General features: G+C 34.6%; 1 long non-coding RNA gene across 1 annotated transcript; it reads right to left on the minus strand.

Moving 5' to 3' along the window:
• Positions 1-1,804: 1,804 nt before the first annotated feature.
• LOC110345520 (uncharacterized) lies at positions 1,805-21,553 on the minus strand. Its single transcript, XR_002388910.2, has 3 exons — positions 20,917-21,553; positions 6,283-6,354; positions 1,805-3,709 (listed from the first exon to the last, which is right to left on the minus strand). It is a non-coding gene; the product is annotated as an uncharacterized LOC110345520 (long non-coding RNA).
• Between the last annotated feature and the right edge of the window lie 50,536 nt (positions 21,554-72,089).

A 72,089-nucleotide genomic window follows, 5' to 3' on the forward strand; every position in this document is an offset into this window, starting at 1 on the left:
CCTTAAATTTTCTGACTCACCATATGTGTTTTGTCCTTTTTGTGATCTGATCTGCAATATTTTCTCTAAGTTATTGTGTGTTGTAATCTTCAGAATTTCAACTTATCTTCCTCCTTGATAATTTATCTTCAAACCATTGTTATCTTTAGGTCTTCACAGAGTATTGGGAAAAAGATTTGGAGCAAGTGAAAGAAAAACATTATCTTATTGTTTTAAATACAGAAGGGAAAGGAAAAATTATGAGAAAGAAAAAAAATGGAAACATAGTTGATGTAAATAGGGAAGGGTGGAGGGGGTGAAGGGCACACAGGTAATGGGGAAAAAAATAAGAACTAAGATATATCATGTCCAGGTGCAAACACCCAATGATAAATGTAACTGTATTGTATACCTAAAATGTACCAATAAATATATAAATTAAAAAAATACATTACTTAGGCCATAAATATTATTTCTCAATTTCTCTCTTCTTCTGCTACTCCTTCATTCCTTCATTCCCCATCTCATTTATTGGGTCCCTACTTTTTGACATTCAATTTATTAGGCACTTCACCCACATGGTTTCCAAAGCTGTACAATATTGTTGGTCTCATTTCATACAGATACAATACAGGTATAGATATCATATATATATTCATATAGATCTCTCTCTCTCTCACACACACACACACATGTGTTCAAACTAAGGGGCAGAAATAAGAATCAAAAATGATCCAACCAAAATGACACTGACTACCTTTTATGGTACATCTATGTTTTTGTTTGTTTCAATAATTAACTGACAGTTTTCCCTTACTGCAAATTGTTTTCCAAGTGACTACTCAGTGAGATAGTTATTGTAGGCCAATAAATGTCCCTAAATTTGCCTCGAGTATCTTATGTGAGTTTTTCAAGTTATGATGGCTAAATTTTAATGTAAGTTTTTTGAAAAGAATTTTATGTCTCCTGAGAGTCTAGAGGGTGCTGTATGCCTAGCCCACTGCTACCAAAAGACCTTTTGCATTAGAGTAATGTGTTTCTAATCCCTCAACAGCTACGAATGCCAGGAGTAGACATCACCAAAGATGGCCACAAACCAAAACTTAAGGTCTTTCCTTTTTCTTCTATTTCTCAGTTTCCACCCCCACTAGCCACATTTCACAGAGGATTTGAAATTACAACTGGTGTCCTTTAATTGACAGCAGCATTGCCATAATCACTCTGCCCTGGCGAACATTGTCCTGTGCTCAGCTACTGCCTCCTTCCTGGGAGTTTCAAAATGCCACTAGTCATGACCACAAACAAAGGCAGTTGCTTTGCCAGCATCACTTAAGCTGTGGCTTATGCAGATATTATCATTTAATCCAAGGGTTCAGTGGATGTGGGACAGAGCAGGAATTAATTGTTGATGTAATCATCACCTTGGACTTCTATATAATATTATTTTCATCAAAATGTTTCCCAACATTGATGAAAACGTCAAGTGTTACAACTGGATGAGCATCTCAATACAATACAATCATCTGTGGTTATACAAGTTGAAACTTTAGACTAGTCTCTATTAGGACTGATATTTGCTCCAGACTCCACCTGGACTTTCTGGAAATTTCAGTGGAAATCCTTTAAAAGAAATAGGAATTTTTTCAGAATACAACAGATATCTTTATTGTTTGCATTTATCTTTCCATATTTTGAAAAAGAAAATATCTAAAATGAGAAATATAGTTCTAAATATAGTAAAAAAAACCAAGTAGGTAATACTGAAAATATAAGAATGTATCAACATATGAGTTCAAATATATTCCTGTTTAATTCATTGTGTCTATATAAATACTATCTAAAAAAGTGAATTGGAGTATAAGGTTAAATTTTTTCATTATTTATATAATAGAAGAGAGGAGCTATGGAACTACTTAAAGCAATGATCAAAAAGTCCTGAAAACGTATTGACTAATAAGTTTTTCCTTTTGCATGATGCAACCTCTGACAACTCCTTGTCTCCTTTTTCTTCCATTTTTTTTTCACATATTAGAGAGATGCATTCACACTTTTGATCTGGGAAATCTGATCCCTTCTAAAAAGGACAGAAGTAGAGTCTGGTTTCATAAATACAATCTCCAGTGGATCTTTGTTCAGTGGAGTTGGCAACAGGAGCTACTCCCATTGCAGTGCTACAGTTATGCTTGATATCACTCAGAGAGAGAGGGTGGGTCTCACTCTCTTGACCACAAGAAAGAAGGACCTACAGCATCGGGTCATTCTTCCACCCTCTCCTGCCATTGCATTCTGTTATTGATGAGAGGTTGGAGCAATTCTGTTTCACAAGATGAGTACCTGCAACCCTTTATTTTTTATGAAGGAAAGGCAGGGCATAAAGCTAGTTTGTGTCTAAATCATAACCTCACAAGGCCTATGTTATGCAAATTAATACCTACTTATTTAGAGGGGAAAAATGAATTGACTTACATTTCTATTTCTAAAGCTAGAAAACTTGTCCTTAATGGGACCAGTATCACCCCACAAGGCTATACCCACCTTGTGAAAGTCATCTGTGTCCTCTGGTGGTCCTGCACACTCTGAGCATCATGTCTTTCAAATCTGAACTTAGAACCAAAAACCTCTTCCTCCTCTTGCCCCTGCTGTTGGGATCAAGACACATGCCTTGAGCTAGGCATGCTTCTGCCACTGAGCCACACACAGCCACGCTTTCTTGTTCCTTATCTGATCAGTCACCAGTCAGTATCTTAGTCAAGGTATCCATTTCTTTCACTGTCCTTCGTAGTCTACATATAACTGTTCTCCACATCTCCCCAGTGGTTCCCCAAGTACAGTGCACCTGCCAGCAACATCAAAAAGAGTTAAGAAATTGTAAGACAGGATGATTCTTGGCAGACCTATTTAATCAGAAATTCTGGGTTACCAGCCATCTGTGTTTTAGTAAGTCTCTGGATAATGCTGGTGCATTTTGAAGTTTGAAAATCCTGGTAGAAAGTTGATTTTGAAAGATATTCACCATCTCTTTTAAAGTGTTTGGTCAAAATATTCAAAGACATTTACAGTCCATAGCACCAATGCTTTTAGCTATGGAATTTTTCTTATCTTGATTTTACAAGAAATGTGAGATTTAAGAATAAAGTAACTTGCCCAAAGATTAATAAGTAGCTAATGACATAGACTTTTGGTTCTCTTTTCACTAAGCAATTGTAGCCAGTTATTTGGTTGCTTCACTGGTTTGTTTGCTGGTTTGCTTGCTTGTTGTTTTCCACAGGTAGTAGTTGAATCACGGAGGGGTACATGTAAGAAGTACTGGTCCAGTCATCACATCTCAGGAGAAATAATGCATGAACATTTTACCAAAATTTTTGCAAGTAATAAATTTGAAAGAAAATGTTGATAAAGTCAAGCCAATTTGGTGAAATGTGAGTTAGTACATATACATAAGTGTTTATCCACACTAACACACAGAGAAATCTGCTGTGATCTGCTTGTCACTCTGTTCTCCAGTCCTGTGCTCTTGCCTGTGTTCATGATTTGGAAAAGGATAATGGCAGTAAATTGAACATATTTCCAGGTGATCAAAAGCTGCAAAAGTTGTCCAACATGTAAGAATTTCCATCCAAAGAGCTCAACAAAAAGCTGAGTGTGATGATGCAAACTATACTTATAGCACTTGGAAGCTGAGGCAGGAGGATCACAAATTCATGGCTTATCGGAACTGCGGAGCAAGACCCTGTCTCAAAAATGATCAAACAGAATCAATTTTTTAAAAGCTAACAAAACTTTTTAAAAAACAATCCTCAATAAATACAGTATTAAGGAACTTAATGATAATATATTCAGTCTGCAAAACATATTGGTATACATTTAGGCTGGTTAAGTCAGACTTTGGAATCAGGCAGGTCTAGATATAAGCCCTGTATTCTACTTAAATATTTATATAATTAATAAATATATATAACAATATATAATACAATAAATATAAATATATAATATATATTATATATAATATATATTATATAAAACATATATTATATATAAATATAGTATATTCATTTACTTAGTTTCCCTGAGTTTAATTTCTTCTTTTGTCTAAGAGGGATGTTGCTGCAACTGTCTCTAAGAATTAATGTTGAATAACAATGAATATGAAATTTTCTGCAGAAAAACTAGAATATAATAGTATGAAATTAGCTCTATGTAGTAACTCTATGTATCATACAGACTTCACCTCCTGAAGGGAACAAGCATATCACCTAAATGTCATAGAACTAGGTACAGATCTAAGCACCTCATTATTAAAGCAGCATTAACAAACTGAATCTTATCCAGGTGTGCTGAAAATAAACAAATGATGGGAAACAAAGAAAGGGTCATAAAGTGATGTTTATCTAGACAGTAATTATTGAAGAATATGAGTTAATACTGTAAAATTCTAAAGACTGTTGCACAGAAAGAGGTAAGAATGCAGAATTTGTATAATAACTAAAAGTTACAAGGAGTAGATTTCTACTCAGTACAAGGAAGTCATATTAACAGATTTGCCTACAAGAAGTAGCGCTTTATGTGTTAGTAAAATTCAAGTAGAGGTTGGATTTCACTTGCTGATGATAGAAACACCTAACAGTAGATGAAAGAGAAAGGAAAGTGTTGAGTGAAGACTTTGATTTTAGTGCATAATTTAACTGTGGTTTTCATTACTAATTTCTTGTTATCTTAATATTGCCTAAGGAATTAACACATTATGTTTCATCTCTTTCATTAAGAATTTCTGGATGAACTATTAAAATATTATTATAAATTCTCTCTCCCTATCTTAGGTTTATCTTTACAAGCTTCTATTATCAATACAGAGACCCATTTAATTGAAGGCAACTAATCTACTTTGGTTGTTCTTTCTTTCTTTCTTTCTTTCTTTCTTTCTTTCTTTCTTTCGTTTTCTTTCTTTCTCTTTTATTTCTATACTCCAAAGCAAAAAGACAACAATTTAATTTTTAAAGTGATAGAAATTTTATATATTATTGTATATTATATCTACCAGAATAATTTTGAGAATGAAAAGGGGAGAATTAGCACATAGGCTCCTCAAACAACAAGTATAAACCAGAACATCCTGGGAAAACTAGAATGTATGATAACTCTAAATATAAATGATTGAAATTACTAATGTTCTGATTCTATAAAAATGTAATTACTGAGAATGCTTAGTGGGAAAAGAATGTTGGGAAAGAGAACCACGGATGTGACAAACTTCCTCAAGAGCTACTATATGAAACTTCTCTAAATGCATCAATGTCATTATTTTGGCATTTTTTTCTTATTCACTGATAATAGATCACCATATCAATGCAACAACAAAAATATCCCTTTAGGTAATTAATGTTTTAGTGTAAACAGATACTTGCCAAATGATCAAGGAAGAATAAAGTTAAAAATTCTCCTTTAGTTTTTTTATTTTTCATATTTCTATTTGTTGTTTTCCTACTCTTTCAAAAAGCAAATTAATTAACAACATTTTGTTTCTTTCTCTAGCTCTTAAAAAAATTCAGGAGGAAGACATTTCCTGCCTTTATAATATGTTTTCATTACGATTTTTCTGAATTATGTACTTTTCTCTAACACAGTTTTTAGATGACTAAAGCTTTGGAGAAGCTTCATTATCTAAACACATTTGGACTGATGGGAGATTAGATATGTAATTTTCTCAAATGATGGATTGCCAGTGCTGAATAATGCAGAAAATTTCAGTACTGTGAATCATTCTGAATGTACAAAACTGGGCAGAGAGCCAGGGAAGTACAATGGATTAATGGCTAATCTGTCACTGCCGAAGATATGAACTCAAATTTTGATGCCCAGAGAGGGGAAACTGATGTAACAATTGGTATCTTACATTGAAGGGAAGAGCTAAAAAGAATGTAGAGAAGGCAGGAGTTTTAATAAAAGAGAATAGTAAGCTGCTAGGAAACAAGTTTGGGGAGAAAAAAAAGGTACTAGAAAAATATAGCAATTATTTGTATTTCCCTTTACCCAGCTGACATATAAACTCTCAATTTTATTCCAATTAAAAACATAATATTTGAAGAAGCGATCATTTGCTTATTGACTATGAATTATTTTATACTAGAAATGGATTGGGGGAGCTAAAAGACAAATAGAAGAAAAGTCAAATGTACAATTCTCTCAACAAGATTTTATTTTATTTTCTACAATTAAGTCCATAAGTAATCTGTATCTCAAATCAGAAGTACTTCATATTTTCTGTGCAATCTGAACCTCTTTTTATAATTTAACAGAATGGAATACCTTCTAATGATTTGTTCATAAAAATGTATCATGTTGAGTCATCTTCAGTTACCTGCAGTCAACCATTTTTATCTGTAAAGACAGTAATTTTTTATGGTCAAACAGAGTAGATTTGTTCATATAAAATAAGAGGCTGGGAGAATTGCTCAATGTTAAAGCCCATGCTTTGCATGGGCAAAGTCCTGGGTTTGATCCCCAGTATCAAAAAACTAAATAAAATGAAACAGTTAAGTGGAAGCCTATATTGAGCAGTGTGCTTTCTGTTCATGTTAAATATATTCCCTCACTGTAGTACTGTATGAAAATTTAGATTTGGAAAATTCAAACAACTTTCCAAAGTTACTAGCTAAAGAGTAGCATAACTGTTCTTTTTGACACTGTAAGTAAGGTCATCAAGTATGATTATGACAGTTGTTCACTATAGAAGAGTGACAGCCAAGGAGCAAAGTGAGGGCTTACATTTAGCTTGGGTTTTACCCACCAAGCTGGAGCCCTGGGGTAACAGACTATATTTTCCAAAGAACACTGACCTGATAGATATCTCAACCATACATTCATTTCATACAGTGGGATACTGACTCTCCTCCAGGGACAGGTGAAGTCTATTTTCCCTTCTCTCTAAGGGGGGCAGAACTTTGCAACTGTCTTCAATGACTTCTGAGATTAGGTCATTAAAGAGGATTTGACTTCATCCTAGTGCTTTCTCTTTGGAGAAGTACATTGAGGGTCCAGAGAAAATGTGTTATTATTAAATTTAGTTCTGTTTACCCAGGCATAGTGCAATTTGAAATATTGCATCTTTCATTTTCAGTGGGGAAGGGGGGTTGTTGGTGGTGGAGATCATTCTGGAATGTGATAAAAAGTGATCTTTTTAAAGGATGTTTAAAAGTTAGAAAAAAACAGTTTGAGGCTGAATAGAATACTAAGAATTCTTCAGATAAATAAAATAAAGGATTCATTTATTAAAAGGTTTTTTGTCACTAAAGATGGCCTGTTTTTACATAATATTGATAAAACAATCACACTACTTTCTTCAGTAATGATATTAATGAAAGTCCCAATGAACTAAAAAAAAATATGTGTTTGACAACCATACCATTTCCCAAAGGACTCTACATAAATTAAACATGTAGGAAAACACAGCACAAAGCAGTGTATGTCAACAGTCACCCACCTCCTTGGCTTATTTTAAACTCTACATACAGTGATTGGTGAATATTTTCATTACTGTTACAGATCAATGACACTGTTTAAGATCCAAATTTACATTATTCTGTTCAAGAAAAAAATACTCAACCTGTATTACATTATTGAATTAGGCTACACACTTTTTTAATGTATTCTATCACTGTGATAGAAGAACAGTGCTTTTTATTTAAAGAAAGGTCTGGAGATTTCCATGTCTTAACTCTTTTAAATTTAAAATTACTTAAACATATTTTCTTTTATAAGTATACATTAAGTCACACTTCTAATCTAAGTTTTACTTGAAATGATCCAAAGCTATACAAACCTATTCAAATGACATGCAAATCAAATTAATTTGTTTGTGTTACAGACTTTGAGATAAGATTTTGCTTCTGGGGCTTTAGCAGTAAAAATGCCTCTCATATTTACTATTTTTTGTTCTTAGCTTGGCAACGTGTCACCATAGGAATGTTGTTTAGCAGATGACTTTTCTAAGGGAAAGATCTATGGGAGAGACAGGGAAATTCAGCAAAGCCATCTTAGGAAATCAAAAAAAACATTTAAGGGTTTGGCTTTGATTATAACATAAGGGACACCGATTAGAAATCCAGACATTGTCAAAAAGAGACTTAGAAGAAATTTTAAATCTTGTTTCATATCTTTTGACTTTTAAAAATCTTTCAGTAGCTGAACCAGTCTATAACAATTGAAACATGATACTGATTTAAAGCAGGAAGGTGTAAAAAATATTCTGAATTTATTAGTCCAGTTCCTAGGTGTTTCCAATCTTGTTTGTTTTTACCAGCCAAGATACTCAAAATGGCTATTTTGTATTAATAGAGGTTAGTTTAAACACATAGGTTCAAAAAGAGGAACAACACTTTGACCCAGAAGGGAATTCCCAGGCCCATTCCCTGATTGCACAACTCCAGTATGTGAATGAACAGGAGTTATAAAGCTCTCTTTGTTCTGATGTGCCAATCCCTGGATATGTTCCTTTAAAACCTCATTTATATAAAAATTTATATAGACATACATATATATTTTTGTTTATATATGTGTTTGTATCTATATAGATCTATATATCAATATTTATCACATATATATAGCTCTGTATAGATATATAAAAATGCATACATATATAAAATATGTAAACCAACTAGTTCAGCCAGAATGTACAGAGCTCAAGCAAAGGAACCATCACCCATCCCAGAGCTGGAAATAGAAGTGATTTTGTACTTAGTAGGGGCAGCATGTCTCTCCTCAAGATGCATCACTCTAAGGCAGTTTTCAAAAGTAGATGTGCACAACTGAAATTCTATCTTCAAATCGAGTTGATATTAAAATATAAAATAAGTAAATAAAGTGGTTGAAATAATAATAGTAGTGGTGCAAAGTAGTTCTTAAGAAGTAATGTGCTTTGAACTTTGTACTCATCTTATTTACCTCAAAGTCTTAGAGGCTATGGATTATGATTTCCTTCTCAGATGTGAAGTAAATGAGAATCTAAAAGGTTAGCAAAAATTCCCCTAATGATAAACTGGGACTATATGTATGATCTGATTCCAAGGGCCTCACATTTTTAGCGATATAAGACTATTATGACTCCCTCATTGTAATCACTGTAATCATGACCCTCTGGATACTGTTTATGTTCATTATGTTTTACTTGCTTCACTGAACAGATTACACAATTTAATACAATTGTTATGATAGATTTGCTTTGACTCATCACAACAGCCTTGATAGAATGGACATCTGCTTGCTAATGCATCTTATAATTGCTTTTAAAATGGGACTTTGACTTAAAAAATTATAATCCAAGCTTCTCAAACTTTATAAAACAAAAAAAATGTTTCTGTAAATATAAGATATTATATTCTAGGTCAATTTTGGTATTGAAGCCTAAAACAAAATAGATTTCTCTATTGCCTAAATATGTCTATATTGGCACAAACAGTCATATTTGATACTTGCCATCCTTAGATCTTCCCTACTGAAATCCTCAATGAGCACACTGATCCCAGTTACATTCCCTGAGGCAGACCATATGCAGCCTAATCTGTACTTAAGACCATTTGTTCAAATGACAGCTAAACACATTTTAAGGTCCTGTGACTTAACTCATTAATGTCACAGCTTGGTACAACCTTTAGTCTGGGTCACATAATTCTCTGTGGTCTTTAGCTTTAGATATAGTGAGAAGCTACTTTGTCTAGTAAGAAAATGTCCTTGATCCAGCACGATATAAATTGGATGGTGTGCTGCTCTGTTAAGAATGGGCCTCTTTCTCTTCACTCAAGGCTCTCATGGCATTAACCCCAGCGCCCTGAGGCTCACCCAAACCTGCATGCCTTCTCTCCTGTCAAATGAATTCTTCTTTCCAGTATTCTTTCTGTCCAGAGAAAATTTGTTTTATCATTTTACCATTTTACTTTATTATTTCATTTTCACTCTCCAATAGCACAAATGGATGAGCTTCCTTGACTCTATTGATTTCTGCTCTATTGATTTCTCCATGGCAAGCATTGCCTATTTATCCCCTTAACCTGCTGCACTTTGCCTTCCTGCTTTTCCAGTTGGCGGAAACTGCCCTTTTGAAAGTCACTTGGGACTTGCTAATAACTGAGTTCAACAATTTTTCTCAGGTCTCTCCTCCCACATTTTTTTAAGCTAACTTAATAGGTATGGCCAGCATTTATTAAGCTTTCACTACAAGGTAATGGTAAGCTCTTCTTATTTATGCCTCATAGAATACTACAAGGTGAAAGCTTTGCTTAATATCTGTTAGTATAAGAGGAACTAAGACTCACACAGGGAGAAGAAGCCATGCAGCTATATTTTAAATGAGAGAAGTTTCCTCTTTAGCCTACCTTGTCTAGTTGGTAGTCCCTTATATTGCTCTACATTTGCCTCTGTTAACTAAGCAGCATTTGAAACAGCTGTCACTTTATGTAGAGCATTGCAAATTTTTGCTTGAAATACCTCACTCTCCAAACTAGATCATAATTTCCTAGATTGCAATGACATCCAAATATATGGTTCTTCAGTTCACCTAAATGACATCATATTTATTACATTCCTAAAGCTGAAAGAAGGTGAGATGTTCATTATTCCTGACATTTAATAGCATAAAATAATCAATGCATTGAAAGCAAAAAGTAGATTTCATTGACCCACCCACCTTGAATAAAGGGCAAATTATATGATATGATAAATATAAGACTGCAGGAATATCCTGGCCTTTAGATTTGGGAGCAATGGCACTTTTAATGGTGAAAATTTGCAACAGAGTATGAATGGTAAATATTACCATCTCAGTAAATAAATAAATACATGTATTTTTCCTATTTCTTATTTCCTGCAAGCAAAACTAATCAAGACTGATTATTTGCAGCAATAGAAACAGGTGGATGAGGGGATACTAGTAAAAAAAAGAAAGAAAAAGACAGGAAACTGATCATGAGAACAAAGGTCTATTCACCACCGTGGTATATAATACAGATGTTATGTTACTAGTATTCAAAGAATATATCCTGCTTTCAAATTATATGATTCTATGAAAGGGAATAAATAAGAATAAGAAAAAGAAGGAGATATTGGGTAATTTCATCCAGGGGATCTTGTTCTTTAAGAAACCTACAGGGCTTTGGTAGCCTTCATTTTTTGGCTAGTAACTAGAAGTCCACTTGGAAGTGAAAGTCTCTTATTTCTTCTTTTATCCTATTTAAATGAATAGCGGGAGGGTGTCCACTGAAAGTTGGAAGGCATCATACTCTCAAACATACTACTCTCTTCTTCTCTATTAATTTTCATTTCCCTAACACATATGGAGAGTTATTTTTCAAAAAGAAGACATATAAATGACCCTTAACAGGTTAAAAATATGCTCAAAGTCATTTTTAATAAAAGAGCAAATGCCCAATTAAATCTTCACTAAGGCATCAGTTCTGATCTATTAGATCTCCAAATTTCTAGTTATGTGACAACATATGTTGGAATTGAGGCTATATCGGGAAATGTGCTTGCTCATACTTTGATGGTAGGAATACAAAATGGCACAACTCTCAAGGAAGGGAGTCTGGAAATATCTATCATATTTTATACGCAGATACCATTGGACAACACTATTCTCTCTCTGGGACTCTTACCCAAAATTCCACCAGAAAAAAATATTTTTAAATAATTTATATACATTTTTATTGAGTGTGACATTACTAGCAAGAGCAAAAGACAAAATAATACCAAGTATTCACATAGAGAAAACTTACTTTATAAGTTATAGTCTGTCTCTATCCACAGAAAAGAGTAACAGCAAATTGTAAAGAAGTGAAGAAAAGTTCCATAAATTGATATGGAATTATAACAGATACATGCTATTAAATGAAATAACAGCAAAAGAGGTGATAAAAATAACAAGTTATTGTTATGTAACACAGAAAACACACACACACACACACACACATAAATGCTAAACTAAAAGCTAGTTACAAGTTTTAAGAGTTTGCTTGTGTGTAGTATAGAGTACTTAAAAGCAATAAACACCCTCTGTGCCTAGGAGGTCTCAAAATATCCTAGCCAATAAGCGGGACAAGGAATTCTTAGGAAAAAAAGACTGAACCCACACTAAGACAGGGAATTTAAAAGATGAACCTGGGAAATCATAAGCGGCATAAAAGCAAAAACATTTCAAGCACTGAGAAAGTATGTTAAAGGTGCACAGAAACCAGCTGGAAAATGGCTTTCAGTGGAACAATTTCAGCATTAAAAGACTGCAATCGAATGAAACATATTGACTGTACAATATCCATGCATTCATGATGAATTCAGAGAGAGAATTAAGGAATAATTACACGCTACAAACCATCTTAACACAAAATTCACTGGTTTACATTTGAGCACTGCCAATGCATCAACCACTTTTCTAATAAAAAAGGTAATTAAAAGAAACAGTACACTTTTTCTAGCTACTTTCTGTGGATTTTTCAAAATAATGAAATAACCCTAGCTTTGCACAGTGGCAGTATCGTAGCCAATAAGGTTTCCCCGAGGTGTGATTGTGTTAATTGAAATAACCCTAGATGGCAAAGGTACACCTGCCTGTGAGAATCTCAGTTAACAATTGTAGAAAAATGGTAGAAAGAGGAAATTAGTGTTTTTTAACCACTAACAAAATATTAGTGCTATAACTAAATTAAGCATTGCTGCCATAAGATTGATGGAAGCTTGTCAATAGAAGAATTAGGCAACAGCCATTTGAACCAAGGATCAATCTTTGCATCACTAAAAGACAGATCACTAGATATTTATGCCTCCTGAGAGCAAACTGCTTTAAGTTAGACAGCAATACCAAGCAAAGTGAGGGAGTGATGAAAAACACCAACAAAATGTTGACATCTAGTGAATCTGGAAGTAGGTATACAGATATTATTCATGTGTATCCTTCTTTTCTTGGTCTCATATAAAAACTTCAAAGATTCAGTTTCAAACCAAAAATTCTCCTATGGAATCTTATTTCTTTCAGATCTAACAAGTTTAAAAACATACTTAAGCTACTTGGATTTCTGAAGCAATTTCCTGAGATGATTTTTCAATGTGTTTTCCTCAACTTTTCTTTTGGGTCTAGTGAAGCCAGTTGCTCCATAAAAAGAGCTATGTCTTTACACCAGTAAGAAAGTGTGTGATCGGTTGAATTTCAGAATGAGCACCTTCTCGTGAGGAGAGTAAAATAAATTGTGTTCATCAATCAATCTGTTCTAAACCATTCCATGGCATCTCAACAACTTGATGTAGACCTTCTGACCCAGCCCTTACCTGAAATCTAAAGTTCCCCCTTGAGCCTTCACAGGTGCCCTGGGTCGTGACTGAACTGAAACACTGGGATTGCAGCAATTGCCTCTGTCCTTTCTGCAGAACAACCTTCCCTTCATCACCTTAACTAGGCCCAGTCTAAGATCTAGTCCACATGTCACTTCTTGAAAGACACTCTTGCATAAAGCATGTTCCTTATCTACACTCTTAGTACCTCAAATTAATCCAGACTGTGTATTTACCACACTGTACTGTGACCATCTGATCTCTTTTTCTCCCTCTAAACTACCGTGCCCTAGAAGACATTGTCTGTAACTTACCTTTTTATGCAATCTTAGAATTATGGAGTATTTGCTTTCTTGTGGAAAGGAAAGAGGGAAAATAATATTGATAATACTGATAAGACTATGAATCGTTAAAAATGTTTAAAATCATAGTTCCTGTAACCACAGAATTCTGTAGAAGAAATAATGGCATTAACAATTTAGAATAAGTTGTAAGGATATTTGACTATTTCCCAAAAACAGTATATTTTATGAGAGGTGAAGGCAGGGAGTAAGAGGGCAATTTATGTCTGAGGAGGAAGGAACCAAGGGGTTGTGGTCTTTTTATGGAGAGGATAAAGGTTAACAAAATGGAAGGCCACAGAATATAAAGAGAAGCTTAGCCTAATTTCCAATTTTACCAAATCCTCAAGCTAGATAGAACCAAAAAGTCACCAAGCAGTAGCAGTACCAAAAGAATATTTCCTCATAGGTGAGGAGGAGCGAGAAGGGGCTCACATAAGCTCTTCCTTTCTATCTCCTTGTTAGGAACTAGGGCAAGTATTATTTTACTCCATCTTTCCAGTCTTACATAACACAGTTCAGTGAATGCTATTCATATGGTATTCTAAGATAAGACCTTCCAAGTCAGGCCACTGACCTCGGACCTAGGCCCTCCTGTATAAGAGTGGGTCTCAGACAAGCTGTGTCACTTTCTTACAAGTGGAGTTGTTTTGTATTGCTTTCATCCTGAATCTCCATTCTATGTCTGTACATATACTTCAACTTGAACAAATTAAGAATGCCAATTTATTTTTATAAAGTAGATATTTTGTATGTCACATAGTGCAATTAACAACATCCCTAATGTAAATGATCTTTTCCTTCTAATTCCAGGGACTGACCCTTAGTGGATACCTATTATCTTTCAAGAAAACAGCAGAATAGCTCATCATAAGGGATTGACCATTCTATCCATTTTCCTACTCCCACCAGTGTGGCATTTGTTATTTCCCCCCTTGTTGCTGCCAGCAAGCTTTCAGCTTCATGAGTTGCACCAAAACACTCCAGGTGCTTTGGGCTTTTGCTTTCTCTTTTACAGATTGAATTTATTTACATTGATTCCAAATGTGACAAAAAGCAAACAAACAATTATCCACATGGTCCACACAACTCTAGTAACTGAAATGAAAACAGCCTGAAAATGTTTCCCAGCGCCAGCACTCTGGCTTTTTCCACAGACTCAATGGAGTGCACTTGCATTGTCCTGGGATGCTGGGAGCCTGCCTGATGAGCTCTAACTGCAGGAATGCAGCTCACTGCCAGCAATTATGTAGGCATAGTTAAGTGAGATGCATGCATGCTCTCCATCTAGAGCCATCTCCATCATGCCACTTGTTCTATGCTGTATAAGACTCTATCCAAGTCATGAGAAATACTACTTTTGGTTGAGGAAGGTATGAATGATTTTTGTGATTCAAACAAAACTCTTCTTTCTGGGCTTTGCCTCAAGTTGAATGGTGAGAAGACATGCCTTGGTTTTTAGCTTGTCTAATGCTTCCAATTTTTCTGTGCCTTATTTGACTACATCTGGCTTGTATATCCCATGTCCTTGGCCAGAAATGCTAAGCAGAATTATTCTTATTGTATCAAATTTGACTGGAGCAGGTTTTTGGAAGGCTGGTTGAAAAGTATTTTGTGGTTGCTTAATGGAGCTCAGAGGGAAATGCACAAAGATCAATTTGCAATGTCTGCAGTGGTACCTGACATTTCTACTTTATAGCTTCCCCCAAACCCATTCTGTCCAAGCTACTGTACAAAACTAGCCCCTCTTTCAAATATTTTAATGATTTATGTAGACGTCTTCATTTCAGAATGACAGAGTAGACTGGCTTGCTTAACATCTATTCCAGTTTACTTTTAATGACTTTTCTTATACTGCAGACACCACAAAGGTTGAAAAAAAAATCTCTCAGACATATGGAAGGTTCCAGATGTGACTAGATTCTGTAACTGATAGAATAGTGTTAAACATAGTGGAACACGACAGAACCTGATTATATGGAAAGAAAGAAAGAAAGAAAGAAAGAAAGAAAGAAAGAAAGAAAGAAAGAAAGAAAGAAAGAAAGATAGATAGATAGATGATTATAAGATAAGCAATATTGGGCTGGGGATTTAGCTCAGTGATACTGTGCCTGTCTTGCAAGGCCCTGAGTTCGATCCCTGGTATATAAAAAAAAGCCATATTAACTTAGGTAGATTGCTCAAAGCAAGATATGGCTCTGGATCCAACACATTTGGGAGCCGTTTCTTGATTCTCTGATCACAGACAAAGTAGAGACATGTGCTTTCACGTTTTCCCAGTTTCTCTGCTGTAGAGGGAAAGAGCTCCCTGGACAGACCAGAGTTCCCTTTGGCATTGCTGCTGATCAGCTCTGCAGTCCCACTCTGAAGTCTGCTGCTCCAGGCTTTTTTTTGTCCCAGAATATGAGCATATAACCAATACGGTTAAACTAATAGTCTGTATTCCACCAATGACCTCTGACTGATGCACATTGAAAAAATAAAACCACAGTGAGAACAAGAACATGAGACATGCACGAAGAATGAAATAATGCAAATTATCTGTTCCCAGAATTACTAACCTCTGATAATATTGCCGTATAACTCCCCAAGATCCATCTTTCAGAGCTAGATTTCCCCTTCTCCATGAAGCCCAGCCTCTTATCTCCATGCCTATCAACTATCATCTCTAAGCAAATATGAGACTCCTCCCTATTCAAATTATATAACATACTGCTAATATTTTGTGCACGTTTCCTCTTTAGTCATATGCACTTATTAACTAGACCTGTGTAAGTTCTTGTAATTGTTAAAAGCTTTGATTTTAAGCTTGGATAATTTCATCATAAGTGTGTCTGTGGAGCATCCAAACTCTGACACACACACACACACAGATCCTAGCAATGTATGTGATCGATAATGTTGGCTGACATGGATCGAAATAATTAACCAGTTTATCCTAAATTGAAATGCCTAACAATTTATTCATGGTGGAAGTTCAATTTCAATTTACATGGAGAATTTTTGGTTTTAACATGTTTTTATGGGGATTTGTCAAACAACGTGATGGTCAGAGGAGGGAAGGGGCAAAGCAACCTCATTCCCACTTCTCCATTTCATTTGAATCTGTAGCCAGCACTTTATCTACCTCAAATCTCCTTCTACAAAGTCACTCATTTTGCTACATCAGATTTTCAGAGCTAACAGACAATGTGTAGTTTATCTGCTTGTTTTTAGGTTGCATTGCTGTCACTTGCTATCACTGTATGATGCTGTATAAGTTATTTAATTATTCTGTGTTTCACATCACTCATCTATAAAATAACACCAATAATATTTAACTCAAATACATGTCAAGAACAGTACAAAGAGTCAGGCATGGTGGCACACACCTGTAATCCCAGAACTTGGGAGGCTAAGGCAGGAGGATCACCCTGAGTTTGAGGCCAGCCTGGGCTACACAGTGAGTTCAAGACTAGCCTGGGCTACATAGCAAGACCCTGTCTCAAAAACAACAAAACAAACAAAAAATACAAGTAAGTATGACATATATGTCATTATTATATTATCATTTATCAAAAGTATTTTTCTTGAGATGAAGATAAGTTCATTCAATTCCAGTTTTAAGACTTCAAGGTCAATACTTGTTTTCCAACAAACAATAAAGAGCAATGAGCTACCCTGTGGGCTACTCTAATGTTCTCTGGTCCCTTTTGACATCGAAACTGTTAAATCAAATTTCATTAGCACCGTGTCATTAAAAGCAGAAGGTGAGGGATGTGTGGAAAAATCTATCCATCCAAATTACCCAGGAAGTCCTTCTGGCACAGATAAGTTTCTGGGTCAAATGTCCTTAGAGAAAGCATGATGGTTTCTTAAAGAAAAGATGCATAGAACTTGGCACATACAAATCTTTTAATTGAACAAAAGAGTGAACACACTAACAGAAAATAACTAAAATAAATTAATCCTAACAAATCAATTTTGGGGCCGGGGATTTAGCTCAGTTGTTTTGCCACCTGCTGCGCAAGCTCAAGGACCCGAGTTTGATCCCAGGTACCAAAAAAAAAAAAAATCAATTTTAAAAACTATGTTCCAGAAAGCCCTAGAGTCTCCAAGAATATGCCTCCAATAGCATTGAAGACTGGGAGAGTAACAAGAGATGAGAATTGCTACAAGCTGTTCTATTATTTATTTATTTGTTTGTTTGGTACCGGGGATTGAATGCAGTACCTTGCTCTTGGGAGGTAGGCGCAGTGCCACTGAACTAAATCCCTGGTCCTATACAAGCTGTTCTCTTCATACATAGAATATCTTTCACGAGTACTGATACAAATATAAAAATTGGCCTGGCACTGCAATAGAATCTGAAGTGTTTCCCTCCCTTTTTCCAGTTCTTTATTTTAGCCAAGGGACACCTCCTCTTGACGTTTTAGTGTGAATTTTACCCCCTTATAATGGAAACAAAATGCCAACTTCATATTAATTGATCAATAAATTAAGACTCTTGATTCCTAGCAGGGTCAGATTTGCCATCCTGGGGTCAACAGCAAAACATTACTGTCACACCTAAAAGAAGGGTAAATATTAGAGTCTAGTTTACACTAAAGGAACAAATCTCCAGCCCTGAATACGATGTGGGAAAACTCCATTTATGCAAAGTGGAATACAGTTATGGTCCTTTTTCAAACTTCTTGCTCAAGGGAATGACCACAGGTTGTCTAGAGCTCTTGCTGAGTTGCTTCTCAGCTGAAGGCCATTTGTGTTTTTTCAATTGGCAATTCAAAAGGTCAGAGAAAGATTGGATCAACTTAAACTTCATAGCAGCAAGATTGCAACGGGCTCTTTGTGTCTGTCTTTATTATTATCTCAGTGGTTGAAAATGCCCCTCTGTGTTCACCTGCCCTTGGAAGGATGTGAGGAATAATGCAGTCTTTAATTTCAGATCTTGCTTTAAGTCCATCCAACTGTGATTCTTTCTCCTATAGAAAAGAATACTATGTGATGCTATGTGATATTTCCTAGCCAATATGGTTCTGATAGTTTTAATATTAAGATAGAACTTCATCCCTACCACTCTTACTCCAGGTATGTATAATCAGATTTTGTCATCATCTTGCTCTTAATAATTTGCATAACTCATGAGGAAAGGCTGTTGGTTTACCACTCATTTAAAAAAAATAACAGGACTTTGATAAATCAAACTAAGTTATTTATCAAAAATGTTGCTGGTTTTTATTTGTTGTTGTTGTTTGGGTGACAGTTTTATGGGATTTATTTTTCTGGTCATCTAGACCAGAAATTTCTAGGGGATTGTTTTATGCAAAATGTCTGGAGATGTTCAATTGTCTTCTGGATTAGAAATGTAAAGTGGAATAGAAACACACTTGTGCAAAGAAAGCCCTGGCTTGACTTTAGGCTAAAAAAGGGAACAACCTGAGTTCATAACTCACAATTATGTTCAAGGCTTTTCTGATAGCTACAGTAAAACTCAGCTGGAACTTATGACTAAGCTACATCTTAGATTACGTTTACCCTGTGGCTTGTTTATCACTCTGCTTGCACATGAATTTGTTTTTAATGAAAATTAGAGAAAGAACTAACATCTTTTGCTCTATCTGTAATAAAAAGTTAGCAGAGAAAAGTTTATTTTTTCCATTTAATTACTCCTTTACACACATTTATAGTAATTAGACATCAGATGCAGTAGCTAAAGCAATTACTGTATGTCATTTCATAGAATTACAGTATAAATATACAGTAAATACTCAATAATCCATGACAGGCTACTTAAAAAGTAATAAGGAAATTTAATTTAAAATGTGAGAGCTGAGATGCATGATGTACTTCTCAATGAAATGCCCACAATTACAAAATAGAGACTGTCGCTTCAAAAATTCACTACAATTCATTGAGAACTCTTCACAGCATGGGTCACTGGCCAGCTCCCCTCAAAATTAACATTAACAATGCATGATAGTCTGGTCTAAAAGAGAAGTCTCACCCTTCTTTTTCCTCTGCCCTCCTCTCTCCTCTGACACACATCTATAGACCTTTCCCAAACATGCTTCGAAGCTCACATTGAAAACCTAGGTGACATTAAAGACCACTAAACCAAGACCACAAGATTAACAATAATAGTACTGTGGTATTCTCTGAGCTTTATTTTCAAGGGTCTTTGCTCAACACCTCTCGTGTGTGACAACATAATGTAAAAAAAATGGATAAGGAATTTATAACTTACTGGTATGGAATTCAAAACTCAGCTTACTCATTGAGGCATCTTGGGAAAATCGCTCAGTTTCTTTTCATCTCAGCTGACCCACCAAAGCAGAAATATAATTATTTTTAGCAAGTAGTTGAGAATACACTGACATAATGGGGCCACATTTCTGGGTAAATGGCTGTGACTCTTTATGTCGTTCATTTTTAAATTTATTTAAATGCAACCAATAAGTTTGGAATACTTATCATCTTTTGTATTTAGAGATTTTCAGTCTGCATAACTTCTTCGAATTATGACACCCAGGTTTGTATCAACTGCTCTTTGAAATATATTTGTTTTCCATTCACTAAAAAGTTTCAAGGTGCAGTGTTTTCCTAAAGTGAAACAAAAACTGAAGAGCAACTCTATGCTTGCCATCTTCAATCCATTGCAACTTTATGTGTTCCTGTCTTAACTTTCTCAGTCTTCCGGGACTCTAGAATCTTTTTCTTTCCCTGCCTCCCCCTCCCTTCATCTGACCTCCTTCTCCAGGACACCAGAATGAGAAGCAAAGAAATGAAACAGAAGCAGACTCGGCTCATTCTGGAAGGATGACTAAACCTCTGGAAGCTTCTATTTTAAAAGAAAATAAGGACAATAATACCTACTTCATAAAGTTGTTATAAAGTTAAAAAGCATCACTATTTTTCATTCATTTATTTATCATATGCTTACTGAATGCCAATGGCTGCTATTATCCACCTACATAGGATCCTAGTGGGTGGGCATTCAGTGCCTCTCCTCCTAGCCACAGATTTTTCCTGCTCTGTAAGAAGCTTTTACTAAAATATCTTCACTGAATGGTTGTTACAGGAAATGTTTTGGCAGAAAAGGGCTACAGTTATCTAGGTTTGGGGAATGTTACCAAATTCAACACCTTTTTGTTTACTTCTAGTATAATCAGGCAAACAAAAACTGTAAAGAGATAAATAATGGTGAAATGAAGCAGATGGCCCTAATGATACTCTTAGTTACTTTTCTCTCATTGCTGAGACAAAATACCCAGAACCAAAAGTTAAAGGGGAAGGGGTTTATTTGGCTTACAGTTCATAGAGGTTTCAGTCCATAATTGGCTGGATCCAAGGCTGGGATGACAAACAGGGCTCACCGAGGAGAAACAACGTGGTGCGCACAAGGTAGCAAAAGCAAGAAGGAACCTTAACAGTCTCTTTCTGCCTCTTTTATCTTATCCAGGTGGCCCGGAGTAGGGCGGGGCTAAAGCACTTACTCATGAGTAGTGGTTTAGTAATCACACAGCCCTTAACACCAGCATCACGCATTCCAGATTTCACTACTTCAGACCAAATGAGGCTTTGGAGGGACATCCAGACCCAAACCAAAGCAGATAGGCAGATTGTTCTTTTCATCATAGACAATTTATCCCCCAATATTACATTCATTTATATTGCCACCAAAAGTATAGACAATTTGATCTCTGCTCATCTTCTGGGTTCTATTTTCCTAGTCTTTCATTTTTCATAAGGATAGAACTGAGGAAGGCAAGTTTCTAAAGTTGGAAATATCAGTTGATATCCTACTAAGTAGTAATCATAATGCCACATATTTATTTATATAATCTTTTCAGAAACCCTCTTAGGTGCTATTTCAGAATTGACCAAGCTGGCTCAGAGGGAGGAAGAAACTTGCTAGATATCACACTGTCACCAGTGGCATTCTTACCTTCTCTAACCTGGTCCAAGGAATCAGACAAGACATTCTTGTTGCATAACTCTGAAACTATAGTAGAGTTCTGCAACTATAGTAGATAAATAAGAATTGGGGATTCAGGTAACAATTATTAACATAAATACCTCAAAAAGAAAATTTTAAAAGAAAAGGGCATAACAAAAGGTGACTATAAATACTCAGTTCCACTATAATGTTAACTCATTCAAGAGACACATTATCCTTATTAATCTATGAGGAATATGAGTAAAAAGGAAATTGGTTCTTGGATTTTATTTTCTAAAACATATGATAAGATCTCTTTTTTTTTCTTAAATTCTTTTATTGGTACATTTTAGGTATACAATACGTTTACATTCATCATTGGGTGCTTGTACCTGTACATGATGTATCTTGGTTCTTATTTTTTCCCCATTACCTGTGCTCCCTTCACCCCTCCACCCTTCCCTATTTACACAGACATTATTTCCTTTTTTTTCTTTTCTCATAATTTTTCCTTCCCCTTCTTTCCTTTCCCCTTCCCCTCCCACTTCCCCTACCCCTTTGGACCTTTTCTTTCTATTTCAAATTCTCACTTATTCATTTTAATCATTTTAACCCTTATTTACACTTTCAGTTTCTCACACTAGAGAAACTATTAGGTATTTACATATGTGTGTCCTATATATTTCACTTAAGAGTATGGCCTCAATACGCATCCATTTAGCTAGAAATGTCTCTAGTTTATCGTTCTTTATGGCCAAGTAGTACTCCATTTTATAAAAAAAAAAACACATCTTCTTTATCCAGTTTCCAGTTGATGGGCACTTGGGCTGTTTCCAAGCTTTAGCTATTACAAACTGTGCCGCTATAAACATGTGTGCAGTATATCACTGTGGTATGATTCTTTTAATTCTTTTGGGAAGATCCCCAGTAGGGGAATAGCTGGGTCAAATGGGACCTCTAGCCCTAGTTCTTTGAGGTATCTCCATACTGATTTCCACAGTGGTTGCACCAGTCTGCACTCCCACCAACAATGGAGAAGGGTTCCTTTCTGTCCACACCCCCACCAGCATTTGTTATTGGTTGATTTCTTGATAGCAGCCATTCTTTGTGGGGTGAGGTGGAATCTCAGAGTTGTTTTCATCTGCATCTCTCGAATGACCAGTGATGTTGAACATTTTTTTCTATATTTATTTGCTGCTTTTACTTGTTTGTCTGAGAAATGTCTGTTCATTTCAGATGCCCATATTTGAATTGGGTCTTTGAATTTGAGGGGTCTGATTTTTTTCAATTCTTTATATATTCTAGATAGTAGTCCTTTGTCTGAGGTACAGCTGCTAAAAAAAAATTCCCACATTGCAGGTGGTCTCTTAGCTCTGTTGGTGGCTTCTTTTGCAGTGCGGAAGGTTTTTAATAAGATGAGATTCCAGTTGTTGATTCTTTCTGCTAGTTCCCATGCTATTGAGGTTTTGTTCATAGTCTTTACCTATGCCAATGTCTTCAAGAGTTCTACCTAACTTATCTTCCAGCAAGTTTAGTGTTTCTGTTTTAATATTTAGATCTTTAATCCACTTCGATCTTAGTTTAGTGCATGGTGATAGGTATGTGTCTAGTTTTAATCTTTGTGAGGTCAAAATCCAGTTTTTCCAACACCATTTATTAAATAGGCTATCTTTCCTCCAATGATGGTGGTTGGCTCCTTTGTCAAAGATGAGGTGGCTGAGTATGTCTGGAGTTGTTTCTGCATCTTCTAATCTATTCCACTGATCCTCAGGTCTGTTTTTTTGCCAGTACAATGCTGTTTTTATCACAGTAGCTTTGTAGTATAGTTTCAAGTTGGGGATTGTGATACCTCCAGCCAGGTCTCTGTTGCTTAGATATGCTTTTGCTATTCCAGGTCTCTTCTGGTTCCAAATGAATCTTTGGATTCTTTCCTCTAGTTCTGTGAAATATACTGCAGGGATTTCAATCCGCATTGCATTAAATCTATATAGAAGTTTTGGAAGTATGGCCATTTGCACTATGTTGGTTCTTCCTACCCAGGAGCAAGGAATGTCTTTCCATTTTCTTATATCCTCCTCAATCTCCTTTTTCAGAGTGCTGTAGTTTTCAGAGTAGAGGTTTTTTGCTTCCTTTGTTAGATTGATTCCTAGATATTTCATTGTTTTGGATGCTATTGTAAAAAGGAATTGTTTCCCTAATTTCTCTCTCAGTGAGTCTGTTATTTGTGTATAAGAAAGCTATTGCTTTTTGAGTGTTGACCTTGTAGCCAGCTACTCCACTGAATCTGTCAATTAAGTCTAGAAGTCTTTTGGCTGAGTTTTTTGGGACTTCTATGTAAAATATCATATTGTCAGCAAATAATGACAGTTTAACTTCTTCCTTTCCTATCTTTATTCTTTTTATTTCTTTCTCTTTTCTAATTGCTGTGGCTAATGCTTCCAGAACTATATTGAACAGGAATGGTGATACTGGGCATCCTTGTCTTGTTCCTGATTTTAGCTTGAAGGTTTTCACTTTTTGACCATTTAGTATGATGTTGGCTGTGGTTTTTCATAGATAGCCTTGATCAAGTTGAGATAAAGACCTCCTATTCCAATTTTCTGTGGGGTTTTTTTCATGAATGGGTGTTGGATTTTGTTGAATGCTTTTTCTGCATCTACTGAGATGATGGTTTTTGTCCTTGACTCTGTTAATATAGTGTATTACATTTATTGATTTATGCATGTTGAACCATCCTTGCATCCCTGGGATGAATCCGACTTGGTCTGGGTGTATGATCTTCTTGATGACCCTCTGTATTCTGTTTGCCAGTATCTTGTTGAGGATTTTTGCATCTATGTTCATTAGGGAGATTGGCCTGTAGTTCTCTTTTTGGGTTGGGTCTTTCCCTGGTTTTGGAATCAAAATAACACTTGCTCCTTGGAATGAATTTGGAAACCTTGTTTCCCTTTCAATTTCCTTGATGAGTATAAAGAGTAATGGTGATAGTTCTCTTTTAAATGTCTTATGGAATTCAGCAGTGAAGCCATCAGGACCTTGGCTTTTCTTTGTTGGTAAATTTTTTATTACATTTTCAATTTCACTCATTGTAATTGAGGTGTTTAGAATTTCTATATCTGCTTCATTTAACTTTGGCAATTCATATGTATCTAGGAATCTGTCGATTTCTTCTGTGTTTTCCATTTTATTAGAGTACAGGTTCTTGATGTAGGTATTGATGATCCTCTGGATTTCTGCTGGTTCTGTTGTGACTTCACCTTTTTCTTTCTTAATTGCATGGATTTGAGCCTTTTCTTTCCTTGTTTTTGATAAGGTTGGCTAAAGGTTTATAGATTTTATTTATTCTTTCAAAAAATAAAAAATTGATTCATTGATTTTTTATATCATTCTCTTAGTCTCCATTGCATTGATTTCTGCTCTGAATAAAATCTCTTCTTTTTCAAGGAAATGTCGGGTAATTGAAAAAAGCCACCAGAAGTAGACAACCGCCTCCAATCCTTGGGGAATTACTTAGAATGCCAGAGCCCTGCCTATTCAGAGCCACACCTCAGGTCATGATTGTGCCATCAACCCATCCTCAGTATATATGTTCCTGAGACTAAGGACCACAATAAATTCAGGGTATGTACTATCCCCTCCCCTTTCTTTAAAAGAAACTTCTGTAAGTTTCACATTTTCCAGGCATGGAGGCTCAGAACTAGTCAAATTATTCAGAACTAGTCAAAAATAATGACAAATAATAGAGCTCTACAAGCCCTTCTTTTCCTCCCAAGAGAGCTCATAGAGGAAACATCTACAACAGTTTCCAGGACTGGGTCCTGTCCTAGTACACATGTCCTGAGTAATGGATTTTCTACCATTTCCCTCAGGACAGTACTTCAGAATCCAATTCTCGCTGTCAGAACACTTTTTTGGTACTGGGGATCGAACTGGGGTCCTTGTGCTTGCGCAGCAGGTGGCGAAACCACTGGGCTAAATCCCCGGCCCCACACTTTTTTTTTTTAAACCCACATTCTATCAGGATCCTTTCTCTCACACACATTTTTAGCATTCTATCCCATCATTCCTGAGGCTGTCCTCTCTGCCAGGGTAAATAATCACAATCTCCTTCAGCTTCTCCCTCTGTCTCCCTGCCATGGAATCCCTTTGTTGTTCATTTCATCTTGTGTTTTCAAGGCTGGTGACTTTATTTCATTTTTGTAGTAATACAAGCCTACTGATCTCTTCATTTGAATATTTCCCAAAAATATAAAAGTTGTTTAAAACAAGAAGGGAGTGATTTGGATTTGTTTAGAGAGAAGCTTTAGAAATAAAGCACTGCATTATTTAAAATATGAAAAAAAGAAAGGAATTATGATTTTTTAAAAGGGATAAAATAGGCCCATCTTTACCACTTTCAAATGCAAAACTATGACAAGTGCAAGTATGTTTTTCCCATGAATGAGTATAGGGAAAAATGTATTCCCCTTGGAAAGACCTGGAAATGTTTTTCAAAGCTTGCTGAGGTTTTGTGGTGAATTCTGATTACAACAAACCTGGGAAATGATTATTGTCACAGAATGTATGTATGAAGATTTACTTTATGCCAAAGAGCATAAAGATTTGGAATTAAATAAAAAGGTACATTTATGTCTCTGAGGTTGAACAGTTTGCTGTTTTCTTTTGGCAAAGCATGACTGGGTCAGTAGGTGTGGTATCCAGCTCTGACACACCTTGTCCCTGTGGGCACCATGTCTTGTCACAGTGTATAAAGGGACATGTCAGCAATTTGGCTCTATTTGAGAAGTGAAACTATCTTGTACCTACCAGGTGAAACTCAGGGCAGTGTTTTAGTCATGGTTTTTAAGGTATAAATAAATCTTCTGCCCTTTGAAAAATAATTACCTTTGTTGTCAACACTTACCAAAGTGTACAGAGATGATATACTTGGTTTTCTTCCCCTCCTTCTTCAAATTATTTAAAAGACTTTGACATTTCATACACTGAAAAAAATGTTCAGATTTTTCATAACATTATCACATTGTAATGAGTTGTTATTTAGAAACTTTAAAGTCCCTAATTCTAAAAGTTAATCCAGATGTGAAACTAAATAATTTAATGTAAAATGACAGCAAAAAATATCCTAGTAAGGTTGAAACAATACATGAATGAGCTTGCATAGATAAAATGTATTCCATGGAATATTCAAGAAGCATTCTAGGACTAATATTATGATGTTTTGTCCTTCTCTTCTTCTTCCTTTTTTTTTTTTTTTTTTACTTCTTCTACCTCTTTTTCCATTTTGGCAGATCAGATGATAATTTGGCTTAATACTGTAGTTTCAAAAATTACATGCAGATTCCTTCGGTACATCATTATTTTCCTTAACCAAAATCACCATTATTGTGACAGAGAGTAATATGTGACAGCCAGCAATGTGAAACTTTCTAAAATAGAATTAAACATTTATTTAATTCAAATGATCAAACTGATGAAACTGAAGCCTTTGACTGTGGCTCAAATACAGTGTAATTTAGGTCACTAAGATATTTATATTTTAAACAAATTCATAACTGAATAGTTTGACTATCTTGTACCTCCTTTTGTCCTCTGACAACTAACAGTAAGTTAACTTCTGATAACTACTATATAGAGTAAGAAAAAGTCAGTACAGTGATAAATAGAAAACTTTCAATAAATATTACATATTTTAAAATAACTTTTTTCAATCATCACATAAAAATTGTACATATTTATGGAATATCATCTGGCATTTGATACATGTGTATATTGTGTAATGTTCAAATCAGGGGTAATCATGTCTATCTCCTTAAACACTTATCATTTCTTGTGAAAACCACTGCACTGTTGTGATCTGTAGTCATTCTACTTTACAATAGAACACAGGAACCTATTTCTCCTATCTAAGTTATGTAGTACCGACTGTCAGGAGACATTCTACATAATTTTAAGAAAAAAATCATTTCACAATTAAATCATGATTAGGGTTGCCTGAGGCCTCAATAGTCCCATGATGCTGCAATGCTCATGGTCAAGATTATATCAGCTGAAGACATCCTGCTTCTTTCAGAACCAAGTAGTAACACAAAAAGAAAGATTTCACCTGAGGAGGGACAAATTCCTTATCAGCTTAATATATCCCCCCTAATGTTGTAAGAATGTTTTGCTCATCTCACCGTCCTAATCAATTTATGCTCCTCATCAGCATAAGATCCTCATCATCATAGGATTACTGCCACCCTCCTAGACATCTGATGCTCCCTATGAACTCAATAAATAGTGGCAACATCTGGGTGCCTTTATGTTTGGTGCTCAGAGCAGCACTGATCAGGTCCAAAACCCAGCTGCTTCTCTAAGTCTCATTTCTTGTCTTTATTATTATCTGCTTTGTGTTGTAATGGCTCACAGGAGACCAACACCCACTGCAGGGGTTCTGGTAATGTTCCCTTTCCCATTCCCTATACCCACTGACCAATCTTTCCTCACCCTTTCCTTCCCCCTACTTTTCCTAGCTTTTCAAAGAAATAACTTTAAATTATCCAGTTTTTTTGTGTTAGAAAATTGGGTGGTTTTATATCCATGTACACATTATAGTCCTTTCTAAATTGTCCTCATTTTACCTGAAAGAAAAAGTCATATACTATAAACTACAGTGCTATAGAACAACATTGTTAATTAGAATAGCATCACTTGGTAGAGATGATATCACTTGGCAGTTCTTGGAAGCATTTTTCAAAGGAATTAGAATGTAAGATTATGTAATGGTGATCATGCAAATATAGGGACTAATCTTGCATTTGCCATGTGGATGTTAAATCATGAAGAAATGTTTGAAGAACTTCTCAGTTCTTAGAACAGGCAATTTAGCTCCAAAATTAACTTATTTTTATTTCAGAAATATGGGTTTCCCAGTAAAAAAAAAATCATAGCAACTTTCACATTTCCTTAGTTATAGTCTTATGCACTCACCAATTACAGCTTCTTAGTGATTTTGTGTGAAAGTTTAATTTGGGGTCACCAAAATGAAACAGTTCAAGGGCACAACCCATTTTAATAATAAATCTTGACTTTCTCAGGAAAGGCTTAGTTTTAATCACTAATTAAAAACACTTGGGTTGAAAACAATTATAATCATTCTAATTTAGATTTTTTTCTTATATTTGCTTATTCTATGACCCAAGAGAAAAAGAAAGCATCAGGTACATACAAGAGTGAAATATTTTTAAAAAATTTTTGAATATTCTAATTGCCAGTGTGCTTCACAAACATATTCAAATGTTACCACAAGTCCTAACACTTCCTTATAAAATGAAGAAGAAATTGATCAACCTATTCTTTCCTGGCTTAGATTATAAGAACAAACATTTCCAAAAATTTTATATTTAACAATTTGCTTTAAATTTACTAAATTTTACCTATACTAAAGTTATATTTAGAAGTTGTATATATAGGTAAAAGATATTAACATTTCATTCAAATGAAATTCAGTACTCACATGCTTATAGATAATGTTTTATCTCAAATATTTTGTGCTTTCCTTTAAGTGTGTATGTACAAGCATGTAGGTTTTGTATATGTGTGTATTTCTTTAAATTTTTCAAACCAAAAGACTGGATATATATCCTGGCAATCATGAGGCCTGCATTCTAATTATTATCCCATAGTTTTACTTCTCTGAGTAAATCAGAGCTCTAATTACAGGGAGAAAAACACATTCAATATTGTGGAATATTTATGTAAAATACTACTCTGAGTGCTTCTCAGTTTAGATATAATGTCTTGTACAGCTTATGCAGCAATTTCTGAAAGAATATTATCCACTTTAGCCTTTCCTTTCTTGTCCAAAATGTATAATGCCTGGTGAGAGTATAATTTCAGTTTTAAAAACTGTAAATCTGTACTAGAAATTAGTGTAATACTACCATGTTCATTCTTTAAGAAGAAAACTACAAGTCTTATCCATGACCAATCACTTTCTCCAGAAAAATTCTTTGACTTCTCTGGTTAAGACATTCACAGACCTACTTAATCACAGATTTTATTGTACTCTTGAGAGTGAAGGACATTTGATGTTTTCTCCCAAGAGAGGATCCACACAATTAATTTATTCTGTAATACATTTTTAAAACAAAAGAATAACCAAGTAGCAGTACTCATTTGTGAACTATTTTAATGGAATATTTTCCTGCCAAGACCTCTTTAAATCTAAAAAATTGTATACCAGTGCATATAAGCTCTTTTATTAAAATAAGACATCTTAATTTTGTAAACACTATGAAAGTACCTACCACTCTTACTGAAAATTCAAAAGCGTAATTTCAGATTTCGATTTAGTACTCTCAAAGAATATTAATATTCTTCAACAGCAATGAAATAGCACTCTCATTCGCTCCTCATATGTGCGTATACATGAGCATGCACACACACATATAACACACAGCATTTTAGACTGTGTTTATATAAAGTAAATAGAAGCTTAGCACAAAAGAAAGGTTTTATCTGCCTCTCTATCAGAGTAGAAGTAGGAGGATTAGTCATTTTAAGGGCTTGTAAAAAACACAAACTAATGACCACATTATAGATTAATCAGAATCTCTGAACATGCAATCAGAGGTAGGTTTTTGTAAGTTTCTAGATTTTTATGTTGACATTAATAAAAAGAGTGGATTTGTTGAATCACAACAACAACAAAAAACCATGGACTTATTTTCTGCAGAATTACCAGCATTTGCCTCCATTTTTCTTTTATTTCATCCTTAATATTGAATTTTTAACTTAAAATTTCCCCTTTATTGTTCTTCCTCATCAAATACATGACTTAAAAATGTTGGTCAACTAAGTGTTAGCAATTATTTATAAAAACAAATTGAACACGGGCTGCTTTTTTTCCACTGGCAGGAAAATTTTTATGTAAATGTTGAAAAAAGACCCACCTTAGATGATATCTAATCAAATTAAAAAGATACTTGAGGATTTGAGGGGTGAAGTTATAATTAGCCTGAAAGCAGTGATGTTGAGTTTTATGACTTTTGTAGATTTATATTCTAAGCCTTAATGCTGAGTTAACAATCTTGCTTTAGGATGAATACATAAAACACCTATGAGATGAGGATTTCACCTCTTCTGAGGATCATATTAGAAATGAATTGAGGCTTAGAGTGCAATTACAATATTAAGTCCCAAACCACTGGATTGTTGGAAATTGTTAGAAAAGATTGTCAATTTGTTCAGTGGGCTCTGGGCCAAATTTATGTAAGAAACACAAAAAAATCTGTATAGTCCATCCTGTTTGAAGGTAAAATTTTAGACAGGACAATTTTCTGGAGTCAATATATCAACCTCGGAAACACTGGATTGCTTGAATTGATTAGTATGGTATACAGTGATGGTGTTTGCGTTATATGCTTTCATGAGTATCCTGAGGCACAAAAACTACACATATTAGCTATCTTTTGTATATGTGCTCAATGCACCAAAAATCTAATGTTAACAGTCAAGTAACTGCACAATATTTTCCAAGGGGTCTTCAGACTTCATTTGTTAGACACAAGGCAACTTTTTCAACTGAACAGGATTCTTTATATTTCCAAGAGATTGTAAAAAGTCCTCTGACTTTAGAGTTTGTCTGCTACTAGAAACTCACTGCCACCTCCCCCTCCCCATTACAGGCCTTTAAGACTCTTCAGTTTTCTTACTTCTGAATCTATTACATATAACATTTTTATGCTCTTTTAACCAAAATAAAATTATAACAACATTGAAAAATCCCTAATACGTGATGGAATTCTCAATTTCCAAACACTTGATGAATATTTACTACCTGCTCCACATAATGTAGAAAATATGTATATACTGTATAATATAATATATACATAATGTATAAAAATATATATGATCAATTTGCTGTCCGCATGTAACTTTAAATAAAATTTGGGGAGAAGGTTAGGAAAGGCATCCCACTTGAATTTTATAGAATTATTAGGCCAAGTGGAACTCAGAGATTGAGTCTCCAAAATAACTTTGAGTACAGTTGTGTCTAAGAAAATAAAGTTTGTCATTGAATTCATATAATGGGTACAGGTAGAATAGAGAAGTTCTTAAGGATCCACATTACAAAGGTGGAAACCAAGGTAAAGAACTTATAATTTAAATTATATTATTTAGAGTTGTTTTAAGCCTTAGCTTCTATTACATGGGTTCAATAACAGTACCCACTTCTTAGGGTAATTACTAGAGTCCAGCAAGAACTATCTGGAGGCATAAAAATATATACTACATGAATATAACTAAGAAAACTGAGAAACATAAAGAGCACATAAACAGGTATGTATATATTTTAGCATACAAATAAGCATTGTGTTTATGAGCTTGTATAAAATTGAGTTTAGTTCACTTGAGTTTGTGTGTAAAAGTTTACTTGTGATCTTTTTGAAGAAATATCTTTGTTCTCTCAAAACATTTTTGATGGGGTATCAATACAAATTAATCTGAAGAGCTTGCCATTCAATTTGCCCATTAATGTGAGGTTTTAAGATTAAGAGTAGGCCCTGGCCATAGTCAGAGAATGAAGAAGCTGAACTAAAATTTTAAAAATACATTACATGTGGATTAGAAGGAACAAAAGAAGTACTCAAGATATTGTTCCATTTGTCCAAGTTCTTTGCAGGAATTCTTCAACCTCTCTAGTGTCTGTCTCATATTAATCACTATTTGTTTTGTTTATAAAAACTTTTTCTTGTACGTTTCCTTTTTAAAATGAAGTGTCTCCTAATTCATCTTTCACAACTCAATCATGAAAAGGGTTGGAATTCTAGGTTTAACTCGATTTTATCTCAGTAGAAATTACTGATAAATGCTAGTCTGAATGTGGTATCATTGAGATTTTGAGTATCCTCTCAAAGACCCAGGTCTCCAGTGGTGTTATTCCAAAATGGTGGAGCTTTTAAGATTTGGAGCATGCTAGATTGTTTTAGGTCATTAGAGGCGTTCTCCAGAAGAGAATTTGGGAGGCCAAGGTCTCTTCGTCTTTCTTTCATTTTAGCTTTACTTTCACAAGGTGAGCACCTTTGCTTTACACATATTACTGCGGTGATGTGTTGCCTTCCCATAGGTCCAAAAGCAACAGGGTCCAGTAATTATGGACTGCAGCCACTAGCACTGTGAACCAAAATAAACATATTCTCTTTATGTACTGATTATTGCATTTATTTTGTTAAGTAATGAAAGCTAACAAAGAATGTGATATTAAATTCTCTCTTTACGAGGATTTCTTTTTTTTTTTAATTAAATTCTTTCATTGGTACATTGTAGGTATACAACATAATTAAATTACTCATTGGGAATTGTACCTTTACATAATGCATCTTGGTTCTTATTTTTTCCCCATTCCTAGCCCTCTCTTCACCCCCTCAACACTTCCCTATTTACAAAGACTTTATTTCCATTTTTTCCATTTCTCAGCATTTTTCCTTTCCCCTCTTTCCTTTCCCCTGCCCCTCCCACTACCCCTACCCCTTTGGACCTTTTCTTCCTATTTTGCATTATCGATTATTCATTCTAATCATTGGTACATTTTAGGTATACGATATAATGACATTCATCATTGGAAATTTGCACCTTTACATAATCTCTCTTGGTTCTTATTTTTCACCCTTGCCCAGCCCTCCCTTCCACCCCTCCATTCCTCCCTATTTACAAAGATTTTGTTCCTATTTTTCCATTTTCTCATATTAATCCCATTCCCTTCTATCCTTTCCCCTAGCCCTCCCACTTCCTTCCCCTTTGCCTTTTTTCTTCCTATTTCACATTACCTATTATACATTTTAGTCCTTATTTACACTTTCAGTTTCTCACACCAGAGAAACTATTGGGTATTTATACATGTGTGTCCTATTTATTTCACTTAAGAGTATCTCCTCAATGTGCATCCACTTAGCTATAAATGTCTCTACTTTCTCATTTTTTATGGCTGAGTAGTACTACATTATATAAAAAATCCCACATTTTCTTTATCCAGTCTCCAGTTGATGGGCATTTGGGCTGTTTCCAAGTTTTAGCTATCACAAACTGTGCTGCTATGAACATAGGTGCACATATATCACTGCGATTCTTTTAATTCTTTGGCAAAGATCCCCAGCAGTGGAATAGCAGGGTCAAATGGGACTTCCAGTCCTAGTTCTTTGAGGTATCTCCATACTGATTTCCACAGTGGTTGCACCAGTCTACACTCCCACCAGCAGTGGAGCAGGGTTCCTCTCTCCCCACAGCCCCGCCAGCATTTGTTATTGGTAGATTTCATGATAGCAGCCATTCTTTCTGGAGTGAGGTGGAATCTCAGCATTGTTTTCATTTGCATCTCTCGAATGACCAGTGATGTTGAACATTTTTTCATGTATTTATTTGCTATTTCTACTTCTTTGTGTGAGAAATGTCTGTTCTTTTCAGATGCCCATTTTCGGATTGGGTCTTTAAATTTGGGAGGTCTGATCTTTTTAAGTTCTTTATAGATTCGAGATAGTAGACCTTTGTCTGAGGAAAAGCAGGTGAAGATTTTTTCCCACATTGTGGGTGGTCTCTTCACACTGCTGGTAGTTTCTCTTGCTGTGCAGAAGCCTTTTAATAAGAAGAGAGCCCACTTGTTGATTGTTTGTGCTAGTTCACGGGCAACTGAGGTTTTGTTCATAAAATCTTTTCCTACACCAATGTCTTTACGAGTTCTACCTAACGTCTGTTCCAACTGGTTCAGAGTTTCTATTTTAATATTTAGATCTTTAATCCATTTTGATTTTAATTTAGTGCATGGTGAGAGATCTAGGTCTAACTTTAATCTTTGGCAAGTTGAAGTCCAATTTTTCCAGCACCATTTATTAAAGAGGCTATCATTCCTCCAGTGAGGGTGTTTGGCTCCTTTGTCGAAGATGAGATGGCTGAGTGTGTCTGGCGTTGTTTCTGCATCTTCTAATCTGTTCCACTGGTCCTCAGGTCTGTTTCTTTGCCAGTACCATGCTGTTTTTATCACAGTAGCTTTGTAGTAGAGTTGCAGATTGGGGATTGTGATACCCCCTGCCATGTCTCTGTTACCTAGAATTGCTTTCGCTATTCTGGGTCTCTTCTTGTTCCAAATGAATTTTTGGATTGTTTTCTCAAGGTCCATGAAGTATGCTCCTGGGATCTCAATTGGAATTGCATTGAATCTACATAGCAGTTTTGGAAGTATGGCCATTTTCACTATATTAATCCTTCTTACCCAGGAGCAGGTGATGTCTGTCCATTTTCTGATATCATCTTCAATTTCTCTTTTCAGAGTGCCATAGTTTCCAGAGAAGAGGTCTTTGATTTCTTTTGTTAGGTTGATCCCTAGGTATTTCAGTTTTTGGATGCTATTGTGAAAGGAATCATTTGCCCTATTTCTCTCTCACTGAGTCTGTCATTTGTGTAGAGGAAAGCTATTGATTTTTGTGTGTTGACCTTGTAACCAGCTACTTGACTGAATTTGGTTATTAAGTCTAGAAGACTTTTGGTGGAGTTCTTGGGGTCTTCTATATAGAGTATCATGTCATCTGCAAATACTGACAATTTGACTTCTTCATTTCCTATCTTTATTCCTTTTATTTCTTTCTCTTGTCTAATTGCCGTGGCTAATGTTTCCAGAACTATATTGAACAAGAGTGGTGATAGTGAACATCCTTGTCTTGTTCCTGATTTTAGTGTGAAGGATTTCAGGTTTTGACCATTTAGTATGATATTGGCTGTTGGTTTTTCATGGATAGCTTCTATCAGTTTGAGGTAGAGACCATCTATTCCAATTTTTTGTAGGGTTTTTATCATAAATGCATGTTGGATTTTGCCAAATGCTTTTTCTGCATCTATGGAGATAATCATATGGTTTTTGTCCTTGGCTCTATTGATATAGTGTATTACATTGATTGATTTGCATATATTGAACCATCCCTGCATCCCTGGGATGAATCCCACTTGATCAGGATGTATGATCTTCTTGATGATCTTCTGCATTCTGTTTGCCAGAATCTTATTAAGAATTTTTGCATCTATGTTCATGAGTGAGATTGGCCTATAGTTCTCCTTTTTGGTTGGGTCTTTCTCTGCTTTGGGGATCAAGGTGATGCTTGCTTCCAGGAATGAATTTGGGAGTATTGCTTCCCTTTCAATTTCATTGAAGAGTTTCAACAGTAGTGGTAGCAGTTCCTCTCTAAATGTCTTGTAGAATTCAGCAGTGTAGCCATCAGGACCCGGGCTTTTCTTAGTTGATAAGTTTTTAATTACATTTTCAATTTCATTGGCTGATATTGGGTTGTTTAGAATTTTTAGGTCTTCTTCATTCAACTTTGGTAATTCATATGTATCTAGGAATCTGCCCATTTCTTCTGTGTTGTCCATCTTATTGGTGTATAGGTTCTGGAAGTAGGTATTGATGATCCTCTGGATTTCTGCTGGGTCTGTTGTCATTTCACCCTTTTCATTCCTAATTGGATGGTTTTGGGTTTTTTCTTTCCTTTTTCTGATAAGGTTGGCTAAGGGTTTGTCAATTTTGTTGATTCTTTTGAAGAACCAACTCTTGGCTTCATTGATTTTTTGTATTGTTCTCTTAGTCTCCATTGCATTGATTTCTCCTCTGATCTTAATAATTTCCTCCCTTGTATGAGCTCTGGGGTTGTCCTGTTCTTCTTTTTCTAGAAGCTTGAGGTGCAGCATCATGTTGTTTAATTGGGCTCATTCTGTTTTCCTAATATGCATATTCACTGCTATGATTTTCCCTCGTAAGACTGCTTTCGTTGTGTCCCATAGATTCCGATATGTTGTATTGTCATTGTCATTTAATTGAAGGAATGGTCTGATGTCTTCTTTAATTTCCTCTGTGATCCATTGGTTATTCAAAAGTGTGTTGTTCAATTTCCACGTGTTTATGAAATTTTTTGAGTTTCTTTTGCTATGGATCTCCAATTTCATCGCACTGTGGTCTGATAATATACAGGGGATAACTTCAATTCCTTTGCACTTACTTAAACATGTTCTATGTGTGAGTATGTGGTCTATTTTTGAGAATGACCCATGTGCAGCTGAGAAGAATGTGTATTCCGATTTTGTGGGGTGGAAGACTCTATAAACATCTGTTAAGTTCATTTGTTCAAGAGTTCGAGTGAGTTCTAGTATTTCATTACTTATTTTTTGTCTCATTGATCTATCTATTTGTGACAGTGGAGTGTTGAGGTCCCCCACTACAATTGTATTAGTGCATATATGACTTTTCATGTCCATTAGTATTTGTTTTATATAGTTGAGCGCACTAGTGTTTGGTGCATAGATATTTATGATTGTCATCTGTTTCTCTTGGATTGTTCCCTTCACAAGAATGTAGTGTCCTTCTTCATCTCTATTAATCAGTGTTGGTTTGAAATCTACTTGATCTGCAAAGAGGATAGCTACTCCTGCTTTTTTTCGGGTTCCTGTCGCATGGAGTATTGTTTTCCCCCTTTAACTTTCAGTCTATGAGTTTCCTTTTGAATTAAGTGTGTTTCTTATGTGCAGCATATTGTTGGATTTTGCTTCTTGACCCATTCTGCCAGTTTGTTTCTTTTGATTGGTGAATTGAGACCATTAACATTGATGGTTATAACTGAAACGTATTGACTTGTCCTTGCCATGACTTTTTCTTTTTGTTGGGTTCTCCCCCTTGACATTTAATTTCTTGTCATGCCAGATGGGTTCATTCTGCTTTGCTTCCTGGGGTTGTGATCCTCAATGTCTGTTCCTAGGCTATTGTGTAAAATTCTTTGGAGTGCTGGTTTGGTATTCACGAAGTTCCTAAGGTGCTCTTTGTCATGAAAGTATCTTATTTCTCCATCAATTTTGAAGGATAGTTTTGCAGGATACATCAATCTGGGTTGGAGGCTGTTTTCTTTTAGGGCTTGGAATATGTCACTCCAAGCTCTTCTTGCCTTGATGGTTTGTGTTGAGAAGTCTGCTGTGATTCTGATGGGCTTTCCTTTGTATGTGATTTGTTTCTTTTCTCTAACTGCTTGTAGAACTTTGTTCTTCTGTTGAGTTTCTGGAATCTTAACAATTATATGCCTATGTGTAGATTTTTTTTGATCAAGGCTATTTGGAGTCCTATATGCCTCCCTTATCTGTATGTCAAGTTCTTTTCCCCTGCTTGGGAAGTTTTCTGCCATTATTTATGTGAAGAGATTTTTTTATGTCATCTGCACTCTCTCCTGTCTCTTCATTGACTCCAGTCAGTCTTATGTTATTCTTCTTTGCATCGTCTAGCAGCTGCTGGATTGATTTCTCATGTTCCCTTATAATTTTGAAGCAATTTTTCTTTTCCTTGTCACTAATTGCAATCTTATCTTCTATATCTGAAATTCTGTCCTCACACTGGCTCATTCTGCTATGTAGACTTTCAATGGAGTTTTTCATGTCCTGGAAATCTATTTGCATCTGTTTTATGGATTCCATTTGTTTCCCATGTTGAGATTCCATCATGTTCCTGAGCTCCTCTCTAGATTTATTAATCATGTCTTGCAGTAGGGACACAATTTCTCCTGTTATCTGAGAAATTATTTCTGATTTCATTTTTTCCAGATCCCCTTTTGTTGCCAGTTCAGTGGGTCCAGGTGGTTGAGTATCAGGGTGTTCCATCTCATTTCCCTTTGGAGTTGCTGTAGATGATCTGGAAGTCTGGTTTTGATACTTATTTATGTGTTTTCTCATTTTGATTGGGGGGGGGCTGTTGCCACCTGCACTGATTACCTCCTCTGAGCTGGGAGAGGTGGGACAGGGGCTAGGAGCAGTGGTAGGGATGGTGGCCAGGAAGCCCCTTCCTCTGGTCCAGGAACAGTGGGATGGTGGTTCAGAAGCCCCTACCTCTGGGTGGGGAGTGGTGGGAGGGATGATGGCCCGGAAGCCCCTTCCTCTGGGTCAGGAGTGGCGGGACAGAAGGTGGCCCAAAAGCCCTTTCCTCTGGGCTTGGAGCAGTGGGAGCTTTATGAGGATTTCTTCCCTTCAAGTATTATAGTACACATTAGAAACTGGTTAATGCGGATAAACACATAAACAGGCTATATTTCCTGTTCAGAAAGAACAGTTAGTATGGTGGTTTCAGATGGTTTAACAATGTCACCAGGACCCACTCTCTCTCCTGGATAAAAACCCTGCTCACCATCATGTGTTTCTTTCATTCTGAGTGTCTCTTTCTTCAAGATTATAAAACCATCTGCATCTCTTCAAAAAATATCCTTTAGAATTTAACAAATACAACAGAAAATACAAAAAAAAAATTTTAATTCACATTCTTAGTGTAAGCAGTTCCTACAGATGCTCTAAGACAGACCTCACTCACCAGTTCATGTCTGGGCCTATGACCATGGAAATAGGCTAGTAGCTGTGGACCATGTATGTATCTTTCCTTGACAGATAAAAGCACCTCACACAAGCCAGAGAATCAGTAGGGGAAGCTGTGGGTTTCCAGGTGAACACCAAGGGTATTTAAACAAGCAATAAATCTTTGAAAGAAGTTGAACTTTCTTTGCAGGCAAAAATCCACTTGTAATATCAAGCAAAATAATGAGTTCTCTTCAGGCACAATCTCTTTCTTCTGGTTTGCAATCGCCTAGTAATTTTATCCAATTAGTAAATAACGATATAGTGCCAGCTATGTTTGACATTAAAATAGATGTTGAGAAAAAGCCAGAGATAAGTAAAATATAACTCTGTCCTCCATCAATTCAGAATTTAGGGAGGAAAGCACATATTTGCATTTGATATGTCTACACATATTCACTTAAAATCAGTGTTCAGTCATTCTGTAAAATGATTCTCAAACTGGGTTTGAACAACACTTTTGTAAAATTCAATAAAATAAACTACTAGGGGAGGGCTGGGCATGGTGGCACATACCTGTATTACCAGCGCTCTGGAAGCTGAGGCAAGAGGTTCAAGGTCAGCCTGGGGTACATAGTAAGTTCAAGACCAGCCCTTCTCAGCCACTCCCTAAAAAAAGTTACTAAGGGAAAAGTTAGGACACACTTGGAGAAAAACAATATCAAATTTCTATAAAGCTCTCTAACTTTTTTTTATTACATCTATGCTTATCCTATATTTATAAGAATTTACACAGCATAGGATTATAAATACTGAATTCACATGATGTTTATTGACAATGCTAAACATCTTGACTACGGTAGAAAAGACTAAAATGTGTTAGTGGACACTCAACTAATAGGTAGTTTGACTCTTGTCTTATAAGATATCTATAGGCTCTTTTAACATTGTACTTAGGAAAATAAAATAAAATATATACTAATTCTTTATGAAGTGATTGTCAGGAAGCAGCACACTTTCTATAAAGGGCCAGATAGAAAATATTTTAGGCTCTTTAGGCTTTATAGCCTTTATAGCAAGTATTTAATTTGCCATGCCCTTGTCTAGGTTTCGGAAAACTCATCATGACCTGTTTTAAACAAAATATGAAATTTTTAACTCTGATAAAAATCTGGAATCTTTGCTTCAGGATACGTTTGATCTAGTGGCTCAAATCAGGATAGCTTTTCTTCTGTATTTCAATTCTTCAGGCTTCTGCAATGTTATTTTCAATTTCAGGCATAAGACCTGTTAAGTTTCAGGCTCATACTCTTGCATGTTAGTTCTAACAGAAGAGAGAACACTTCTCTACCACTGCACATTTTACTGCATTGTTTGCTTGTAATTATTCTACATGTCCATCCTTGAACTAGTCATTGCATGGACTTGGGAAAGGCTAAGCCCTGGTGAAACAGGTCTGTGTATCATAGTCACACATACATCAGAGCACAAATCAACTGTGTCTCACTCAGTACACTGACTTAAGAGTCATGCTAGCACTTGCTGCCCACCAGAGTTAGGGTATTCCTGTGAAAATTGGGATGAATATACAATGGGAAACCAAAAAAGGATAAATGTTCATAAAAGAAAATAAAGTTCCCAAAGCCAGAGATACCACATATTTGGATTAGGAGTCCTGTGAATGACACTGACAGGATATACCCTGAGATATTGAGGAAGGGCCACTAGGGGCTGTGAGGATTGGCTTTGGTTACCTGCTGAAGGTGCTAACTACAACCAAACGGCGACTTTGGATGGGCAGTGGAGTACAAGCAAAATAACTTTTCACATGCATAAAAATGGAAAAAGACACAGCATTTCTCTGACAGTGCTTAGCCTAGTATAGAGAAATACGAGTTTTATTTTGGTATCATATCTGAATCTAAGGCTTGATTTCATTAAAACTTATGCAAATTTTGACAAATTGCTCCATTTTTTTCTCTGAGCTTCAGTGCCTTTCTCAAAATGGTGTGTTGCTCAGCTTTCCTATTGCTGGAATAAAATGCCTGATGAACACAATTTGAAGGAGGAAGTGATTTATTTCCCTCATGATTTTAGAGGTTTCAGTCTTCAGTGGCTGGTTCCATTCACGGGTCTGAGGTGAGGCAGAATATCATGGCAGAAGAATGCCGAAGAGCTAGGGTGCTCAGTTCCTAGTGGCCAAGAAGCTGAGCACAAGGAAAGAGGGTCCTCAGGAGATGTACTCTCAAAAGGCCCCGCGTGACCCTCTTCTTCCGACTGGGCCCCACCTCCTAAGAGCACATGACTGTCAGTGGATTAATCCTCTGGTGAATAAACACCCCCATGATCCAGTCACCTCTCCAGGAGTCTCTTGATCTAGTCAAACTGACAATTTATTAGCAGGTACCAATGGTGATGCTCCGCTGGGTACCTGTAGACTAAGTACTGTACTGTATACGTGGGTACTCCGATAGTGAGGCGTAGTCTTTCATCACACAAGTCAGGCTGATATCAAGGCTTCATTTATTCAGAGTCAGTGAACATGTTCTTGGAAAGGCAGTGTAGGTTGAAATAGCAATGAGCATTAAAGACAAGAAAAAATTGAGTTTATTCTATGTATGTATAGGTAACACGGACAGATTTTTGAGCTAGAAAGTGACATAATGGAATTTATAGTTTAGAGAAGGTTTTGGCAATGAGGAACCTAAGAAGACTTGAACAACAAAGAACATAAACAAAATATTCTATTCAGGGAGGTCAAAGATCAATATTTTTAAATGACGGTCATAAATGAGATTTATTTGAGAAGACCATACCACATATTGTATTTGAAATTTCTCAATACTCTACGAAATTTAAGGAAATTGGTATTGAATTCTTTCTTTGTGAAATTAGTGGAAAATACTCTTTCTGGCAATGAATAAAGAATTGAATAACCTTCACCTTCTGTCGGCATCTAACAAAACCCCAAAAGTGTCACTGGTGAGAGAAAAAAAAATTATGAGAATGGACAAGAGCTCAAAAAAAGAAAATTTATTAGGAAATTCCCAAATATAGCATCATGTTTGCTTTTTTCCAGATGTGGAATAAATTATATAATGTTAGGTTTTATGTCAGAAAAGATTTTGAGATTTTAAGATAAAGCCATTAGACAAAATATAGATAACCTCCAATGATAACAATAATGTCTCTTAATTCCGTGTTGATGAAGGACCTATGAAAAGACACATTTTATTTTCCATAAGCAGGTAATACTCAGTGCATGCTGTAGTTCTATTAATTATGCACATATCTTCAGAGGGAAGAGGGAAGTGTTTACTTTCCTCACTCAGAAGCCAAATGTTCTGAGGGAAGTGTTTCCCGGGTTGATAAATTCACTTCCCTTTACTTGGTGTGTTCTCTGCCTCAATTTCTTCCTCTATTTTTCTGTTCAAGGGTGTTATTTGAAGTGGGGCACTTGGAAGGTCATGACAATTACATTTTTGTCAATACCCCAGTTACCAAGACAATATTTGACTTAGTTGTATATAGGTTATTTTAACCAAATCCTAAATTCTTTATGCAGATGCATGTGCAGATCATGCCAGTCCGAGAAAAATATATGTCTTGCGCCTTGATAACCACTTGTGCTGGCAGACTCCATAAATCTTATTTTACAGATTAGGTGTCTAAGAGAGATAGAGAGCAAGAGAGATTAAGTGAATTGCCTAAGGTCAAAAGCTAAAGCTGTCTCCTACTAAGATTTCTTAATTTTGCCTTTTGTTCCTGCAATCATTTAATCCATTTTGATGTTGTAAACTGTGGAGTCAGATTCTTTATCTCCTGTACTACATCTTAAGGCAGGATGAGATTCTGACAAGTGAAAAATACTATTTTTGAAGTGATAGGTCTCTTTCTTGGACAGAGTAAGGAACTGGGGGAAAAAAAAGGGCAGAGCATCCATTACATTTCATGGTCAAATATACAGGAACTACAAGATAGCAAAAAAAAAAAAAAAAAAAAAGGTTCATTAACTTTGGGATTTTTTAGTTAGCTCTATAAAACTGAGTCTAATCCAATAATTCAAATGACTTAGCATCCTCAAACTGTGCACATTTTATTATCATTGGGTTATATTTAAGCACTAACATTAAAATCTTCACAAGCATCTTTACATTTGGATAAAATCTTGTGTATCATTTTGCTTTGTGCCTATGTTTTGCTATATAGGATGAATTGTAGCTGACAGATGTTTTAATTTAATTTCAGGGCAATCAATCTAGGTTTCCCTTGTTTGGATATGCTATACCCTCTAGCCAAAGAGCAAGCCCTCTCTAGCCAAAGACTAATAATGATGATGATTATATCTCTACATGTTTGTAACCCTTTGCATTTTATAAAGTGCTTTTACATAATTTATCTTATTTGGCCTCCATAACTGCATGAATTGCTTTTATGCTATTCCTATTTTTAAAACAGAGATTCTCAGGCTCATGGAGGTTAATTGTCTTGCCCAAGGCTTCCCAACTACTTATTATTCTTTACCGTGGAGGAAACAGTTACTTAATCAAATGTGAAAAACCATCAACATGAAACTCAACATCATTTTATGTTTCACTAAGAAAAGTATCACTTAGGAAGTATAAGATATTATCAGTTTTACAGTGTATTCCAACTTCATTGATGGTAAAAACTTTTTTTTTAAATTCACCTAAACAGACACAATATATTGTGTTTTTTAGACATCCCATCTGGTATTCTTGCTCTTTACTACCAGATTTCTCCAAAAGTGATCTCTATGGAACACTTTCCCTCTTGCCATTTATTTATACCTGCAATCTGGTACTTAACAGTGTCTGACTTCTCCTCTTCATAGTACCACTGTCACCAATGTCCATGCACAAACACACACACAAATGTATACCTAAAGTAAATTAGTACATGTACAGAACACATCTTAATTCCTTTTTCAGACCCTTTCCTCCTCTCCATTCCCCCTATCCATGTCTTGAAGCTGTTCTCATTTGAGAAAGATCTATCTCCCCACTTCCTATTAACTATCTTTTATTTTGCTCTTTACTTATTATTTGGGTTTTCCATATTAAAGAAACAATATAGTTTTTAATCTTGTGTGTCTGATTTATTTCACTTTACATTATGATCACAAGGTGCATCCATTTTCCTACAAATGACTCAACTTTATCTTTCTCTATGGCAGAGTAGTACTCCACTGTGTGTAAATACCACATTTTCTTATCCATTCATCTGTTGATGGATATATAAGTACTTCCAAGACTTTCCATTATGAATTGTGCCATGGGCATGGATGTATCACTGTATTATGATGTCTTTACTCCGTTAATAGCAACATTAACAACAACAAGCAAACAAAACAATTCCTTGAGACAAGTATATTTTATGAATGATATAACAGGTTTTCTCACTTGTTCTCTTTAGGACAATGGATAACAGTTTTATTAAGATAATATAAAAACTGCTTCAAAGTGATTTCCTACAATGAAACTGCAATGGATTAATTCTGGAAAACCAAAGGTAAGCACTGGCTTGTAAAAGGATACTCATTGTGGGTATAGATTTTCCCCACTATAGGACTTGGGGAATTTTTTATAATATGTCAATCTCCAAATATATCAATCTTGTATTTAGAGTAACATGGAAACTCTTTGAAATTGATGCTCATAAGTCTGGATTAGATAGGAGTAAGGCAATCTCATATAACCAAAAGGTTTGCCATTCTTTTGCATTTATAGCTTTATAGGTCATAGAAAAGTCATTCCCTACTATGCATATCTTGCATTATACAATTTTTTCTTTGTCAATTACCACTTTATTTAATTCTTCTTCATCTGTCATCCTTTTAAAACACGTGTTTCATAATGGCTGAATACATGGCTGTCTCAGTCATCTTTGTGTCCCCGTCACCTAGAACAATGCCTGACATTTTAAAGGCATTCAAAATTCTTTTACACATTTCATTAAAACCTCCAGTATAAGAAAGAATTACTGTGATGAATGGATAGCCAAAAAAAAAAAAGAAAAAGAAAAGAAAATAGCATATTTATCACTCTCATGTCTTTAATGCATTATGAAACTGTTCATTTTATTTTTGTAGTCAATACTGGTGTGTGGTATGTCCCCAGATGGATCTGAAATGCAATATCTAAGATCTCAAATTCTGAGAGAGAAAAGAGGTTTTTTTTTTTCTTTTTGAAAATGCATTCTTGCTGATTAAAGTCTGCAAAGCAAGATTGTTAAGTTAACATTACCAATGTGTTTTTCTATAGCTCATACAGTTATGATGCCATGACACCAGTTCAGAATTATCAAGTTTCTTTTACTTCCAACTTTTAATATTGCACTATATATTTATTAAATTTTAAAGTTTAATATTTTATAAATTTGTATTTTGCTGGATACACTTTTTCCTACTTATTAATTTTACTGGTAGCATCAGCGTTCAGCAAATTAGGGTTTGCTAAATAGAGTTACACTGTATTAATAAGCCTGAATCTCTTGGTCCTGATGTTTAATTCATTGCTTTTATTAGTATGTTTCCAAGTAGGAGATTTAATTTATACATATTAAACTCTATTGCACAGTGTCTTGTTCAAAAAATCTTTCATTAACTCTATTCCCTCATAATGAATTTTATACCAATTTATCACTTTAAATAGCCCTGGATATTTTCACTTAGATAACCATTTGAGAAATATTGTCAAATATACTAAACAACAACAAAAAAACCCACTGAGAACTCTCACCCCCAAAAAACTTAAAATGAAAAATAAACATATAGTTTTACCTGTTCATTAGAAAATTCAAATCTTTTGCCTTCAAGGACTCTATTTAAATCTTGTGTTTTCTAATAAACATTTAGGAATTTGTGAGGGTTATGACATACATGGCTATTTCATTCATTCTGATTGGTTACTTCCTAGAACTAACTCATTTTAATGAATAAAGCAATATTCTTTCTGCACGAAATGGAAGCCCTAAATATGTCCTATACGAGATCAAACTTTCATGTCTTACAAGACATTTCTGTGAAAATGCACTTGCTGTCCCAGCTTTGACATCTTCCTAACCCTTTAGCTTGCAATTGTGTTTCAGCCCATGTGATGTTACTCTGAAGAGCAAGGTATGAGAAAGAATGAGCAGTTTGTCTCATAGGGTATACCAGGTATGAGCAGGTTACAGGAATTTTAAAAACTCCAACATAAGGGCTTGAACACCATGGCTAGCAAGGCTTAGAAAATTGATATTGCTCACAAGTACCATTATATTTTATTAATGAATTGGCCATTGATTAAAATCCCACATTAAAAGTCTCCTTGATTCATTTTCCAAAGTTGTGTTTAGCATATGAATTGGTGGTAGGGAATACTTAATGAGGCCAAAGTCATATTCGTAGCAGGGGAAATTTCAGCCCCATTTTGACAGGGAACACTAATACAAATTGGGGATAGTTTTTAGGAGACAATACAAATCTCCTGTGCTTCTTCTGTCTGTTCATAACAATAAGAAATAATTTTAGAGTTTAAATAAAACATAAAATTGAGATAGTACTGTTATATTTTGTTTATATGTATTATATATTTTTCTCATAGCCTTCAAATGTTCTCTTGTTCATATTCTCTTATCTCCTCTATTTATAAACATGTTCTATTTTGTAAGTTCCTATAGGAAATCCAAGACAGACGCAAGAATTATTAAATTTTGTCAAATAAATTAGAATAATTATCATAAAATAATATGATAAAATGAGATCATGACTTAAATGACTATTATTGAGTAGAGAACTTCTAATATTTACAGGCTAGGAGACCCAGAGAGTAAGTTCATTAAATAGTGGCAAGGACTCTAATGACCTTGTATACTACTCGGCATATACTGAATGACAAGTAAATACTGGCTGAGCAAATGAATCCAAAGGTAGGAAAATATGAGATGAAAGATGGTTGGTTTGGATAAATTTGATGGATCCTTATCTAAGGGGTGACTATTATTTGAGCCAGGAAAACATTTATGGAACACATACTGTGTGCTAAGAACCATAACAGAAACTACACTTAAAAGTATGAGAAAGATGGCCTCTTCAGGAAACTTACACTTTTCTGGGGAAGCAAATGTAAACATTTTACTTCAATTTATCTTTGTCAGAGCTATAACACAGGTCTGTAGTTGTCACAAAAGCAAAGAGTGCATTAAGCTCAATGTAATCGAGGCTGCTGGGGAGAAAGCTGAAATGCAGACAAGAAGGTGGTGGTAACTAAGAGAATGTACACTAACAGAGATTTAAAAGTGAGATGTCAGTGACAGCATTCCCTAACCCTGAAATTTTAAGCTCAAACTGAAAGATGAACTGTTTCCAATATAAGAAAGCGTTCCCTAACATCTCCTTTATCTAAATGTAAAAATGTCCCCTATTATTCTTATTGCTTGGTATGTTTTCTTCATTGATTTTTTTTTGGTTAAATTCTTTTCTTGGTACATTTTAGGTATACAGTACATTTACATTTATCATTGGGTGCTTGTACCTGTACATGATGTATCTTGTTTCTTATTTTTTCCCCATTACCTGTGCACCTTTTACCCCCTCCACCCTTCCCTATTTACACAGACATCATTTCCATATTTTTTTCTTTTCTCATAATTTTTCCTTCCCCTTCTTTCCTTTCCCCTTCCCCTCCCACTTCCTCTACCCCTTTGGACCTTTTCTTTCTATTTCAAATTATCAATCATTCATTTTAATTGTTTTAATCCTTATTTACACTTTCAGTTTCTCACATTAGAGAAACTATTCACTATTTACACGTGTGTCCTATTTATTTCACTTAAGAGTATGGCCTCGATATGCATCCATTTAGCTATAAATGTCTCTAGTTTCTCATTCTTTATGGCCAAGTAGTACTCCATTTTATTTAAAAAAAAAAAACACATCTTTATCCAGTTTCCAGTTGCTGGGTACTTGGGCTGTTTCCAAGCTTTAGCTTTTACGGACTGTGCCGCTATAAACATGGGTGCACATATATCGCTGTAGTATGATTCTTTTAATTCTTTTGGGAAGATCCCCAGCAGGGGAATAGCTGGGTCAAATGGGACCTCTAGTCCTAGTTCTTTGAGGTATCACCATAAACAATGTGTATCTTTTTCACTATACTGCAAGATCCAAAAAGGCAGGGGTCATGCTAGTCATGCGTTATTTCATGCCCTTTGTCTAGCATCAGTTAGTCCCCTGGTAATAATGATAGGCAAGCTGAAGGGATGCCTGAAGGGAAGCACAGAGGAAGAATAGAAGAAGATACAATTAAAACAAGAGACCAATATGAAGATTTTGGAAGGTTTTTGACTAATGTGGCAAGGAACACAACTATATCATACAAACCATTCAATGTTAAATACAAGAGTACCCTCCCTATCCACAGACTTACTCTCCATGGTTTCAGTTAGCCTACCTCCAATTTTCTGTTTGATGTATTGTCTGAGAGTTAATTGCACCCTAACTATGCCACCATGTCAAAGTCATTTACCTCATTTTGTCTCATCACAGAGGCATTGTATCCTCCACATAATCACATGCAGAAGCATAAGCACAGTACAGAGAGCAGTTTGTGAGAGCAAAGTGATTATATACACAAATTTTTTAACAGTATAATGTTATATTATTATTGTTATAAATCTCTACTGCACTTAATTATATGTCAAATATATATATATATATATGAAAAAAGTATAATAGGGTCATATTATCCACAGTTCTGGAAGGTCTTGGAAAATACCCCCTGCAGATCAGGGGAAATTATTGTATAGAATGTCAGTGGAGAATTGTTGGCTCTACACAAATAAGAAAAAGGAAAAATGCAATTGTTTTGAGAAGAATGTTCAATGCAAATTAATCTGATTGGTATAATTCCAGCTCTGTGGCTTAATAATATAACTCAACATCTCTGCTTCGCCTCATTGATGTCTAGAGAATGGTGAACCACGGACATCCTCCCCAGAGAGTCAGACAGAGTGACTGAGACGGCACACAGGAAGTCCTGCCCTGTGAAATGTCAAGCAGTAGTCTACAAAAGGACAATGTGGAGGGACCACTGCGTAAAAACTTTGCCTGCCATACAAAAGAAGCTTCTAGTAACCTCAATTGTAAGAAGGAGTGAGTTCCCAGTAGATTTATTTTTTTTTTGGTACCGGGGATTGAACTCAGGACTTTGCACTTGCCAGGCAGGCTCGGTACCACTGGGCTACATCCACGGCCACCAGTGGATGTTTTCAAGTGAGCCATAATAACGGGGTAGTGACTGTATTAGATGATCTGTAAAAGTCGCTGTCATTTCCTAAGACTGTATTTTTGAATCAATTTGTGATATACACGATAATCTCACATGGAGTAATTACACACAGGAGGCAACCACAGAAAAGTTTAGAACGACCTCTGGACTAAAAATTTTCAGGAAGATAAATATACCTAAAATGATTTTTGAGTTATCAAAGAAGGATTAAACTTGATATAGCATACTTCATATTTTATGTTACTTTGATAGTAATAAATACTTCCATTTCAGTCAGAACTTTTAAATGAATAGAAAAGTCTCTTTCTCTACTTCTGTATGTTAACAGGAATTTGGTGACTAATGAGAGATTTCAGATATTTAAATATTACAACGAGAACATTACAAGATGGCATGTGTTTCAAAGTAGATATCATGATCTAAATCTGATTGTAGATTATCTGTTTTCATAAATATTATTTCATATTATTCAATTATGGTAGTTTATCTTTACAACATCTTAACTTTCAACTTTGACCAAAAAATATTTCATTAGAGCCAATAGTCTATAAATATTCCCGATTGATTCATTCATTAAAGAATAATGACATTATTGTGTAATATTTTTTGTATAAGAAAATCACTTTTAATATTTCTAATATTTAACTTCTTTGACAATAAAATTAAAGGGAAATTAATAAAATTAAAGGGAAACAAAAAATTATAATATAATAAACATTTTATAATCAAGTAGAAAAATGCAAAACTAGAATTACTAGAACTCAATGTATTATTATCTATCTGGAATGCTACAGTGTATAGCTACAGTAGGTTATTGGTACATGTTTATGTCTCAAACAATCATGTACACACCTTATAAAACAAAAGATATATGCCATATTAAGTCATTTTTCTGGCTTGTTAAGTCAAGTGTCTTAATTTTTAATGACACCTATGAAATGATTAACTACTATAAAGTAAATGTTATACTTATATAGAAATTCAATTTGAATAACAATTTGTTAGATGCACATGTTAAGAAAAAATACTTTAAACATTGAAAATTTTACCTTACTAAGCCATAGTATTTTACTTTTAAAGAGATGACAAGACAAACAGAATGATATTTTAAGTTAACAAAGGGGGAATCAAACACTGGGTGGTAGTATGGTTCTGTATAAATAAACTTTTTGTATTTGTTCTTTGGGAAAATTAAGTGAAGTTATTCTATACTTGTTCACATTGAGTTTTAAAGTGCATTTATTTTCTGTTTTTCAGAAGACATAATGAATGAAAATAAAATGTTTCTTTTTAACTGTTTAGTGAAATTATAACTAGGTAGTTTTCTATGAAAATAAGACTTTTAAAAGAATAGACTATTAAAGATTATTAATAATCAGAGGAACAAGCCAAATATGCCTAAGGAGAAACAACAGCTGATTCTACTGCTGATGAAATTCAATTTCAGAACGGTTTTGATTCTTTTTGTAACTAATAAAAGATAGACAATCAAATTGGCAACTGTCAAAAAACCTAATAACATTGCAGGTTGTAACTTTTTGTTTGAATTAAAACGTTTATTTAGCTTCTTCATTCACAATTATGAACACAAATTTAGCTAGTGATCTTTCTTTAAAAATAAATTACTTCATTTTAAGTGGCACATGTCTATGGCAAAGTGTAACAATACCAGCCCACAACTCCTTGACCTGTTATTAAAGTGATGAACCACATTCTTTTAAACTCAGATATCTAGATGAAAAATCTTTCCTTTCCTGACAAAGACAAAAGGTTAGATCAGATACACACTATCACCGGAGCATTGTCTTGTCAGATGGCTGGAATACATTAATACAAGGAGGAACTCTTCAGTTAAAATTTTAAGGATGGTTGAAAGAAAATCTTTATACCTGCTATTTATATTACTCTTGCCACGTGGAAAAAATAAGAATAATAAATCTTGGTGACTATTCTGAGGCATACTGGAAGAAATCCAATTTAATTAGGAAAAAAACACTGCTAACTCAGGGGATGAAAAAATAGGTCTTTGAAACAAGTATAGACCATTATAAAACCCAGTTTGTGATTAATAAGCAATGAATTTTCCCCTGACAGATATGCACTGTTGGTTATTTATTGAAGTTTCTTAGTTTATGCTTTACATGGCATTTTCTCCGCTTTTAAAGAGTAATTGTAAAACTCTTTCCTTGTTTATATCCATGTTCACTTTCCTCTTAACAAGATAAATCATAATGAGACTAAAAATGTTTATGCTTGAACTGTCTTGGGCTGCAAGTACTGGACAATTACCTCCACCCTCCCTTATATCAGTGTTACTCCAGCCAAAAAGGAGTCAGAATAATTAATATGATCTGATCTAGTGATGTCCTTTGAAGACACATAAGTTCAATATGGAAGAATATGTCCAAGATCAGGAAAAACAGTATTACTGCTCGAAGCAAACCTGCTGTACAGAAGACTATATAAATGCATGCTTGGGCACAAACTAAAGTATTAGTTTCTTAATTATAGCAGAAATCTGTCACAATGTGGCTGCTTCAATGATTAGTTCAGGCTTTAGATGAACATAGTAACATTTTAGAAGTCAAGATTTGATCATTATTATTTTTTAAATGATTCTACACACTCGGAAGCATTGAACATTGAAATACACAGAAACAGTCTTGACCCTTGGGTTTCTCAACAGTAGAGGCAGTTATTCATTTCCAGATTAATTCACTTGTTCAAGAATATTTGTTAAGCACGACTAGGTGCTGGCAACACAACAAGCAACAATAATAAAAAATAAGTGTTGGTACAAGGAGAATATATGCACCATATTTGTACTCTGTAAGAAAGGGGTGGAGAGAAATCTTGCTGAAGGACATGCCATGGGCCTGTCGAAGAGCCAGCCGAACAGTGACCACTTGCAGAGGTTACAGGGTAGATGAAATCACAGTGGGAGAAAATATACTTTTGAAAAACTGAAATAATTTCAGTCAGCCTAGGATTTAGCTTGAGTTTTCTTTTATTTACTTTTTAATTTGAATATAAGTAAACAAATACACATGCATGCAGTTTATGTAGAACCAATCTTTTCTCTTCAGTGGATTTTGATGATTAGAACTCTAAAGACTGGTTTCTTGCATAAATTACATCATTAAATAGTAGGCAAAATTTAAACATTGAGCTTCTTGAATGTCAAGTGAGAAATAATCTGAGTACAGAATTTTTCTAGATTAAAAATGCTATTATGAAAACTTTAAAATAACTTCAAAGTTACAAAGTTACAAATATATCACCTAGATTCAACAAATACCGAGAAATTGCTACGCTTATTGCTCTTTCCGAATGTTTATATCACCCTAAAATACATATATTGAAATCTTAACCCTAAATTAATTGTAATTCAGAAATGGAGGGAAGGAAATTTATTAAATTATGAGGGATCGTCTCATAATTGGGGAGTGTTCTTGTAAAAGGAACAGAGAGAGCTAGTGAGCTCCTTTCACTATGTAAGAATGCAGTAAGAAGGCACTGTCTATGAATAAGGAAACTAGCCTTTAGTGGACACCAAGGCTGTTCATGCCTTGATCTTCCTAGTCTCCAGAACTATGAGACGTAATTTTCTGTTTTTTATAAACTACCCATTTATGGTATTTTTTATAGCTCCCCAAATAGAGTAAGATTTTTTTTGCTCTTGTATGAGCAAATCCTACACACTGAAACACTCCTTCTTCCATAACACTTTGGTAGGCATCTCTAAAATTATGAATGTTTTCTTAGCTATGATGCTTATACAAACAAAATTAAAATTAACTCTTTGATTATATTATTGTTCAATCTATCTTCAATTTTTTGAGCAGGGAAATGGATACTTTTTAAAAAATAAACACAATAAAGCCCAAAACCTTCCCATGCTAATTAAACAAGATTTAGGACAAGCTTTAAAACAAAAAGTTCATGTGTCTATATACATAAATAATTAAGAACTTATCTTTATTGAAGGAACCAGACTGTGATCTAATGCTTACAACATCTGAAAATACTGAGGTCCAAAAAGTAGACAAATAAATAAAAAAGCCTAAATTCCTTTCACTGGGAAACATATATATCATCCTACTGACTTTATACAAATATAGACTTCTCATCAATCTGTGTAATTTTGTTTCATGCAGCTAAAGGAAAGGAGTAACCTAGTCTTCTACCATGGTATCAAAGTAGTTACAGTATACACCACATTTTAATTATTGATTCTGACCTTTCAATAATGTAATGAGGAGAAGAGTCCAGAAAAATAACAAAGGTTACGTTACAAGTAAGACATATAAAAACAGAAATAACAAAGACAAAACAACCTAGTGAAACATTCACAGAGGCAATGCAACTCATCTTGCACCTTAGGTAATCTACAGAGTATTTGTTATGGTTAAATAATGGAAAGACCAACAATGACAGCAGAAATATTGAGCTCTTATTAATAACTACTATGTGTCAAACATTAGCTAAGTATATTACCTGGATTCTCTCTCTCTGTCTTTTGTTTTTTCTTTTTAGTTTTTTATGAGACAGGGTCTCATTATGTAGTCTAAGCTAGTCCTGAACTCACTATGTAGCCCAGGCTGGCCTTGAGCTTGTAGCGATCCTCCTGCCTCAGCTTCCTGAGTGCTGGGATCACAGGCATGTGCCAACACACCGGGCTTGGATTCTCTCATTTAACTGAACATCAGTTATGGGGGAGAGATAGTACCATCCCTAACTTTTAGAGGGGAAATCTCTAGTTCATGAAAGCTATGTAAACTGATTGAGTGCTCACAACTAGTGGGAGGTGCACAATGATTAAAGCACAGAAATCTGATAATATGCTTTTTGTATTTTTACACTCCCTTATTATTAGTTAATAATTTATTTAGTTTTACTGATAAATAAAACTATGTGGTTTAAATGTTTAAAAGTATAAAAAGATATTTTGTGAAAAAACTTTCTTTGACTTCTGGATTTCTTTTAATTCATTTCCATGCTACAAATTTTCCTTTTTATTTATACTTCTAAAGACCCATGGACATCTGAGCCCCTATGCAATGAACATGTGAGCACGTTCTTTTTCCTCCCCTATCTTGTGCCATGGCTACCACATTCATATAATGCTATCCATCAAATATACATCCAACATACACTCGCATATCAGTACGTTTGTTAATTACATGCTATATCTACATAATGGTCAATGAAATATATATATATACACACACACACATACTGTATATGTGTATCTGAAATATATATATATATTAATATATATGAATTCATTCAACCATCCCCAATATGTTGGTAGTTTATATGCTCCCATACATTTCTTTCAAAAACAATGATGTTTATCACCTTGAATTGAGAAGAGACTATGTCAGGTGATTATTCATGAGTGACTATGATGACAGGAAGATATATATCTGTTGTGTGTAACAATTTTGAGATTTGGAATCATCTGTTACAACAGAAATATCTTGACTTGTGTCAGTACAATTGCACTAATGGCTTCAACTAATGACCTCTCTGCATTTATGCCCTTGAGTAGAGCCTCACCTGAGTAAACCTGAGTCGACTATGTGAATTGCTCTGGTAAATTGGGTAATAAAAAGAATTGTTGTCATCAGCAGTTTCATAAAGTATTTACATATTTGTACCAATTGGGAGCACTTGCTACTGCCATGAGATTATGTCTGGGTGAAGCTGCTACAGTAGGGAAGGCATGAGAGTCACAACTGAATCATCAGAAGGCCCAGTTCTTGATTAGTCAGCTCCTGACAGAGCAGGGGTCTGGAGGCAAAGACTAAGCTTCTCAGCCATGATTGGAACAGGTCAATAGAAACAACCAAATACTTTATGCACTTTTGATGAAATGACAAAAAGCCATTATGTTCTAGGCAACAAGTTAGAGCAAGTGCTAAATGATATACAGGCTGGCACATTAAATAATCTCTCTTCCACTTAAATAAGCCAACCTAATTACTTTTTACTTGTTTTTGATCCCTGTATTGCTTGAATTTTTTAGGAAAATGTGCAAGATACATGCATTTCTTTTGTCTAAAAAGTGCCCAACCTCAAATAAAAATGTTTCAATTAACCTTTATCATAAAGAATCTACTTCATGTAATTTAAACATTGTTCATAAAACTTTATTTTTATATCATCATTCTGTTTCATTATGAAACAACAGAACAATCACCACAGCTAAAGAAAAAAGTTATTTCAACAAGTGTGTGGGAAATATCACAATGAATTATTTAGGATTTTTCCATTAATAAGAATGAAGAATGTATGTCTGAAGGAAAAGATGAGCTATCAAGTTTTTGGATAATTGAGTCTAAACCACTTGATGATGTTTAACCACTAGATGATGCTTGAGAGAACACTGCAATGATGGCGGAGCTCTGAATTTGAAAGAGTTGTAGAAAAATACTACAGATGTAAAGAAATGAAGGCAAAGGAGAGAGCATTTGGATCCAATGGTAAAAATGTCCTTATAATTGTTTCTTTTCTTTTTTTTAAAGATGGGCTCTTGCTACATATTCAGGCCATCCTTGATCTCTCTACCTAGTCCAAGGTGGCTTTGAACTCAAGATGATCCTGTCTTAGTTTCCCAAGGGGTAGGGCTACAAATTTGCACCCCCATACCCAGCTCAAAGACTGTTCTTTACCATTAAAGCCATGCTCTCTTACAAGCTGATGAACACTGAAAAATGTGCATGTGTATATATATAAAGTACTAATGCCATTTAAAATATTATATAGGCACTTGGCCTCTCCACAGACAGGAAAAGACCCAGATCAATCTTCCATGGTAAAGATGCTTTACTACAGAAAAATATTTTGAACTAACATTCTTTTATGAAATTGAGCTTTTGGAATAGCATATGTCAGCATGGAACACATACTCCTTTTTGGAGCTTTTAAAAACCACAGCGTGTATGCAAAAGTGACTTTAAATGGAAGGAGAATGTCTAGTGCTTTTCATATTTGTTCTGTAGTCATTTAGAGTTCTGATTACTTTAGAACACCGAGATTTTGAATAGACATGCTATGTTCATGTACCTATAATTTTTCACTCAATGCCTTAACTATAGTCAAAAGTAAATGATAGATGTTGTTTCATTTCCCAAGAATCACATTAAATAACAATGACAAAATGTCCAATACAATATTCTTCAAGACAGAAATATGAAATGTTTGCATTCAGTAATGGAAAAGAAGGTATTTCAGTTTCTCTAAGAATTGTCAAAGATTGAGGTTTAATGTGAATTTTCATTCATTTACTCTTTTTAAGAATTCACATCCAAAATGAGTAAGTGTGAATACGCATGTGTGGACATGTGCATGTGATTCTAAAATGTTCAGGGGTCAGCCATCCCTGATTTCTTCCTGAATTATTGACCTAGTCAGCTAATCACCCTATTCGTTTAAGCTTTGAAAGTCAGTCACACTGCAAAACAACCTTCTAATTCTTGCTGACATTTGTGTGTGAGACATTGAATACTGAAACCATTTTACATATTCCATTCCATTTTCACATCAAATTATGAGGTAAGCACAATTATCATCAGCTGGTAAGAAAGAGAATGGATCAAACCTGGTACTCCAAGCTCCTTTTCTAAAAGGGATTTTGAGAGGTAACTTTTTAAAGTCACAACTATTAAGTTTGAAATTAATTTCTGTAGCAGCACCAGGTATGAATTAGAGAAGAAAGGTGATTTATCTCTCAGATTATAGCAAGTTATGACATAAAGTCATGCATCCTCAAAGATTAGGTAGGGAAGGACCTCAACCATACCTTTCGTTTGGGATGCTGTGCCATTAAACAGTGTATTGACACAATACGTTGTCAGATTTCAAATCATTTGCTCAATACCAGGTGATGTGTGACCTTCGGTTTATGGTGAGCTAATTAACATTTGCTGTGCTAAGTGATCATGCACCATTGTATCCCTGGCACCTAGCATGTCCTCCTGTGGATGGCAAGTGCTCAAATGTTTGTTGAACACTCGAACTGGGAATAAAAGTTTGTACAACATAATGTCTGGGATATGTGGGATTAAAATTGGCATTATGATTAGAGGAACTTAAAAATATCCCACCTGAAAACTTCCTAGAAAGAAATGTAGGGGTATTAATTGACACAATAAATAGTTTTCTGAAAAGCAGCTTGAAAAATCACACCTTTCACAGACCATTTTTTATATTGATTTGTATTATCTACTCAGAGCTCTTAGTCTTCATTTTAGATTGATCTGCAGTTGGCTCAATCTTTCTTTAATTGAACTTCTCTGCTACTTCCCATTCTAATTTGCCTGTCCCATCTCAAGAAGCTAGTGATCTAATGCAACCACTACTTAAACAGAATTCCACCACTACTACAACCAATATACATTTGTGTGTGTATGTAAGTGTGCAGTCTAATAGAAAACAACCATTTCTTCTTTCTAATAGGTAATACTTCAACCTCTCACACCAACTTTTTAAAAGGAGAGATGTGTCTAACTCTATAGGAGCAGAATCTGAGGGAAAAGTTTATTATAACATTGTGATTCACTGGGTTATCTTACACTTAGAAATTATGAATCATCATCCCTCTTTAATGATCAATTTAATGTCACTTGAAATTAATATGCACACAATTTTCATTATTTTTATTTTATGTGGGAAGCATTTTTGATTCATGGGAAATTAATTTTTAGTCCCCAGAAATAGTCAAAGGCATGACTTTGGAGTCAATCTGAGCTAGGTTCACACTCAAATTCAAAACTCAGTATATTTGTATCTTTGAGCAAGTTATTAAGCCTCTTGGCTTCTAATCTTTAGGACTATAAATGTTAACAATAATAATTCACAGGATTTTTAAAAGGATAAAATATAATATGTTAAACCACTTAAAGTTTGGTACAGGGTATTTGTGTTTATTAATATTACTTTTGTCATTTTTTTAAATTAGTAAGTAAATATTGCCACATTTACTAGTATTTGTGATTAAAGCATTACTGTCTCAAAAACAAAGCTAGCTTTCAACAAGAAAGTAAAAAATTTGTCTTAAATCATTGAGTGACTATATTTTAAATTTGATTTTGTAATGAATAATGGGACTTGGTTCGATAATACAAAAATGAAATCTAATAATGGAATGTTGGTTATTCAAAACAACCAATGAAGAGGTTGCTTTCTTCAGTCAACCCAAGCCCTGCATTTGGTACAATTACCATTAGAATTTATGATGTCTGTAAGAACTAAGGGTGGAAGGTATCTGTGGCAAAGACTGAAATATGAATTTACAATAAATCATGAGAAATGCACTAGTGATAAAAGGAAAAAATGTATCAGAGAATAATTACATCAGCAAGTTCGCTATTTGCCTAGAAAGACAGTAAACATTCTTAAATTTCAAAGCAGAGTTAATGACACTGAAAATGTATATCATTCAATTTACCATCAATAGAGTCTATTACAAATAATAGGTATATATATCTATCATATATTCAAACATACCCTTAAATCACATATATGACAGCTAACAAATAGTACTATTCTCAGCATCAAATTTTTTTTCTATTAAGTAGTTTACCATACCTAAATAATACCTACCCTTAATTGTTCCATAGTCAGCTCTTCTAAGATAAATTCACAAATACTTGATTCCGCCAGTACATCCTTACTACGAGTTGTAATTAATTTGGTGGTTTTTGCAGGAGGATGGTTTCCAAAGGCCAGGATGGCAAGTATCCAATATAATTTCTGTACTTTGGGATTGGGTCAATACAGAATTGTAAGAGAAGAACTCACATTTGCTAATAGAAATTTATTGTATCAGTTCCTCACCAATCCGATTGTCAACTGCATCTCATTAGTTTCCTAATTAAACTATAAGTGTGATGCATATGTATAAATCATGGGTTTGAGCTACCTAAATAGTATTTTCATTTACCAACAGTCTAAGCACATTAAATCATTGGGCCTTAAAAAAATTCTATAACTGTGATATTCAAACTTGCTGGCTGGAACTTATTTTTTTTAAAGAATAAAAAACCTATTAAATAATAACATTATTCTTGGGATATTTTTTCCTGCAGCAATCAGATATTAATTATGAATCAAGCATCAGATGTAACAAATGGCTAGTAGAATCAAATGACTATCTTTTGCTCAGTCAGCTTTCTTCTTGGTCCTTTCTGATTATCCTTAAGAGAGCAGAATAGATTGTTTTTTAATTCAAAGCAAGACAATTAAACACAAATGCCCATGTGGTAAAACTTTCAAGTTTGTATACAAAAACTATATCTATATTTTTTCAAGATGATTTCTTTGGTGGAAGATAGCTCTAATATGACAATGGTTCATAAACTTAATTTTATCATTAGAAACACTGCCATGAGACAATGCTTTCTGGCGTTTAGAACAAAAATCAGCAGTCATTTCTTTGCACATGTAATATAGGGAACACTACCAGAAACAGACAGAAAGAAACTTACCAGAGTAAAATACCAAAAAAACAAAACAAAAAAACCAGTACTATGGAATATACTTTGTGCTGATTACTATTGTATTTTGTACAGGGAAAAAGTGGAATACTTATTACATGGATTGCATTCAGTGTTATCTATACCATAAGAATGCAAAAACAGTTCTCTACATTAGCAGAGCGACACATGAGTTGACTGATAAGGTGAAAACAAAGGAATACTTAGCATTGAGGTCACAGAGAGACCTTGTTATAAAAAGTCCTGATAAACATGGCCATTCATTAGCATCTATGAAGGGCATTCATATTAGAGGGATCCATTCCATCCAGGCCAAATGAAGTTGAGTTTAGAGATATCAGAGAAAAAAAACTGTCTATGTGTAAATTCATGCAAATTAGCATTGTAGTCTTTATGCATTATTTGGAATTTTGCATAAACCAAATAAATATTACTTGCACAGAATTTGGTATTAATTGTATAAAACTAGAAATGCAGATACAATTTACTTTTGACTAAAATTGTGATCTCCTAAACTGGCAAGTGAATTATGTTTGTTGGATACAGTAGCATTTCTCCACTGATAGACACATGTTAGTGTTGGATTTGTCTTATCTTGTGTGAAATACATTATTGTTGAGAGTCTTTCTGTTTTTGTTGTCACTGATTTTTAAGTTAACTTTTCATTTTAGAGTGGATTTAGACTTACAGAAATATTGCTAACCAACTATAGGAAATTTCCATATACTCAACACCTAAGTTCATGGATTACATAATATGTTACTACCATTTATTTGTCAGATCTAATGACCCAATATTAATACATACGAATTACTAAAGTTCGTACTTTATTCAGAACCTTTTCGTTTTTCTCCTAATGTTCTTCTTCTTTTTTTTAATCCAAGATCTCATTCAGGGTACCATGTATCACTTTGTAGTCGTTTCTCCTTAGGTTCTTATTGGCTATGACAGCTTCTCAGACTTTGCTTATTTTTGATAACCTTGACAGTTTTGAGGAATACACATCAGATATTCTGTAGAATATTTTCAACTGAGACTTATCCAAGATTTTTTTTTCAGAATTAGACTAGAGTTATGGGTTTTGAGGAGGAAAACCACCAAGGTAAATGTGCCATGCTTACAACAACCTAACATGCCAGCATCGACCATGTATGCACAATAGCTCATTCCCTACCCTCTACTTTGTCTTGACCAGTCTATAGTCAGGATTCTCTCCTTCCCTCAGCTCCCTGAACTTTGCTTCCACCCTGTCCTGAGCAAAGACTAAATTGCAGTGGGTGTGTCTCTTATCAACTTATCCTGAGAAATACCAAGCCAACATGGAACACATTTACCAAACTACACTATTCAGTATCCTCCCTTATATGTCTAACATATTAGTTTTCTACAGCTCCCATAACAAGGCATCACAGATCGAGTGGCTTAAACAACAGAAATTTATTTTCTTTTAATACTGGAAGCTGAAATTCCAAGAACAAGATCCTGGCAGGTTTGGTTTCCTTTGAGACCTCTCTCTTTGGCTTGCACACAGCTGACTTCTCACTGTGATTTCACATGGTCTTTCCTTTGTGTGTGCACACATGTGGCATCTTGTGTGTCCAAATTCCCTCTTCTTACAAGGAAAAAAACATAAGGGCTCACACAAATGACCTCATTTAACCTTAATTAACTCTAAAATCCTATCTCCAAAGAGCATCACATTCTGAATGACCTGGGGAAGGCATAGCATGAACATATGAATTTGAGGGGACACAATTCATCCCTCAGCACAGCTTCACATTACTACCTGTCCCTTCTTACTCCCTATGAACAAGCCTTTGATTGTCTGATATTCAGACACTTGCACATTTCAGAGATTAAAGCATTCTCTTTATTATAGCTGTATTTTTGAATAAAGTTTCTCTTTAAATTTGAATTTGTTTTGACTTGCCACACTTGAGGCCAACAAAATTAGGATATATTAAGTGGTTTCCTCTGTATAACCCCCCCATACACATTTTCATGTTGTAGTCTATGAAGTCACTATAAGCATCTAACACTTAAGAAATTGGGACTTTTGCCTCTCCTTTTTGAAGATAGAATATTGGTACAAAACATTTTAAATTCCCCTACAAAACAGCCTATAATCTCCAGACTTTGGGAAACTGAGGCAGAAGGACCTCATCTTGAAGCCCAGCCTGGGCAACTTAATCAATTAGCAAGACCCTATCTCAAAACAGAAATTTAACGGGGAGGGGGGAGATGTAGCTCAGTTCAATTCCCAGTACCAAAAAAGAAAAAAGAAAGATTTATCTGTTACCCCATTTAGTTAGCTTTTCAGGCTTTTACTTATATTAGTATTGAACTACTGACATTTACTTATAGTTTTAATTATAGTCTAAAACTTGTGTTTATTTTATTGTTTTAAAACTTATTTTTAGATTATTTTTATTTTGATTGATGAAAATATATAGAGATAAATTTGGCGTGCAGATACATATATGCAATAGTGTAATAATCAAATTGAGTTTTAAGCCTGTATTTTAAGCCAACACTTACCTGATTCAACACATTTACATCTGTGTAACTTAGCCAAACACAATTACTATATGATTAATTCACATATTTGATAAATCTGGGTGAGACCTACAAACCTCCATGCTACCCCCCATGTTTGTCTGGAAAACCAAAGTAATAGCATGGAAAATCAGTAGGTGATCAACTGGTTCCTGCTTTTTAATATGCTGACAGCTGAGAATTGCGACTATTGTTGACTGGTCAAATATAGCACAAAGGGCTAGGAGGTGGTAATGTTTCATTTGGATTTGCAAGTACAGATGTTAAGTACAAATGTTAAGTAGGCATTAACTCAACCAGTTTACACATCACCCAAATATTCTTATAATCAAATATTTCTGGTAATAATGATAAGGAATGGCAGAACAATGAACTTTCTTACCAAAAAGGCTAATGACAATAACAAATATCTAAACATATACAATTGGAAAACAACCAATCTTCATAATTCCCTCAAAATACAAGCAGCTTAGTGCGTGATTAAGAACACAGAAGTGTCTCATAGGTTTCTGGGTTCTTGATTCTCTCTAAATATGATTTCAGAATGTGTTATGTTTATGTAACAACTCCATGTAAGGAAGGTAAATATTATGCTCTGTAAACATCAACACAACAACAAACAGGAAGGGGATCAAGAAATGAGTGGAAGGGGGAGGAAGGGCAGGTAAATGGGATGAAAAGGATTTACGATGTCTGTAAAGGTACCAACTTCCCACAAGGAACATTATGCACTACACACATGTATGAATGAACTAAACTAAACTAAAAATATTTTCAAAACAAAGAAATTAAATCATAAATCTTTGTTGTGAGTTTTAATAATTCCTCTTAATATAAATTTTCCTAGATGCATACAAACTTTTTGAATTCTTCCTAATTTAGTAATTTGTTACAACCTTTGAAGTTTTCTCTGTGTGAACCAGTTAAGTTTCAAAAGTTTCTGTGTGGAGATACTTGTTTTTATTTATCCTTTTATCTTTTTTTTTTTCACAATTGGAGATTAAATGCAAACTTTTATACTGAGCTATATCCCCATCCCTTTAAAAATTATTTTTTGAGATGGGGTCTTGCTAAGTAACTAAATGGCCCAGGCTGAACTTGAACTTATGATCCTCCTGACTCGGCCTCTTTTTATGCTTGTTTATTTTTCATTAAACAAAACAAAACAAAACAAGATAACCAAAGCATATGCATAAACACTCCCAGGCATAAACAACCATGAAACAAGTCATTGTGTTCAGTAAGAAATGAGGAATAAAGGCTTGCAAGTTCTTGACTTTCAGTATTTTAAGGAGTCTATCCATTGTCAGATCTAAATCAGAGAATAAATTAGGCAAGTATTTAGAGAAAGTGTGTTTTAAATATATACTGTATACTACAAATATATATTGTAGTTTAAATATTTGAAGCATCTATAAATTCTACATCGATTTTTCAATGACTTTATGACATGAATTAGAGTGGTTTCATCAGTAGGATAATAATTGATTTCAAAAAGTATTCCGAAGTTATTCTTGTGGGTATATCTGGAAGTTTGCTACCCATTCAGTTAATTTGACCTTCATTGAAGAAATACAAAAATACAATGTTGTAATATACATTTCATAGATGGCACTAGGTTTGAAGTCTTGTGAATCTTTGAGAAAAAAAGTAATCCTGACCAATGAACCAGCCTTACTTAAATATAGGAGATATATAGTTTTTGGATAGAGGCACTAGGCCACAATAACAAAAAGTCTCATATTTATGACAGAACATTTGCTGATGTATTAACATTTCCATGATTTAAAAAATTTGATTGGAAACAACTATTTCATAAATTCTGGGAATAAATAAGAAAACTGTACTCAGCTGAGTTTCAACATTTTTAAGAGACTATCTATACTGTATTACAGACTTGTAAAAAAAAATAGACCAATAAAAGAAGGAAAAGAAAAGAGAGAGAGGGAGAGAGAAAACAAAATTAGCATAGTTACCAGCAAGGATTAATTACTAATTGTTACTAATTGATTAATTACAAATTGTTTAACTAGTTGTAAATGTTTAAAATCCTTTGGTAGATTCCTTTTTGTTTTTCTACTGGGTATTATGTACACTGTTAACTCCTATTAAATAATATTCAGATTTCTAAAATAACACAGTAGATCTTAATGGTTTCAAGGTTTGGGGGACTGCAGTATTACCTTCCAGTTATGGCTCTGATCATCCCAAATTGGGGGATCCCTTGAATAAGTTATTTAACTTCAACAAGTCTATTTTCTCATTTTTGAACACAGATGCTAATTTTCACATTATACAGACTTCATAATTGGAAAATGGACATAAAGCATCTACAATGGCATAATGGTAAAACAATCATTATTAGCAGCAATATTACATGCAGTAGTAGTAATATTTAGTATTACAAAAGTTCCTTTTGATCAGGTTATATTTCTCTAATAACCAAATATTTTTTTACTCTGATGTTTAAGAAGTGGAAGCAGTTAATTAAATATGTTTGCCTTTTTTTCTCCCCCATGCCATTCATTCTAAAAGGAGGACTATTTTGGTGCTTGCTTTGGCACCACATATACTAAAATTGGAGTGATGACTATGTCATATCTGTAACAAACATAAAACTTTTGTGTGGTGCTTTGCAGTCCATGTGATTATTCCTTTTTCCCTGTGTTTGCAAGACTTGCTCTCCACTGATTTCATTCAAATGGGCCGTAGAGTGAATTAAAATATATTTACATCAAGGGTCTATATTCGACCCTTCAATGATATTTCAACCACCATGGATGAAAAATCCACACAAATATAACTTTTGATTCCCCACAACAGCAACAGGAGATGGCTGTACAATTACTGCAGAAGCACAGTATGTACTCTGATTAATGACATAAGATTAATATTTAATACTACATTTTGATGTTTATATTTCTCTGGACTGCAAATAATATATATGGTCTCTGCATAAATTTTTATTAATTTGACATTTTTACAATGATTTATATTTTGTGGTAGTAAGTGATACAACAGATCTTTACCTACAAATATTCTGTGCTTTCATGACATACCTTTTTTCTTAATTTTTCCAATATCTTTATGCCACAACATTCATTTGTGAATTTTTTCAAATTGTTGCAGATCTTTAAAGATAACATAAAATAAATTGTACAAAGTAGACCAAAGATTCAAATAGTTTTGGTTCAAAGGCCAACTTTAGTTAGATCACAAGACTTTGGTCCTTTCAACAACCTGCAGGCAACTAGAAAATATAGTACTTCCCTTTCCATCCTGGTGGGAACCAACAGCATGACCAATTACTGATAGTGGAGTTTCTTTTGGTTATTCTAACCTCATACTTTTGGCTTGATGACAGTTCTTTGCCTCTAGGGAAAGTTATTGAGTGGTTTGAGAGAACTAATTACAACATGCATAATAAATTTTAAACAAAGATAATGCTGAAAATGGGCTTTCTTACCCTTGTTCAGACTCTTGAAAAGTGTCTATAAAATGAGGAGAGAAAGTAAAATGAAAATATAAAACAATGAAATGCTTAATTTTAAAGAACTCAATTATGGAGAGGCCCAGGAAGGTGGCTCTTTGGTTCATAAATCTGTCTGCTGTTTTCACTGTTCTATCCTGTAGCACTTGCTGTTGTTTTATTTGTTGACATAAATTAGCCAGCGAAGCATCATAAATATCTTTACGTAGTAAGTACTAGCTTTCCACAGGGAAAGTTCTCCTGATTTTTTTCTTGTCAGTTTGAAGTTGGAATAAACTGTTTGAAAATCAGCACAATTAAGTTATTATTCTTATAATCAACTTCTTCCACTATGCCTTAATCACTATAGATTTGTAGAGAAATGAATCATTTTAAGTGCCAAAAAAATGCATTGAGCCCTGGAATTTCCCAAAGGATCAACAATGTCATTCAAAAACAATATTTACAATCGAGTCATCAGACAAGCCATATTTTTCATTCAGATAATATTTTCATATGTACCATCTATCCTTTTTCATATGTAATAAAACTTTTATAATAATTTATTGACTGTACTAGATGTATTACATTAATGGGGTAAAGAGGCACTTACATTTGAGCAAGAAGTTTACATAGCCAACTGTGTTCTCATACCATTTTTATTCATTTCACAGCCTGCATTCTAATTTTAAATTAGGATTCTGATGTGTATATTTATACATAGCCATTCTTGAATCAACCTGTAACTGTAAGCCAATGGGGAGTGATTGTGTTTGAACATCTGGACTCACCACATGTTTTCAGTTGGAAATGAAACATCTCTTAGAAGACCTAGGTTTTGAAAAAAAAAGATATGGTAGGACATTCTCTAGGTGTTCCTGATGATGAGAAATATATTCTGAATACATAACTTGAGATTTATTATAGCAAATGTGTATAAAAATATTTTAAACTTAAATAGTTTCACTAAAGGCTTATTATGTTTTTCCCTTCACATAATTAAATGTTCTGATTAATCTTTGAACAAAATAATAACAAATGGCCCTATATGACAACCTATTTTTTACAATATATTCTGTGAGAAATTTATGATTATTTACATGCCAAAGAGGTTAACAATCTCTGAGGTAACAATTTTTAAGCACTTCTAGTCCTACTTTATGTTGATTAAACATATATTAAGGATGATATACTCTTTTGGAGGCCGTAATATAATCTATTTTAATCCCAAGTAGAATTATGCCTTCATTATATAGGGACTTAATGTGTAGTATGATTTCTTATAATACTTAAAAGAAAGTATTGATCTCAGCTTCCTTGGTAAAAATTGAATTAACCTCTTTGTTGGAACCCTATCAGTTGTATTTACAATGTATGCATCTGTGAGCAGACACTAATTAATTGGAATCTGTTACCTTCTAAGAGGAACCTTAAAGCATTTAGTATTTGCCTGTACAGATTAAAGAAAAACACTGAGAGCTAATTTAAACAGAACTTTTCTGAAATGTCAGGAGCCCTTCAATCTACCGAAGAAAGTTCATGTTAGGAAAGACTCTTTAATCTGTGCCTTTTCATACACTATAAAACCAACAACCTAACCTTTTTTCATGTGTGTATGGTTAGTTATGAATTTACCATGGTATGTATAAATTAAGATGGTTTTATCATCTTATATGTACGTAGTTTAAGGAAAGTAACCAAATGAACCCTTTATTTTTAATTTGGGGCTGTTTCTGTTTGAATTCACACATTTATCCATGAAATTATGGCTAAAATCATTCACCTGCTACTCAGGTTAGATTTCTAAATAGTGGTGAATGAAACATGTTTTTAGGAAAATTGTCTTTAATACTAAGGGCCCTTATATATTTAAATAAAGTTCTTTGAAAGTCATTCTGATTAACTTTATGAGAAAAATTTTTAAAGCTAATAATAAATTTTATGATTTTGCATTTTATTGAATAAACAGATTTTTCTGTAACAGAATTCATTGCCACAGGGCATACCTGTTTCTATATCTGTAGTGATGATTGTGCAAAATGTGCATAGAAATATTATTAATAATTTGGTGTAAATAACACATACATGTTTGTCATTACAGATTTATGGCTATTTCAGTGTCAAGCAATATGACCCTTAAAATATAAACTGCAATTGCACAATAACCAATCATTAGTTTACAATTAATCCCTAACTTATTTAAACAATTTTTGTATTTTACTTTTAAGTGACTTAAAGCACAATCATTATTTTCATCCAAAAAATTCTTCCTAAGAGCCAGCCTTGACTTGTACCCATTGGCAGCATGAAGAAGCTAGTACTCACCCCTTCAAAGTCACCAAAGATTAGCAAGGGGCTCTGATTTCTAGGCTTCACACCATAATCTAAAAATATATTTAAGAGCAGAAACTGAACCAAAGAACTAGCTGGAGATTTCTCATTATTTATTCTTACTTGTTTCATAAGTGGGTTTTTTAAAGTTTTAACTATTTGCATTCATGTTATAATATTAATGTTACCATGAAAAGGTCTTGGATTATGGTCTTTTTCTTACTTTTTGGTAATTTCAGAATAATTGTCCATGATTTCAGTGAAAGACTCACGTGATTCCCTAGAACTATCAAACTAAAATTCATGTGGAAAATCAAGCAACATTTCACTAGACCATTGATCTATCAATGAAAACAGAATCTATCTCAACAAGTCATAAACAACTGATGTAGAATACATACTGAGGACAGAGTTGAAATCCCTCTCAGATAACAAGGAAATGAAATCTTTTCTTTTGAACCATTGTTATAGCATCCAAGATCTCAAAACTACTTAACCAAGTTCCGTCTTAGCTAACATGATTTTTGTCATATTAAACTCAGCAATATCAAAATGTAATTATGACTGTATCTTCTAACTTGACATTATTAAAGATTTGGATAAGCTTTCAATGTATGATCTAATTCAACACAAGATGAAATTTAAAGGAAACTTTTCTAAACTTTCTCGAGAGAAAAGTTCAAACTCTAAAGAACAAAAAAGTATTCTTGAATATGTTTTTTGGGTAACATTGGGGGTTGTTACTTAAAAGTTTCATTAATATGAGGAACACTTTTTCTGATTTAAAAAACGTTTCTATATAAAACAGCTTAGGACTCTGAGACCCTGGAAATCATATTAATTATGTACTTACCCTTACCAGATATTTAAGAGTAATTATGCAGTTGGCAAAGCTAGAGTTGGAGTGAAAAAAATGAACATAACACTGACTGTCCATAAATCATTAAATTATGAACATTGTTTTGATGTGTTGTAATACAAATTTGGTGCTTTTGTAATATAGCAAATATTTAGAATGTGCCTTTCTGGAAAAAAAGAGATGACTAGACTGGATAAAGTTTAGGAATTTTAAAGCTAATGCTGAAAAGTTTCAAACAAAGCATATAGACCATTTTGTTGAGTGTAGACATTCCTTAGGAAGAGAAGTCATATAAGGTATGCAAATCAAATAAATATGAATACTAAAAACTTTTACAGTCTAAAGAGTTTTCTAACTATAGAACTCTAAGAACTCTTTCATGCAAGATATAATTTTGGTAATTGCATATTCAAATTTGGTAACTGAATAAAACTACATTTATTTTTCATTCATGCCTGAAAAATGCTATTCTTGATATCTTTTTTCTGCTTGTCATCAAAGAGTTTCTTCTAAGTTTACTGAAAATACTCTGCCTTTTACAGACTGTAAAAGTTCTCTCTACTCTCACACTGACATATATTTCATACCAACTTCTTGAATTTGTAGTGCACCATAGGAGAGACTCTAAAATGAACTCTTTACATTCCTGCCACCTGCCCTATCTCCTTCAGAAATTCACTGTAATAATAATTCTTTTCTCCTTTAATTTTCACATCATAAGTCAATTGAATATTTTACATATACTCCCCATGGACTTCAAGCTTTCGTAAGTGAAATTGGAAAATGAAATAAGTCATGCACAGGAACAAGAATCACAAATGTTTCAATGAATTATGTATTTTTGCATGCAAATGCTTCTATTTTCACAATACTGCTAAATGTGCTTTAAGATTTGTTTACTCCTATGTTGCATATTTTATTTTATATCAGAACTAAAGCCATTAACTATCTAAATGTTGCCATAATGACTCCAGATTTCCAGCATAGAAATACTTCTGGGAGAATCTGATTAGGAGTAGCTCTTATATAAAATATCACTCATAAAAAGAACATCACAGATATACAAGGATAGGATACCTACATACAATTAAGTTAGGTCAAGTAAAAATGGCTTCATTATCAAATCTGACCATTGCTTTTAGTTCTGATCATTTACAGTAATGTAATTAGACTTTCAAGTTATTGGCATCCTGAGTAGGAAAACAGAATGCCATACAAGTTACAAGTGACTAATACGATAGGATGCACTTCTCATAACTGAGCAGAGGACAATTTTACAAACCTGTTGACAATATTACTCCTACATTCTTTATAGACTAAAAGCACATTCTTAGTGTGTTACTGGGGTCACAGTTTTTCCAGCAGTATCAGCAAACCTGACCAACCTCCCCTGTGTCAATTTTATTTTTTAAAATAATGACAAATGGAAAAGGAGTTGAGTTACAAACAAAGGTAATTTTTATTAAAAACACAAACTTGAGAAACATCAGAGTGTCATGCAATATATGAATTATCAACATCCTTGCATTTTCTTTTTCTTAATCTCACAAGCATTTCACTTGTTTGCACTCCCTGTTAATTGAATACATGTATACTCTTGGTAACATCTACTTGGTAAAGACAACACTTCTTTCCGATATACCCATCCCATGGGTGGGTTTTGGCTTATACAAAGGACAGAGAATAATTCAATGCATTTAGAAATACTGTATATTATGAACTGCACCACGGATCTAGTCTGAGTTCAACTTCCCCGTTGCGCAAGAGAAGCTCCTGGAAATGCAAACAATCATTTAGCCCTTGTTCCTTCATTTAGTGGCAGTTTTTCTTGTGAAATTATTTACATGAAGGAAGATTAATATGAAAGGAGAGAGGAGCAGTTCAACACACACCAGGCATGATTTTTAAAAGTACTCATGGTTTAGTGTGTTAAAGTGTAATCATGTCACAAATAGAGAAATCTTAACTGCATCTTACCTGTAGTAGCAGAGTATCTTGAGAATGTTGAGTACCAAAAAGATGCAAGTCTCTACAGTAGAGAACAAGGGGGCGTTTGCGCTCTTGGTTTAGCAGAGCTAGAGCGTTCTATGCATAAGTAATGAATTGCCTCTTCAAAGTCGTCCTGACCACCGTGTTCGGGGGCACTAGTTAGAATCACTGCCCAAAGGCTGGCTGAGGCTGCCTCTACAGCCTTCTGTCTTTGCAGAGACCTAATATATGAGAGTGCCAGAGAGCATCCTGCCTCCCTCTCCCTCCTTTTTGCGTGGTCTTTCTTTATCCTCTGTATCTCAATGTGCCTCTCTCTGTCTCCCCCCCCCGCCTCTCTCTCTCTCTCTCTCTCTCTCTCTCTCTCTCTCTCTCTCTCTCTCTCTCTCATCACTTGGCTTATTCTGCAGAGTCAAAGAGGAACGGCTTGCAGGCAACAGTGCACTCTCCCCCCCCCCCCCCGCTGAGGCACATGAATACATGAATGTGTTGTGAATAAAGACAAAGACCCCAACCCAACCAGTGCGGCGCGGCGCTCCCTGAAAAAGCTCCGCAATGATACGGTGCAGCAACTCCGCAGGCTGACAAACAGCTCAGGCAGGCGGAAGTGAATCGCGCTCCCCTCGTTCTTCTCTTAGGAATGTACATCATAAAGTTTGGCTCAGGACCCTGCCTTTCCTCTGGGGGACCGTGTTTTCTCCGGATACTTATTTCCTAACTGTCTGGACACCTTGAACAAATGTATTTTAGATAGTTTTCTATTATGTTAAACTTGGAAAGCCTAGCTAATCCCCGAGTTGTTGTCAAACTAACTGTATTTTTCAACTTTAGAAAATACTGATAAAGATCAACTATGTTAGGTCCCAAATAAATGTTTTACGGTCTTGGAAAATGGATAGCTAGATGTTTCTAGTCTGAGTATTCTTGAGGGACTGCCTGGAGAGGAGATGTGGTGGGAGATCTGTGAGTAGACAAACAAAAAGCATCCGTAGCTCATAGGTGCCAAAAATAGAAACTGAGATATACTGAAGTGAAATTGATGAATGACTCTGGAAGAACACTGCCATTCGAAGAAATAAACAGAGCAAATAAATGGGACTTACGATTTCCTATAGATATCATTCAGTTTTGATAACTGAAAGGCATCTTGTCTATATAGTTCATGTTTTGTTGTGGCTTTTGCAAATAATAAGACATAAATAAAAATCTGA

This window comes from Heterocephalus glaber, unplaced genomic scaffold, assembly GCF_053883595.1.
Source record: "Heterocephalus glaber isolate CG9 unplaced genomic scaffold, H.glaber_assembly_v1.0 deba00001606, whole genome shotgun sequence".
Classification (NCBI taxonomy): Eukaryota; Metazoa; Chordata; class Mammalia; order Rodentia; family Bathyergidae; genus Heterocephalus; species Heterocephalus glaber.